General features: G+C 47.2%; 2 protein-coding genes across 3 annotated transcripts; one reads left to right on the forward strand and one right to left on the reverse strand.

Moving 5' to 3' along the window:
* The first annotated feature begins 2,579 nt into the window (after positions 1 to 2,579).
* PCDH12 (protocadherin 12) lies at positions 2,580 to 18,075 on the forward strand. Its single transcript, XM_023193091.1, has 4 exons — positions 2,580 to 6,672; positions 10,038 to 10,135; positions 12,066 to 12,217; positions 15,832 to 18,075. Exons 1-4 carry the CDS (start codon positions 3,796 to 3,798, stop codon positions 16,254 to 16,256), a joined length of 3,552 nt encoding a protein of 1,183 aa, XP_023048859.1. The 5' UTR covers positions 2,580 to 3,795; the 3' UTR covers positions 16,257 to 18,075.
* Positions 18,076 to 19,638: 1,563 nt separating this feature from the next.
* Positions 19,639 to 38,309, reverse strand: DELE1 (DAP3 binding cell death enhancer 1). 2 transcript variants are annotated; one of them, XM_023193093.3, is made up of 13 exons: positions 38,118 to 38,309; positions 37,395 to 37,509; positions 36,585 to 36,702; positions 33,826 to 33,973; positions 32,397 to 32,555; positions 32,065 to 32,150; positions 31,866 to 31,962; positions 28,701 to 28,843; positions 27,708 to 27,866; positions 27,520 to 27,612; positions 24,591 to 24,750; positions 22,873 to 23,112; positions 19,639 to 22,083 (listed from the first exon to the last, which is right to left on the reverse strand). In XM_023193093.3, the coding sequence occupies exons 1-12, from the start codon at positions 38,146 to 38,148 to the stop codon at positions 22,874 to 22,876; spliced, it is 1,548 nt and encodes a 515-aa protein (XP_023048861.1). In that variant the 5' UTR covers positions 38,149 to 38,309; the 3' UTR covers positions 19,639 to 22,083; position 22,873. The 2 variants fall into 2 exon arrangements, with proteins under 2 accessions (XP_023048861.1, XP_023048860.1); XM_023193092.3 differs by having other exon boundaries at positions 19,639 to 22,131.
* Positions 38,310 to 70,808: the final 32,499 nt, after the last annotated feature.

The raw sequence follows: 70,808 nt of genomic DNA on the forward strand, positions 1-70,808 counted from the left end.
GAGGCTGTCCTCAATTGTTTCAAACCTATTTCAGAGTACCTCCACTCCTTCAAACCTATTTTCAAAACTCAGGAAAACGTCGCCTTTCCAGACGAACTCTAGTGACAGCTCTATTCACCCCTTGGCCTTTGACTGCTAAAGATCAGCTGACCCCTGCAGCCAGAAGGAGGAGAGAAAATTACTAAACAGGGACCTCATTCCCAGAGGTGATCACCTTAAAAAAGTCTGGGGCCTTGTTTGCCAGCTGTGAAATTTCAAAGGGTTATCTTAGCTTCATGCCCCCAGTGTGAATAAAACAAACAATAAAAACCACCTATGAAATCTATATTCAAACTTTCTTGTGACCTATGCATCATTTTTTTGCATTCACATTCCCAGTCAAAACACACACACACACACACACACACACACACACACCAGATATATAACTGCATGTAAAATATATATACATAAAACAATGTCCTCTGAAGAATATAAATGTTAACACAAGTAAAATTATCATGAATTCCATAACTCCTTCTGTGGCCTTGGTCCGCGTTAGGTTTTCCATCAAGAGACACTATTGTCATCCGTGAGTAGCTTCTCCTGTTGTGTTCTTCTGTGCAGCACGGGGCTGGAGCTGTGGATATTTATGAACCCCAGGCACCCACTTCCTGTCTTCGTGGCTGTCCCCGTGGCTGTCCCTGGTCCATGCCTCTGTGCGGTTTTCTCTACCTTTGGCCACCAGATGGCGCTCTGGAAACGAGTTTTCTGCATCAAAGCTCCCCTGCATTACTCTCAACTAGGCTCCCTCCCTCTTCTCTGTTCCCTTCCAAGTCATTTTCCAGGGTGCAGCCAAAAGGCCTTTCTGGAGGGAACATCTGTGTGATCTTGGGCAAGTTACCTAACGCTCTGTGCTCAGCATCTTCAATGTAATGGCATAGCTGTGAGTGTGTCATGAGAGGATGTAAGCAAACCACTCAGGACAAAGCCTGGCATGTGGTCGCTGTTCTCATTATCCTGTGTTGAGCTTTTCAAAAGCGCCCCACGACCTTCAGGACAAGGTCTAAATTCTTAGCCGTGGGAACCCAGGCCACTGCATCATTTGAGGACCCCTGCTTATGTCCCCCGCCCCACCTTCCTCCCTACGCTACTGCACCAACCCTCTTGCAGCACAGCCGGGAGCCAGCCTACCCACCTCGGGGCCTTTGCCCATTTTGCTGCCACCACCAGCTTTGCCTCTCCCCTGCCCATTCAACTTCCTTGGGCTCACTCCTCCAGGTCCGTCAGGATTCAGCATGTGCCCTCTATGAGGAGCCTCCCAGACCCCCAGGCCTGATTCCAGAGCCACTCCACTGGCCTCTCGCCTTTCATTTTCCCTGCCCCCACCTGCGACTGTCAGCCCCCTGCCTTGTTCACTGTCAGGCACACAGGGGGACGAATGTGGGGCGGACAGTAAGGCTGTCACATGGGCTAACTGCCAGCAGGGGGCAATGGGCACCCTTGTGTCCCTGAGCTCCCAGGGGCTCCTAGTAGCTTCGGCAGCACCTTGCTCACACCAAGCTGAGGGAGACCTGAGAAATGGGATTTCTGCCAAAGAGGCAAAGAAAAAAGTGAAGGGACAAATGCAAGGCCATCTTTGCCATTTGCATATGAGGCATAAAACCTGGAAGATAACAAAAGGCAAAATCATAGTCCCAATGTGCTGAGTGAGTGCTTTCTCTGAGCCAGGCCCTGTGCTGAGTCCTTACTCCACCTTGTGAGATGGATGACAGCCCTCAGAGAAGGAAACAGAGGCTGGGAGAGGTTAAGGCCCTTGTGCAGTGTCTCAGAGCTTGTGAGTGGCCTGTCTCCAGGACCATGATGTATTAGGTGGCCCTGGATTCCGGCCACTTGCTATGGTTTAATGGGTTTCAGTGAAATAGTTGGGAAACCTCAGGAGTGGGATATGGAGTTAAAGGAAAGAAAAGCCAGAGAGAAAGGGAAGGAATGCAGGTGACTGTCCCTTAGCCACCTCAGTCCTGATGGCTACAGGCTTCCATGCCAATAAGCCCCAACTAGTGCCACTTGGGTCCAAACATGGCACCTCTGGCCCCAAGGGCTTAGTAGCAAACACCCATCTAGGGAAGTTGGTCTTCGTTCTCATCACCTCAAATGCTTCACAAGCCTCAGGGATCAACCGTGAAGTGGGTATAAGGCTGGGAGAATGTTGGGGGCAGCAAATTGAAGGGCATAATGAGAAGCAGTAAGGCCACCTCAAAGCCCACCCAAGCAAACTGCACATTCACCTCCTTCCTTACTGAATTTCACCTTATGAGGAGGTGAGTGGGAGGGAGGGCATCCCTTAAAACATCTAAAAGGAGAGTTGGGTTCAGCAAAGGAGTTGTGCTTCACGGGACTCTTATAAACAGAACTGGGGAGAGAAGAATTGGAGGAAGGGGGAAAGACATAGATGAAAGGGAGGGGAAGGTGTGGGAGAGGGAAATGTATAAAAGCTTCCAAGAGGAGTGGGAGGCTGGGGGTTCCCCAGACAGAGACTCAGGCTGGACCAGATGCAGAGAACAATGGACTTCAAGGCTGGAGGGGGGGCGGGGGCCAAAGGGAAGCAGGAGGAGAGCCACACAAGTCAAGTCACACGGGTTCTTGCAGCTTCCGGAATCAAGACCATGGGCACCCTCATAGGTCAGTGTGGGCAGGGACTGCCCCAGGGCCAATACAAGATCCAGAGGTAGCCATAGGGTGTGACAAGTTGTGCAGATTACAACACTCACCCCTTGCAATAACGTCACTGCCTGTGACATGGGGCTAGGCCCAGGCCAAAGCCCTTCATGCATCATTTCGTTTAATCCTCACAGTTTCCTGCTGAAAGGGCTACTATTCTTACTCCCATCCCCACTCTACAGATGAGGTAATGGAGGCCCAGAGAGGTTAAGTGACTTATCCCAGATGACACAGCTGGTAAGTTGCAAAATCAGAATTTGAACTCAGGCAGTTTAGCTCTGATGGCTGCTCTGTTAATCACAGCTGCAGTGAGACAAAAACGGGTGATCAGGGCAGAGTCAAGACAGAGAGGTAAACAAGAGCGGGAAAAAGACAGGCGTGAGAGGGGAACAATGGGGGAAAAGATAGGAACAAAGAGAGTTGGGGAAGGGGAGAGAAACAGGAAACATGACTTGCCCGGGAGGGGCATCAGTCCGCTTGCAAGCAGGTGGAGGCTCAAGTTTTCTGCTCACTTGGTGATGCAGAGGCTCCCTTTCCCTCAGCAGCGGCCTTGCTGCATGGACAGCAGCTTCCCATCTGGCCTGTCCCCAGAGCCCCAGCCTCATCCTCCTCAGCGGCAGGCCACTTAGCTTCACAGGAAATGCTCTTTCTCTAATTGGCATTGAAACTCACAGCCCTCCCTTTTCCTGTAGGTGGGGTTTCCATAGGAAAAAGCTGCTTCTCTGTTTCCCCAGCCTGTTCCCCAGCAACTGTTTGGAAGTCAGAGTCCCACATCCTGCTCAACTGGGTCAGGTCCCCCTTAGACCAGCTCTTGTCCATCATTTGCTGAAGTGGACCAGCTAGTTCCCCTGTAGGGGTCTACCCTGGCAATTCTTGATCGACGTTTGGATATCTCAGATCGCTTCCGATGAAGATGGCCTTGCCTGGGGGTCCTGCTTGTTCCATCATCATCTAACTATGGGACAAGGTTGTGCCAGCAGGTCCGGGGGAAGGAGCACGGGGCTGATCAAGCCACCCAGGAAACACTGGAGGACTTGTCCAGCCTTGAAAGAACTCTAGCAGTTTCTGAATGTGACCCACTTGGTGGTAAGCGTGATGCAACTTCTGCAACTTCTGCTGGGGCTTTTGGGGCCAGGTGGCTACTTATTTCTTTTAGGGGATGGTCAGGAGGTGACCACTCTCACGGTGAAATACCAAGTGTCAGAGGAAGTGCCATCCGGCACAGTGATCGGGAAGCTGGCCCAGGAGCTGGGCCGGGAGGAGAGGCAGGGGCAAGCTGGGGCTGCCTTCCAGGTGTTGCAGCTGCCTCAGGCGCTCCCCATTCAGGTGGACTCTGAGGAAGGCTTGCTCAGCACAGGTAGGCGGCTGGATCGAGAGCAGCTATGCCGACAGTGGGATCCCTGCCTGGTTTCCTTTGATGTGCTTGCCACAGGGGATTTGGCTCTGATCCACGTGGAGATCCAAGTGCTGGACATCAATGACCACCAGCCACGGTTTCCCAAAGGCGAGCAGGAGCTGGAAATCTCTGAGAGCGCCTCTCTGCGCACCCGGATCCCCCTGGACAGAGCTCTTGACCCAGACACAGGCCCTAACACCCTGCACACCTACACTCTGTCTCCCAGTGAGCACTTTGCCTTGGATGTCATTGTGGGCCCTGATGAGACCAAACACGCAGAACTCGTAGTGGTGAAGGAGCTGGACAGGGAAATCCATTCATTTTTTGATCTGGTGTTAACTGCCTATGACAATGGGAACCCCCCCAAGTCAGGCACCAGCTTGGTCAAGGTCAACGTCTTGGACTCCAATGATAATAGCCCTGTGTTTGCTGAGAGTTCACTGGCACTAGAAATCCAAGAAGACGCTGCCCCTGGTACTCTTCTCATAAAACTGACTGCCACAGACCCTGACCAAGGCCCCAATGGGGAGGTGGAGTTCTTCCTCAGTAAGCACATGCCTCCGGAAGTGCTGGACACCTTCAGTATTGATGCCAAGACAGGCCAGGTCATTCTGCGTCGACCTCTAGACTATGAAAAGAACCCTGCCTATGAGGTGGATGTCCAGGCAAGGGACCTGGGTCCCAATCCCATCCCAGCCCATTGCAAAGTTCTCATCAAGGTTCTGGATGTCAATGACAACATCCCAAGCATCCATGTTACATGGGCCTCCCAGCCATCACTGGTGTCAGAAGCTCTTCCCAAGGACAGTTTTATTGCTCTTGTCATGGCAGATGACTTGGATTCAGGAAACAATGGTTTGGTCCACTGTTGGCTGAGCCAAGAGCTGGGCCACTTCAGGCTGAAAAGAACTAATGGCAACACATACATGTTGCTAACCAATGCCACACTGGACAGAGAGCAGTGGCCCAAATATACACTCACTCTGTTAGCCCAAGACCAAGGACTGCAGCCCTTATCAGCCAAGAAACAGCTCAGCATTCAAATCAGTGACATCAACGACAATGCACCTGTGTTTGAGAAAAGCAGGTACGAAGTCTCCACACGGGAAAACAACCTACCCTCTCTTCACCTCATTACCATCAAGGCTCATGATGCAGACTCGGGTATCAATGGAAAAGTCTCATACCGCATCCATGATTCCCCAGTTGCTCACTTAGTAGCTATTGACTCCAACACAGGAGAGGTCACTGCTCAGAGGTCCCTGAACTATGAAGAGATGGCCGGCTTCGAATTCCAGGTGATTGCAGAGGACAGTGGGCAACCCATGCTTGCATCCAGTGTCTCTGTGAGGGTCAGCCTCTTGGATGCCAATGATAATGCCCCAGAGGTGGTCCAGCCGGTGCTCAGCGATGGAAAAGCCAGCCTCTCCGTGCTTGTGAACGCCTCCACAGGCCATCTGCTGGTGCCCATCGAGACTCCCAATGGCTTGGGTCCAGCAGGCGCTGACACACCTCCACTGGCCACTCACAGCTCCCGGCCATTCCTTTTGACGACCATTGTGGCAAGAGATGCAGACTCGGGAGCAAATGGAGAGCCCCTCTACAGCATCCGAAGTGGAAATGAAGCCCACCTCTTCATCCTCAGCCCCCATGCAGGGCAGCTGTTCGTCAATGTCACCAATGCCAGCAGCCTCATTGGGAGTGAGTGGGAGCTGGAGATAGTGGTAGAGGACCAGGGAAGCCCCCCTTTACAGACCCGAGCCCTGTTGAGGATCATGTTTGTCACCAGTGCTGACCACCTGAGGGACTCAGCCCGCAAGCCTGGGGCCTTGAGCATGTCGATGCTGACAGTGATCTGCCTGACTGTACTGCTGGGCATCTTCGGGTTGATCCTGGCTTTGTTCATGTCCATCTGCCGGACAGAGAAGAAGGACAACAGGGCCTACAACTGTCGGGAGGCCGAGTCCACCTACCGCCAGCAGCCCAAGAGGCCCCAGAAACACATTCAGAAGGCGGACATCCACCTCGTGCCTATGCTCAGGGGTCAGGCAGGTGAGCCTTGTGAAGTTGGGCAGTCCCACAAAGATGTGGACAAGGAGGCGATGATGGAAGCAGGCTGGGACCCCTGCCTTCAGGCCCCCTTCCACCTCACCCCGACCCTGTACAGGACGCTACGTAATCAAGGCAACCAGGGAGCACCAGCAGAGAGCCGAGAGGTGCTGCAAGACACCGTCAACCTCCTTTTCAACCATCCCAGGCAGAGGAACGCCTCCCGGGAGAACCTGAACCTTGCCGAGCCCCAGCCTGCCACAGGCCAACCACGTTCCAGGCCTCTGAAAGTTGCAGGCAGCCCCACAGGGAGGCTGACTGGAGACCAGGGCAGTGAGGAGGCCCCACAGAGCCCACCAGCCTCCTCTGCAACCCTGAGACGGCAGCGACATCTCAATGGCAAAGTGTCCCCTGAGAAAGAATTAGGGCCCCGTCAGATCCTGCGGAGTCTGGTCCGGCTGTCTGTGGCTGCCTTCGCCGAGCGGAACCCCGTGGAGGAGCTCACTGTGGATTCTCCTCCTGTTCAGGTACCTGGGGCATGGGCAGTTCTTTCTCTGGTCACTCCTGGACCACCAGAAACAGCATCAGACACCCCCATAACCTGCACAGTCCTCATGTTTCTTCCCTAGGCTCACCTGGTACTTTTTGATGCTTTGGATAGCAGTGGTTCAGGGCACAGATTTGTGACTGGCTGAACTTAGCTGTGTGATCCTAGGCAAATTCCTCACGGTCTCTGGGCCTTAGTTGTCTTATCTGTAAATTAGAAATGAGAATAAGAGTATCTACCTCATACAGTTGTCCAGAGGATTTGATCAATTAATTTCTACAAGGCATTTATGGTGCCTCACAAGTAGACACACAGCAAAGGTACTGACTAAGAGTATAATCTTTGGGCAAGGTTGCCTGGGTTCAAATCCTAGCTCCACTTCTTCCTAGCTCTGAACCACAGGGGAAGTTAACTTCTCTGTTGAAAGACGTCTGTGTTAACAGCACCCATCTTCTAAGTTCGCTTGAAGATAAAATGAGTGAATGCTCTTAATGCCTGCAGAACGGCGTCCATCTGACATGTAGTCAGTACTCAGCAAATCATTGCTATTACTTCCTCAAAGCACTTCTCTATCTCCACTCTCTGCCTGCCCTCATCTCATCTGGGCAACCTCCCTATGAAGAAGGCCAGCATAGGCATCATTGCACCCAAACCCAGGTGCAGCAAATAATTTGTCTGAGACCCCAGAGCTTTCTGGCTGGGCCTGCAGGATGGGGCAGTGGAAATAACCTTAGAACTTTGCAGTTAGGCAGATTGGGGTTCAAATTTCAACACAGTCACTTAGGAGCTGGACAACCTTGTACACATCCTTCAACATCTGAGCCTCATTTTCCTCATCTATAAAATGGGGATTATGAGACCAAACTTACCCTGTGTCTGCCTCCTTAGAGTCTAAATGGGATGATGAGTGACAAAATGTCTAAGGACCTGGGATTTTCTAGACACAAGTGTGGAAACCTTTTCAGGGATGATGCCTGATCTCACACCCATGTCTGCTTCTGTGAACCTTGGATATTTTCACTGTGCCAGGCTGCCTGCCCAAGGCACACCTCTGTTTGGCCAGGCCATCAGTTCATGTTTCCTGTGAAACAAAACACAGTTTCCTTCCCTTACTCCCTCCTCAGGAAGCCACCTGGAGATGGCCCAGCTGTTCTCTTAGGAATCTTGCCCTGGAATCGGTACAGACCCAGAGGTTGCCAGAGCCAACCACTAATTTATCTTTCCATTCATCCATCCATTTATCAGGTGCTTTTTGGATAAACTCTGTGCTGAACACTGTGCTGGCTGCTGGTAGACAGGACAACAGAGAATAGGCACTGTGGGTGGCCCCGCTGAGGTGACAGAAAGAAAGGTGCCCATTTGGGATCAACTTGAGGCTGCTTGCCCAATGCTCATATCTTTCCAGCAGCACAGAGTCAGATCTGAGTTTAAATGCCAGCCCTCCCACTAATTTCTGTGTAGCCCCTGTGAGCCTCCAATTCCACCTCTGCAAAATGGCCATAATGGTATCTCTTCCCTTAGACTGTTGTAAGAATTAAGTGAGATTATATGACACTGGACAATCATTGTTTATCATGGGATCTATTAATAAGCTCATTTAATCCTCATAACCCACCATACGATCTGGGTCTCATTAATATTCACTTTTTTTTACTGTTGAGGCAACTGAGGCTCAGAGTGCTTAAGTAATTCCTCAAGGCCACACTGATGGGAACTGGGGCAGGGGCATATTTAGGATTTGAACCTGAGTCTGACTGATTTGAATCTGGGCTGTAACTGTGAAGTGACCCTGAATAATAGTGCTCAGCATAGGGACTGGCATGTAGGGAGTCATGTCATGAAATGCCAGCTGTCACTTGAGCAAAGGTGGCAGGTATCTTAGGAGGGCTTCTGGGCCTGGGCTGGGAGGTGGGATCTTCCCTGAGGCAGGCAATGAGACCCTGAGTCTCCCAAGACACAGTGAAACCCCAGTCCTGGCCATCTCCTCTTCCAACTCTCCTCTGAGGTTGACACTTCCTACCTCAAGCTGCACCGAGGGCACGGTGGACCTCCTAAGGGAGGAATGGGGGTGGACCCAGGAGGTTGAAGCAGTGTTTCTAGGAATAACAGTCCAAACTCCTTGCTTTTGCAGAGGATTTTTAACTTTTTCAAGCCATTTAATCTTGACCACACTGAGAAGAAGGCTGTATGGGCATTTCTAGCCCCCATTAGAGATGAGGAAACTGAGGTCTGAGCAGGTCTAAAAGCCTAACACTATACAATAAGCTACAAATGGCCTTGAACTAGAACTCTGCCTCCCAGGACTTGATCTGTTGCCTCTCCCTCCCAATGGCCTATAGGGTCTGGCCCTGATAGCTCACCCATCCCCTGCTCCATTCTCCAATCTTTCTGAAACTCTACCTTCTCTTCCAGCCTTTCGGTGTGCAGTGCTTCTGGCGGAAACCACCCACCTCTCACCATCACCCCTTGCCCAGACCCTCATTCTCTTTCCACTTGCCAAACTCCTATGGAGCCTTTGGGTCTCAGCAGAGGTGCCTGGCATGTAGTATGAACTCAGTAACATCTGTTGCAATGAATGAATTAACTTAATCCAGTACCACCCCCCTGCTTCCTCCCTCCTCCAAGTTGGGTTAGGGGCCTTCCTCCGCTCCCACAGAGCCCCCACTCTTTCCCTACGCCCAGAGGCAACCCCTGTGGTAACCACTCTTCCCTGCTCCCCCACTCCCTGTGGGGCTGCCTGCAACCTTCACCTCCTGACAGATATGACCATGCTGAGGGCAGCAGCTGGGTCTCCTTCTCCTTCTTACTCCCATTGCAACCACCCTGCCTGGCACTTATTAAGTACTTGTTGAATGAATGAATGAAAAGATGAATAAATGAATAATTTAATGACACCATTTTGCCTTCTCTACAACATAGTCTTACATCTGGTCCACAAAAATCGGCCAAATGTCCACATACTGCTAAAGGGGAACATAACTCTTTAAGACAATCTTCCTCAAAGTAACAACAAATTGATGGTCAGGAAATGCCTTTTTCACCCCTATCTCTCAGAGTCCACCAGGCGCAGGACACTCGGAGGAATGAGTGTGAGGGGATGGGCCCAGAGGGTCCTCTTGCTCTCCTTCAGACACTCAGGTCCTGGGGTGACATGACAGAGCAGGGGACCTGCCCACCCAGGTCCCTGTCTCTGTCACTGGGCACCATCCCCCATCTGATCACACAAACATCTGAAGCCAGAGGAAAGACTATAAAAAGAAAGCACCGGCATTGAGGGAAACATCCGGCGAGGAAGTGTGCTGAGTCGGAATTGTGTGGAGTCAACAGATTTTTCCTGTCTTGTAGCAAATCTCCCAGCTGCTGTCCTTGCTGCATCAGGGCCAATTCCAGCCCAAACCAAACCACCGAGGAAATAAGTACTTGGCCAAGCCAGGAGGCAGCAGGTAAGCAGCACGTAGCCCCCACAGGCATCTCATGGCCCCTACTGGCTGCCCCTCATCTCTGCAGCCTCTTTGAGTGAGGAAGGGTGAGCCCATCCCAGACACGGGTCCCCTGGGAGGGTGCAGCAGACAGCATCTATCCTCCCACCCTGGGAGGCTTGGTCATGGGGTGCCTGTATTGATAGTATTTACACGACCTAGAAGTCCTGTAGGACTATCAAGCTGTATTAATAAATACTATCAATACAGTAGTCACCAAGGAAATGACTTCATCCCTGAGGCTCAATTTGTCCCCTGATTACAGAGGTGCTGTAAATTGCCTTTATATCTGTAACTGTTACCTCTCTTTCTCTTGGCCCATAAACGTAATATGAAGGCTCCCCACTAAAGACATGGATATGTGGGCGTGTCCCTTTGGGCAATCCTAGAATTGAAGAGCGCTTAAGAGAACATCAAATCCAACTTCTTGTTATGGATGGATAAACTGAGGCTCTGAATAGTTTGATTCAAACCAGCTATGTAAACTTAAGCAAGTGAGATAATCTCTCAGGACCTTGGTTTCCCCATCTGTAAAATAGAAGCCATCCCATTTCCCTTGTGGTAATGGGGTGAGAATTTCATGATCAACTGTATTCTAAGCCCATAGCCCAGGACTGATGCATAGTAGGTGCAGGCACAATGCTAACTCCTTTCCCCTTGAAGCAATTTTGCTAAAGGTCAAGTAACAAGTGAGTGGCAAAGCTGGGACCAGCTCTCAGAGTTCCTGACTCCTGCGTCAGTGCTCTTGCCCTGACAACTTATAGCTTCTTTTTACAAGGATGGTAAGAGGTAGTGTACAGCAGGGGTGAGTCCACACACTCGAGTCACACTGGCCTGGATTTGAATTCTTGCTTTGTCTCTTCATCTACGGGGACCTTGGGAATCTGCAAAATCTTCACAAGTCTTGGTTTTCTCATTTGTACAATGGGGTGATTAAAGAGAACCCTTTACAGGTGTGGAAGGTTTGAATGAGACGGTGCACGGACCTTGCATCACATGAGGCCTGACTCAGACTCACTGCTCAATAAACATTAGTTGTCATTATCACCCACACACTTGCCACCTCACTGCTCATTTCTTCACAGCAGCAGAAATGGCTACAGGGGGAAAAAACCCCAAACAAACAGAAAGGACTCCTATGCCTTAAAACCCCTCAGGAGCCTTTCCACCTGCTGGGATGAGGGTCCAGGCCTGTCCCCAAGTGTCCATGGGAGAGAGGGGCCAGGATGGAGACAGCAGGAGACTGGGATGCAGGTAGCAGATTCTGAGCAGCTTTAGGCTGCCTCACTCCAGCTGCACCCTCCATAGGTCTGTTCTTCTGGCCTAGGATTTGGCCTAAAGTAGGAAGGAAGGAATGTTCAGTCACTCATTAAGTGTCGATTCAGCACCCACCGTGTGCCACACCCTGTTCTGAGCATCAGTGAGGGAGCAGGGAATGAGACAGGCAAAAATCCCAGCCTTGCTGGAGCTCTTCTGCTATGGATGGATGGACGGCTGCACTGGCTCCACTGAGGTTTACTAAACTTCTGTGTGTCAGGAAATACCTAGGCATGGGAGGGGCAACAAGAATGATATCAATGAACTCATCTTCACTTCTGTCTGCTGAGTGCTTACAATGTGCCAGGCTCTGTGGTAGGCCCCTTTACCTACAACGTCTCATTTTACCCTCACAATACCCTGTGAGGTGGGTGTTATTTATTACTCCCATTTTACAGATGAGGAAACAGAGTAAGAGGAGGGCTGGAATCACATGATCCAGGTTGGTCTGACTGCAGAGGCCAGGCTGTGTATCCAGTTCCCTATACGGGTAAACGAATGCAAACATAAATGGGCATGAATGAATGAATCGATATAGGAATGTCCTTACCCATGGACTGGTTGGTTTCTTTTGTAGGAGTGCAATCCCAGACACAGATGGCCCAAGTGCGAGGGCTGGAGGCCAGACAGACCCAGAACAGGAAGAAGGGCCTTTGGATCCTGAAGAGGACCTCTCTGTGAAGCAATTGCTAGAAGAAGAGCTGTCAAGTCTGCTGGACCCCTGCACAGGTAGGGACCCCCTAGAGTCACCTTGCCCCATGGTGTCCAGGCTTCAGAGTTCTACTCCAATCCACTGCAGGGAAAAGCCATTCTGTTTCTGTGGAGGAACATCAGCAACATTGAACTTCCCTTTCACCCTTGTAGCCTCAGAAAGTATTTTGAAGACTGGGTTCTACTTTGATTTTTTTTTTAGACAGGGTCTTGCTTTGTCACCCAGGCTGGAGTAGAGTGGCGTGATCACAGGGTGATCACAGCTCACTGCAGCATTGACCTCCTGGGCTCAGGTGATCCTCCCACCTTGGCCTCCCAAGTAGCTGGGACTACAGGTGAGCACCACCACATCTCGCTAATTTTTGATTTTTTTTTTTTTTTTTTTTTTTTGTAGGGACAGGGATTCACATGTTGCCCAGGCTGGTCTCCAACTCCTGGGCTCAAGCAATCCGCCCACCTCGGCCTCCCAAAGTGCTGGCGTTAGAGGCATGAGCCACCTGTAATCAAAACCAAAGTAGGCACCCGGCCTACTTTGATTATTCATTTTAAAAATCATTGTAAGAATAGTGAACATGCCAGGCACTGGGGAAGCATCTTATGTACATGATCTCATTTAAGCCTCCAGCTAGTCCCCTCAAGTAGGTAATTATTACCTCGAATTTACAGATGAGCACACCGAGGCTCAAAAAAATCAAGTAGCCGTCCCAGAGTCACCCAGCTCACCAGTGATCGAAGGGGAGCCAAACCCTGAGCCAGCCTGTCCTCTATGGACTTCTTACCACTCATTTGCGTCTGGTGTGTTTCAATACCCTTTCGCCCTGGGAACCAGGGCAACTCTTTTAACATGCTAACAATTGCAATTAAAACAAAAAGAATTTTGCAGAGAAACAATTAGCTTTGACAATAAATACATAATGTGAATTTGAATTCAAGAATCTGCTAGCGCCCCCTGCCCCTGCTACGGACATTGGTCAGCCTTCTTTGGTAACACACCCCACGGCAGACTATCCCTGTGCTGTGGTTTTCTATCTATGTAGTTAACACTGTTTCTCATGTGCTCCATCTGGCTGCAGACACACTGAAGGCACAGCAGGGACTTCTCTCCCTGGTTAAAAAAACATTGCTAATGCTTATTGGGCACTTTCTATGTGCTAGGCCCTGTTCTAAGTACCTCATGAGAAAATCTTATGAGATAGGGACTATTCATTATCCCCACTTCATAAAGGAAAAATGTGAGGGTCAGGGATGTTTAATAATTTGCCCAAGGTTGAGCAGCTCATGGATAGTTATTAACACAAGCAGTGTGGCTCTAAATTTTAGAGCTGTGTTGTTCAATGTGGTAGTCACTAGCCATATGTGGCTATTTAACTTTAAATGAATTAAAATTAAATAAAATGAAATATTCAGTTCTTCTACCATATCGGCCACATTTCAAGTGCTCAATAGCTACGTATGGCTGGGGGATATAGCTTTGGATTCTATCTCTATTCATCAGCTCTGGCTGGAACCCATGGGGTCAGTTCCCACACGGTCCTGCTTGCCCATAGCACAAAGGGTACTGAATACAGGAGCACTGTAAGCAGTGGGGAGTGAGGAAAGAGGAGGCGCAGAAAAGCGTTTGCCGCTCACAGGCTGGACTGCCATGGGGAGACTGGGATCTTGCTGCTTCAGATTGCTTCAGATTTGCTGCTTCAGATTCAGATTGCCCCACTTGAGAATGTGACCATGATAATGTTTTACTGGTTGCATGAACTCATCGAACCTCACAACAACTCCACAAGATAAGTACTACTGTCTCACCACTTCCTAAGAGGAAACGGGAGCTTAGAGAGGTTAAGCCATCTTCCCAAAGTCACACACACTGCCCCTAAGCGGCAAAGCTGGGAAATCAAACCCGGGTTGGCCCAGCGCCCACCTGCAGCTAGAACTGGTGGGTAATGCTAGGTGAAGTCAGCATCACTTTTCAGCTGTTCTCATACGCCCCAGCGATTTTCTCATTCCAAGCTTCACTCCTTCTGAAGCTCTCTGATCCGTGTACAAGGAAAGGCCTGATTCTACAACACCAAGAGTTCCATCCAACCTTATAGCCTCGGAGTCTCAAGGAACTAAGGTTTGCATTTCCCAGATGTTGAAGGTTAATATTTATGTTCATTCAATCATTCAACAAACATTCACTAAGTCCCAGGCATGGGGCTAAACCCAAGGATCCTGTAGGGCAGGAGCCCAACACTGTCTCACAACCTGCATAGTCCAGAATGCAAGACAGAGATTCATTTATCAGTACAAAAAATGACTACCCATACTTCAGAATAACTTTTTCAAATTACATAAGTAGTATTTGGTTAATACAGAAAAACACAGATAAACAAAAAGAGAATGGATTGCTTTTGCCCAGAGGTAATTTCAGTTAACATTTTGACATATCTCCTTCCAGTCTTTTATTCTGTGCACAGATTTTAAAGTAACTCACCTTAGGCAAACATTAGATAAATGTTAAGTAGATGTTGTGCTTTTTTTAAAAAAAAATTTTTTTTAAAGACACTGTTTCTTAACTATAAGACTTATAGTTTCTTTCCTCTGGCTTGGTCTCTACCACCAGGCCTGGGACTGGTTTCTTGAAACAGGATTTTCTGTTGAAGGGATGGGAAAAGAAGTGTGACTGTGGCATTGCAAATGTAGGGGCCAGTTTTTTGAATTCCCAGCCACCAGGCTGACTTGCCACCACCACTACCCCAGTCCCTCTCCTGGGACAGCCCTTGGACAGGCAGCCCCTCCCCAGCCTGACTCTAGGCCAGGGTTTCTGGCAGCTTGAGAGAAGATGTTGAGGAGTTTTTGAGGATCGGGGGCCAGGTGGTAACAGTGCAGAGCTTAGGTGGCCTGGAAATTCCAGAGGCCCCAGCTGGGCACCTGGAGTATCCAGAGGGATGAAGGGCCAGCTCTTCAGAGAGAGGGCAGGGTGGTGCCATCATAGGGAGGCTTCAAAGTCATCAGACCTGGCATCAAATTGAGGTTTGTTGCCTAGCAGATGTGTGACTTAACTTCTTTCAGCTTCAGTTTCCTCATCCACCAAATAGGAATAATACTCTTGACCTCAAAGGTTTGTGTGGAAGTTAAATGAAATAATTATGTAAATTGTTCATCACATAACTACCTAATATGTGGTCCCTATTATTACGGATGGGAACAAAAGGCAGCGCCAAGTCAGGAACTCCAGCATCGGCTAAGAAAAGGGATTTTCCCTCCATCCTCAGCTAGTGGAGCCCTGAGGGGAGAAGGCGCCCTGAGGAGTAAAAATCCTGGATAAAATATAGAAGACACTGAGACTGGAAACACACCACAGCCCAGATTGGGAAATTCTTTAGAAGAAGGCAAATTCCTGCTTCTAGGCCTTTTCTTCCTCCTGCTGCTTCCCCACTCGGTTCGCCCGGGTGTGTCAGTCGACTGCCTTCCTACCCAGGGAGCTTCCCTGTCAGGGCCTCTTCCTTCCTGTCCCCGTCTGGCCACTCTGTCTGTCCCCTGCCATTTCCCTTCCCTCCATTGTCCACTGCCCTTGCCCTGCCCATTGCCCCACCCTCACCCGCCTGGCCCTTCCCGGAGCCTGGCCCTCACTGTGTCCCCTCCTCCCCACACAGGTCTGGCCCTGGACCGGCTGAGCGCCCCTGACCCGGCCTGGATGGCGAGACTCTCTTTGCCCCTCACCACCAACTACCGTGACAATGTGATCTCCCCGGATGCTGCAGCCACGGAGGAGCCGAGGACCTTCCAGACGTTCGGCAAGGCAGAGGCACCAGAGCTGAGCCCAACAGGCACGAGGCTGGCCAGCACCTTTGTCTCAGAGATGAGCTCACTATTGGAGATGCTGCTGGAACAGCGCTCCAGCATGCCCGTGGAGGCCGCCTCTGAGGCACTGCGGCGGCTCTCGGTCTGCGGGAGGACCCTCAGTCTAGACTTGGCCACCAGTGCGGCCGCAGGCATGAAAGTGCAGGGGGACCCAGGTGGAAAGACGGGGACTGAGGGCAGGAGCAGAGGCAGCAGCAGCAGCGGCAGGTGCCTGTGAACATACCTCGGACGCCTCTGGATCCAAGAATCAGGGGCCTGAGGATCAGGGGACATGAGCTGGTTTCTAAAATCTCGTAACTCACTAGCTAGTGGTGGCCTGAGAACTTCAGGGTGACTGATGCTACCCCCACAGAGGAGGCAGGAGCTCCAGGACTAACACCTGACTGACCAAAGCAGCCCCTTGTAAGTGGCTCTGAGTCTTTTGGAGGACAGGGACAGTTTGTGGCTGAGATAAGTGTTTGCTGGCAAAACATATGTAGAGCACAAAGGGTCAGTCCTCTGGCAGAACAGATGCCACGGAGTATCACAAGCAGGAAAGGATGGCCTTCTTGGGTAGCAGGAGTCAGGGGGCTGTACCCTGGGGGTGCCAGGAAATGCTCTCTGATCTACCAATAAAGGAAAAGCAGTGATTCATTCTCCTGTTTGCACCTGTCAAGAGGGAGAAGGGAAGAGTAATAGAGTGAGGGTTCTTTGTCATCCAATCCCTGGCAAGACTATCACACTGGGCCTGGACAGGCGTAGGGCACCTTGGTACACAGTGACAGGTACACAAATAGCAGACATGTGTGCTCTTAACCCCGTTCCCCTACCACTATGTTACCAACTAATCTGCTTCTCAGCTGCAAAATTAGAGCTAAGAAAGCACAACTATTTATAAAGCATTTACATGAGCCAGGCACCAGGCTTTACAATAGGATTTAATTTGATTTTCCAACAATCCTGGAGGGAGGTATTATTAACCCCATTTCACAGACATTGATATGGGGCTTGGAGAGGTCAAGTGGCTTTCCCAAGATCAAGCAGGGAGTACAGCCAGAGCCAGGATTTGGACCCGGGCTGGCCCAACACCAAAACCCAGGCCTTCGACCTTGACACCAGCCTGCCAACCAAGGAGAGGAGAAGGAAAGGCCCTGGAGGTGAGCTGTTGGCAGCAGTGAACTTGCCCGACAGAGCTCCCTCGGGAAACACTGTTGAAAGGAACATTTCCAAAGTCATGCAGGCCTGCACCTCTCTACATTTCCAGGCACAAGGCGAAAGGAACTTGGATCTGAACTGATGCAGGCCCCTGTTCTTTCCGAGCAAGTAGCTCTTCGAGTGCAGATGTCATCTTTCTGGACCCCATTTGGGGGGAAAACCTTCCTCTGTTATTGCAGGTTTAGACTTGTGAATCCCAGAGGACACTGTGTGAACTGGGTCTATGAAATCCGCACTGACAGCAGCCAGCCTTCCAGGGGATGGAGGACGGAAGAAATAGCAGATATTTTCCCAAGGTTCAGCTTTATAATTTTCTTGGAAATTTCCGAGCAGTCAATCAGCTAGCTTCTAAATAGCCTGGGTCTCTCCTGGACACTGCAGGCAAAAGTTCCTCTATCTGCTTCTCTTTTTGTCCTTTCTTGGAGCTCAGCGCTCATGTTCACTGTTCACAGAAATGGGCCAATCATACCCCCAACTAGGGATAATAGGCCTCATACATACTTGGAATACAGTGTGGTGTCATTATTCCATTATTCCATTTTACAGATGAAGCAAATGAGGCTCCCCAAAGTTATGAGTTTCTGGGGCAGAGTCTCTGGGTTTCTCCTCATCTCACTCTAGGCCAGAGTGATCTCCTTACAGAATCTGTGATTTTCAGGCTGGATCACAGAACTGTTGGGTTCTGTGGGCCAGTGAGAGAAGCTGGGGGAAACCAAGCAGGCAGGCAGGGTCTCCAGCCTGACCAGCCAGGTGCCTGCCACAAAGCAACACTTGGTGAATACCTGTTGAATGGACGTATGAATGAATAAATGTGTCAGTAAATGCTTCAGAGGCCCCTTTTATCCATATTGGAGCTCCAGGTAGGACTTCATTAGAAAAAATGATTCTGTTATGCAAAAGCAAAGTCTGAGAACCACAGTACTAGAGTAGACCATGGTGACCTCCCAGTTAGCAGCAGATTTTCAGTGCTGAGCAGATGTTGGGAGGGTAGAGAGAAGACAGTGGGCATGGGGAGATGACCTGAGGAAGCTGGAATTATAGGTGGCAATTGGATCACTAGACACATGGGACCATTGCATCATTCTAGTTCAAAAGCTATAAATCTATACTCCTTGGGCTCCCTGAATACTAGGTAAAACTTTGTGTCTAGGCATTTTTTTTTTTTAGGCAGAAGATACAAAATTCTCATCAGATTCTCTAAAGGAAACTTTGACCTTTAAAAGGTTACACAGCATTGCTTTAAGATACTATCTAAACATTCACAGACATGGGCAATTGTCATAAGGAGTCTGAACTTTATCTATTTCAACTCTTCATTTTATAGCCAAGAATGTAGAAAGAAACGGCAGATGACTTGCCCAAAGCCACCTGGCAGGTTTGTGGGGGAGAGCTTTCCAAATTAAGATGACATTTAACTGAGTGGTTGCTCAGATCAAGATTTGGATCTGGGATTTAGTATGGTGGTCTTTTTAATACGTCAAAGATTCTTAATCTGACGTCCTTGGTTGGACTTCAGGATCTATGAACCTGCTGAACTGCATGCAAAATTGGAAGGATATGCATTTTTTTCTATGGAAAGAAGTAGGTGCTTAGATCAGATTCTCAAAGAGATTTAGGGTCCAATTAAGATTAGGAAGCACTACAATCCTCTAGGTCAGCCCTCAGCCCTGCCTTCCCTGCAGAACCTGGAGAACTCCTGGGTAGAGCTGCTCCTGTTCTGAACTTTGATCAGAATGGGGGTGTATGTACGTGAGGGACGGTGTTCTCTCCTGCACCATGTATCCCCTCCTGATGAGCTGATACCGGCACTTTTCCTGATAACAGGCTCAGAGTGAGACCGTGTCTATGGTGACAGAACCGAGTGTGCTGAACAGGAAGGTTATAGAAATTTCTTGATATCAGCCCAGATGCCAAAGCTGACTCTGGACATACTCAAAACAGTTTCCACCAAGATGGGCTCTGTCCCCTGGGAGACTGAGGGAGCAGGCGAGCCAGCAAGCACTCAGTTAAATGTTGTCTTAATTTGGAAAGCATAGAGGCATAGAGGGACTTTTTTCTTAAATCAATAGTCAGCCGTTCTCCAGCACCAGGAGTGCAATGCAGTACTCACTCAGAGCCTGGGGGCAGCTCAGAGATTGACAGGCAGCTGCCTTGTCTGTCACCCAACTTCAGTTTGGCAGCTCACTGACCCTGCCTCTTCTCTGGCTGAAATAAGAGTGATGTGGCAACCACTACCCTTGAACCTCTGGAGAGAACCAAATCCCACAAAAGAGAGGACAGGAGGAGGGAGAGGCTTGGCCTGGTACATAGTGTGTACCTAGAGAATAGATAAGCATTTTCTAGCTCCTACTAAATTTTGGGTACGATGGGGGAGAAGCAGTAGGACATGATCAGAAACACTCATGTAACAAACATTTTGTATTTATTGAACAATTACTAAGTGCCAGAAGTAACACAGGGAACCGTGTGTGTGTGTGTGTGTGTGTGTGTGTGTGTGTAGGTGGTGAGTGGGGGGCAATACAGAATTATTCATTCAAGTTATTTCAAATTATTCATTCAAATTACTTCAAGTACCTACTATGTGCTGGGTAGGCTTTGTGCTGGGCACTGGATGGGGCGGGGGGTTGTTGAATGTATATTTACTGAACATCTGAGTGTCCCACACTTTATTAGCACTAAAGATATAGTGAACCAAATAGCCTTGTTCTCATCGTAGTGTCAGGACTCCCTGAAAACAGCATCTCCGGATAGGGAAACTGAGGCAGTAGCGCTTCCCACAGAGGTCTCATTGGTGAGGGCGCCAGGCTTTAACCCAGCATCCTGACCCAGGCTGGCCCTGCTGATGGAAGCCACCTCCCTCTCGTCCTCTCACACTTCCTCTGGGGCACTGATGATGAGTCATTAATAACAGAATTTTAATGGCAAAAGCACAGCAGTCCCCAGCTCTGCCAATGAGGCCCATCCCCCTGGTGCTGGATCAAGACCGCAGTGACTAACAGCCAAGGATTTTTGGTCCCTTGACAACACCTTTCTCACAACTCTGCCATCCTCTTTCCACAGGAGAGGCTCTTCCTTTTTAAGTTGGAGAGTTTAAAAATATCCTACCCCCAACCTATGGTACCCCAAATTGAATCAGTATTTAGCTCAGTAGTGACTGAGTGGGAGGGAAAGCCATTCCGGGAGGGCTGCATCTGGTCTTCACCACAGGACACCGAGTGTCCAGACTGTGAACCAGCCCTTGGCCCCGGCTATGGCTGCAAGGAAGTAGTCAGAAAATCCAAAATGACCACAGAGGGGAGGAGGCTGGGGAGTGGGGCTCCACAGGGAGGGCACACAGTGACATTTCATGCAGAGGGTGCTCCAGGAAGGCTCAAAAGCAATCTGTAGGGAAACAGGCTTTGGGCTCAACTCAGTGAGGGAAAACATTGGGTTAACCGAGTTCTTTACTGGAGGACTTCTTGGAACCTCAAATATGCTGATGTATATTGTGAATCTATAAAAAGGGGACGTCTGGTGCAGCGTTTCCCAAACTTATTTAACCACAGAAACCTTTTTTTGTTTGTTTTTTGGCAGAGAGCTTGGTGCACTGCACAGCTTAAAACTCTGAGTTTGAAACCTCAGGTTTCCTACCCTGCACGGGGGGCCTTGCGCTGAGTGCTGGGGACACTGGAATACAAAAACAAGATCCCTGCTCCCCAGGAGTGCCATCTGTGGCAATAGCGGTGAGCCAGTGTGCAGAGAAGCCCTGAAAAGGAGGCAGGGAGCAGGCGAGAAGCTGGAGCTAGAGGACACTTGGGCTCCCCAGGTGAAAGGGAGGTGCTAGGAAAGTGTGGCAGGACCACTTAGAAGTTGGGAGAGGTGGTGTGGGAAGCAGAGAGGGAAACGTGGACAACTTTCCCCGCTCAAATCTTGCCTTTGAATTGGCCAAGCTGGTTGGTCTCCACTCAAACAGTCATGGGATTATGAGGAGTCGGTCCTCTATCCCTCCCAGCCCCCACCCTCAACCACATCTATGCTATTCAACTTGGGCGAACATCCAGAAGCCAGGGAATAGCTATTCACAAACTCAGTAATTGGACTCATTAGCGTTGACTCAGAAATCTTTTTTTTCCCTACGTCTCTCTCTTAGAGAAGCTTTTAAGATCCTTTAAATTGGTTAATGGAGAGTTTAGAGATGAGGGCGGAGCCTCAGCTTTCAGCTCCCCCTGCCCATCTCCCTGGCTCTTCCCAACATACTCAAGGGCAAGAGTGGTTATATAATCCCATATCTGTTTTGTTAAACACCTAGACATTTCTGGCACACGTTTCCCAAACGGGGACCTCAAAATCACACTCTCCAGCTCTAGGACTCCTAGCATTCAATCTACATTTACTCTCCCATGACTAGGACAGTCATAATGCTTTCACATAAAATTGCAGTCTGAACTAATGGACAAGAACCCTGGGCCAGGAGTCAGGAGGCCCAGGTCCTCATCCTGGCCCAGCGACTCATAAAGTCATGCAACCATGAGCATCATTGCCTCCCGGGCCAAAGTGAGCACAAAGGTCCTCTCTGTGGTGAAATGCCCTTGCATTTGTCTTGTAAGGTAGGAGGGCAGACACCATTGCCTTTGGTATACAACTAAGGAAGCAATATAGAGAGTCAGATCACTGCTTCAAGGTGACATGGCCAGGCAAGTGGCAGAGCCAGACCTGGGTCTTCACATACTTTCCTCTTCTTGACTGTACTGGCGCAGGTGCTTAGGGTTTGGGGGAAGGTGGGTGGGTAACTGGCCTCTTCTTCGGGACTCAAGTTGTGATATCTCTCTGAGAACCCACAGGCTCCATCTTTAGGGCTGAGGTGAGAAGTTCTGAAAGTCAAGCAGATACATCCAGGCATTTGGGCAAGAAACTTCTTCCTTCCAAATCAAAGGTGAAATGAAAATGATTATGAGCTCATGGGGGATGAATAGAGGTGAATGGTGGAGCTAGTCTTGAGGATGGCCTAATTCAGTGTTTTCTAAGTGCCAGCCATTCACGGAACCGCCCCTATGATTTTTGCTACCTCTCTGGACCTGTGCCCCCTTTTACGTTATGTTTTTCTTTAAACTGATTCACATTTTTTTTACAGTTAGCTTTATCCTAGACAGAACATCTGTCAAACTACAGGTCAATATGCTAGTCATATTTTTATATTATACATTAAATATGTAACTACTGAAATAGAAAATATTAATTTGAACACCACCTAAAATCTTCTTGTGAACCAGGGATACACACATCAGACACTGGTAAACAGCAGTACAGGATTAAGTGTGAGAAAACTAAGGCATAGGAAGGGAGAAGGTAAGTTATTTGCTCAAAGACAAAGGCTAAGGTGAGCACAAGGGTCTCTAGACTCTTCAGTAGGGCTTTTCATAGGTCACTGAATGCATCCTTTGGTGCACAGACCAGAAATGACTGTGGATGCATCCAAGGCTCACCTGTGAGGCTACCAAGTAGGGGGAAGATCAGTCACTTACTAGCCATGTACGTGAAACTGCTTGGGAACCTGAACTCCCGCTGTAATTTCTACCTGGAAAGGGTTACTGATGCTTTGTTATCCAACCTCCTGCTCCCGCTGGCCCCTAAGAGGCACCACTGAGTATGTTTTATCTCACCTTAGCCAAAACCTAGTCTTACAACACTCCCTTCCAGTGGGTAGGGGGGTGAGAGGATAGTCCTGCTGGAGGATTCCAGGCTGGCTCCGAGATGCCCACTTCTGCAGAGGAGGCCAAGGTTCCCTGTGCTTGAGGCATGTGGTAGGCGTGAGGTTCCTGCTAGCACGGTGTTCAAGCTGCACAGGGAGGGGCTGGAGAAAGACTTCAGTCCTGTAACTGTCAGGTCGCTGGGCCCTGGGGCTACAAGAAGAGGTGAGAGCAACTCTTACTCATGCTATACATTCTTGGACTCCGACTTTGGAGCCAGCACTTCTTCAAGGACTTGGTTCCCCAGGCATTGTTAACTCCCAACCCCAGTGACTCATGAGTGAGCAGGGCTCTCAATTACCCTAGAAGGGTAATTCAGGCAACCTTGGGATATTGTCTCTCCTACAAAATCATCAGAGCAGCTACCAGTTGTTCAATACCTACTGTGCTGTCAGCCTGTGCTAAGTCCCTTAGAGTCAACTCATTTAACCCTTATGACAACCTAATGAGTTAGGTGCTACCATTACCTTCATTTTTAGAGGTGAAGAAACTGAGGCACAAAGCCATGGAGTCCAAGTTCAGTGACAGTGGGGGTTAAAACTCAGGTTTGACTGGGCACAGTGGCTCACACCTGTAATCCCAGCACTTTGGGAGGCCAAGATGGGTGGATCGCCTGAGGTCAGGAGTTCGAAACCAGCCTGGCCAACATGGTGAAACCCCGTTTCTACTAAAAATACAAAAAATTAGCCGGGTATTGTGGTGGGTGCCTGTAATCCCAGCTACTCGGGACACTGAGGCAGGAGAATCGCTTGAACCTGGGAGGCAGAGGTTGCAGTGACCTGAGATGGCGCCATTGTACTCCAGCCTGGGCAACAAGAGTGAAACACCATCTCAAATAAAAATTAAAAAAAAAAACAAAAAAAAAACACTCAGGTTTGTTTGACTCCAAAAGCCGCGTTCTTTTTTTTTTTTTTTGAGACGGAGTCTTGCTCTGTGGCCCAGGCTGGACTGCAGTGGCTGGATCTCAGCTCACTGCAAGCTCCGCCTCCCGGGTTTACACCATTCTCCTGCCTCAGCCTCCCGAGTAGCTGGGACTACAGGCGCCTGCCACTATGCCCGGCTAATTTTTTTGTATTTTTTAGTAGAGACGGGGTTTCACCGTGTTAGCCAGGATGGTCTCGATCTCCTGACCTCGCGATCTGCCCATCTCAGCCTCCCAAAGTGCTGGGATTACAGGCTTGAGCCACCGCACCCGGCCCTTTTTTTTTTTTTTTGAGACAGAGTCTCGCTCTGTTGCCCAGGCTGGAGTGCAGTGGCACGACCTCAGCTCACTGCAAGGTCCGCCTCCCGGGTTCATGCCATTCTCCTGCCTCAGCCTCCTGAGTAGCTGGGACCACAGGTACTGCTAACCACGCCCGACTAATTTTTTTTTTGTATTTTTAATAGAGACGGGGTTTCACTGTGTTAGCCAGGAGGGTCTCGATCTCCTGACCTCGTGATCCGCCCGTCTTGGCCTCGCAAAGTGCTGGGATTACAGGCATGAGCCACCACGCCCGTCCCCAAAAGCTGCGTTCTTAGCCACCACTGGGGTTGGAAATGATTAGGAGACCAGAGACTACTGCTACCTACTACTCCGTCACAGAGTACTGAGCTCAGGGAATGAACCTGTTGGCTTGGACTTGGGTCTGTACCTGCAGCCTCCATGGAAAAGAGGGCTCGTAGCCTCTCCTGAGCGGCCTCATTTCCCAGAGCTGCTGACTGCCGGTAACATCTCAAGGCCTCTCCCAGATTCCTCTGCACACCAAGGCCTTTCTCATAGCAAATTCCAAGGTGGTACCTGCTCTGTGAGTCCTAAGGAGAAAATGGACAAACAGATAAACACACGCAGGAATGAGGAACTGAAATGCTAAGGTAGGAGGAAGGTGAAGTCAGGCATGCTGGGACTTCATCCATGCAGGAAGAAGACCCAGCCTTGGCCCGTCCCATAACAAGGGATCTCTACTGTGAAACACCAGAGGCTCAGAGCTCACCCAACACAAAGGAGAGGAGGATCCCTCCACCCAGGGAGATTCCAGCCAGGGCAGTGTGGAGGCTTCTCTTGCACAGGCTGGCTGAAAGCATGCACAAGGAAGACGACAGGAAACAGCCCAGTTACAGGCAACCTGGGAGTCGGGCTCCTACGTTGCCCTGAAACAGCAAGGAGGCGAGGGTGGAGGGTTGTCTTCCCAAAGGCCCTGTGCCTTCCTGAATCTCTGCCTGGGAGGGCTGACAGAAAAAGCAATTCTCCTCTAAATAGCTATGCTCAGCCTGGGCGCAGTGGCTCACACCTGTAATCCCAGTACTTTGGGAGGCCAAGGTGGTCAGATCACGAGGTCAGGAGTTGGAGAGCAGGCTGCCCAACAAAGTGAAACTCCGTCTCTACTAAAAATACAAAAAAAATTAGGCGGGTGTGGTGGTATGCACCTGTAATCCTAACTACTCAGGAGGCTGAGGCAGGAGAATCGCGTGAACCCAGGAGGCGGAGGTTGCAGTACGCCAAGATCACGCCACTGTACTCCAGCCAGGGCAACAGCACGAGACTTCATGTCAAAAAAAAAAAAAAAGCTATGCTTTTTGCCCCAGCTCTGGATCCTCGATTCTCTCTCCTCTCACTGAGAACTATGCTCCTGGTAGGAATAGGCTCAGGTAGGTAGAGGTAGAGGCTGGGTGTCCAGTAGCCAGACTGTGCTCCCATCACGGCTCTACCATTTACCAGCTGTGTTAACTCAGGCATGTGACTCTAACTCATGGTGTCTCAGTTTCCTCACCTATAAAGTGGGATACTAGTAGCACCTACCTTATTAGGTTGCTGCAAGGATTAAATACACTATATGAAAAGTGCTTACATTCACTATACGAATCATATTCACTCTCCCAGTTAAAAAAACAAAACAGGCCAGGCGTGGTGGCTCATGCCTGTAATCCCAGCACTTTGGGAGGCCAAGGAGGGTGGATCACGAGGTCAGGAGATCGAGAACATCCTGGCTAACACGGTGAAACCTCGTCTCTACTAAAAATACAAAAAAATTAGCCAGGCATGGTGGCGGGTGCCTGTAGTCCCAGCTACTTGGGAGACTGAGACAGGAGAATGGCCTGAACCCAGGAGGCAGAGCTTGCAGTGAGCCAAGACTGCACCACTACACTCCAGCCTGGGCAACAGAGCGAGACTCTGTCTCAAAAAAAAAAAAAAAGAAAAAAAAACGAAACAAAACAAAACTTATTGACTCCCAACCACGGTCCCATTTCTCTTCTACCCTCCGCAGTCAAATTTCTGGGAAGACTTGTCTACACATTCTCCCCCTACTTCTATAACACACAGCAGACTCATGACTACAGACCAGGTTACAACACAGCAGTGGACACACGTAAGGCCAAAACACCATCCCTGCATCGCTGCTCAATACAAACCCAGAAAGACACAATTCCCTGTGGGGTGGAAGAGTGTCAGGTCTGAGTCCCAATACAGTGTCACACAGCAGGTGACAGATATCCTTTCGTGCATTTCTCCTGCTAGCATGCTGGTCTGATCATCTGGTGGATACTTGGTGGCATTGGTCCCCTTTGGGCAGCTACTACAGATACTTTGGGCAACACAGAGTAGACAAGGAAAAGCATTCTGATGCCCAGGAGTTCAGCGAAGCTATCAGTGTGTCGGCCAGAAAACAAAGGAAGCAGCAGTCCGCTATGTAGGGAGATTACAGTTCACGCATATATTGCTTGATTTAATCTAAGACTCCTGGTCCTTCAAGATGCAACTCAAAAGATACACTGGTCAAATACACTTGAGGAATACAGCAAATTACAGATGACCTTTTCAGTGATCTACAGTGACATAAAGCTTTGAGACTTCCTGCATGAACTGTTTAACTCAGTACTTCCCAAACCCATCTAACCATTTTTTTCCTCTTACGACTTATAAACATCCCAGAGAATAATGCTTCATGGAACACATCTGAATGTCAATGACCCCAGTTCACTAACAACCAGACATCCCCACCCACCCCAAACTGAGCAGTGTTCCCTGTTTACTGTCTCCACCTGATGCGTCTTCTGATTTCCCTGGGTTATCATCACTTGTAATGATGCGGTTTTCATGTGTACAGGTCACACAGCACTGTCACACCTGTTAGTTATCTCGGTTAGATTTTGATCCTCACAACCACCCTGTGAAGTAGTGGACAGGTAAGGCAAGCATTATTATGCTGATTTTACAAATGAGGAAACAGGTTTGAATCAAGAAGTGAGCAGGCCCAGTAGTGTGCTGGTAAATGTTGAACAACTGGCTCTCGGGGAGGGAAAGAGCTCTGCTTTGTGGCATTTAGCAATTCCTGTGGTGAAAATATTCCCACCATAGCAGATTTTAAGCCGCCAACAGCTCTCACAGCCTGATGCAAGCCAGCTCCGGCGTTCTACTGCAACTGCCCAAGGGTCATACAATAAGTCAGTGAGAGCTAAGTCGAAGCCAAGCCAAGGCTCCTATCAAACAATCTCCTAAGCACAGAAGAACTCAGTACCAGTTCCAAAATCCCTTCTCTTATCAGGCTTCATCCCCAACATGCTTGCCCACTAGAGAGCTCATACCCCATTGTTGGCTGCAAGCCAAAGATATTTCACAGCTCTTTTCTCATCCAGGTAGGGCTCCTTGGTGAAAAGCACCCTGAGGAAAGCTTGGGCCTGTGGTCAAGGAGAAAGGAAAAAAAGGCATCTTCGTCACTTTCGGGCTCCACAAGCCCCAGAGACCTTGAACAGACCCTGCCAATGGCACTCACCTCTCTCAAGCCTGAGTCTGCAGCCTGCTTCACCATGGACACTGCCCTCTGCTGCTCAGGGTTCCACGAAGAGGCTGGGTCTCGTAGTAGGCACCTGGCATAGCGGTACTGAGCCAGGCTGTGGCCCTGGCTGGCAGCCAATTGATAATAAAGGGCTGCCTGGGGCAAAGGGAGAAACACCCAGTCAGCTGGTAACTCTGTACATCTTTTTCTTTCAGTGAAATTTTAAAAAATTATTTTAATTAAATAATACATAATAATTATAGACTAGTCAGAAAATTCAGATAAGCCAAAAATTTAAAATATAAACCAAAAATAGAAACATAAAATCCCAAGAAATTCAGCCTCCTAAAGATCATTCTTGCTTAAAATTTTAGTGTACAGCCTTGTAAATATCCTCTCACATGTATGTGTTAGACATACACACATACATTTTAGACATCTATGCATTTGCACGCACATATGTCTGTGTGCGGGGGGGCAAAGAGAGAGAGACTTAGATCATACTATACTACTTTATAACCTATTTTTTAAACTTTAATGGTACATCATGAATGTCTTTCCCTGACATACATATCTAGCACATCATTTTAAGGCCCAAATAGATGTAATTAACCAGTTTTCGATTGAAGAAACTTTCAGGGTTTTTTGGGTTTTTCTGCCTTCACATACAACCCTAAGAAATACATTCTTACATATAACCTCTTTGTGTTCTCATCCCACTTTTTAAAAATTCATTAATCCATTCATCAAGATGCTATTCTAGGCTGAGGATATAGTTGCAAAGAAGAAAGGCAAAATCCCTGCCCTCCCTGAATTTTGAGTCTAAATTCCTGGAAATTAGGAGCTTCTTTCTTATTTTTCCTTCGCAGCTTGGCTAGAACCAAGTGGAGAAAAGAAGCCAAACTTTCCCCCATCCCTGCCCACTGCTCATTTCTAGACATCAATCTCAGCAGCCCAGCACAGGGGGCGGGCTTGGGGGCAGGGGAATACCTTGCTAATGTCTCTGGGGGTGCCTCTGCCATGCTCATGACACAAGCCCGCATTGTACTGCGCTTTGCTGTAGCCGCGGGCTGCAGCTTTCTGGAAGTAAGAAAAGGCTGCCGTGTAGTCGCCACTCTTCATGTTCTCCGTCCCTGTAAGAAGGCACAGGGCACAAACACTCACAGCTTCCTCAGTGAACTTCCCCACACCCTCAGCCAGGTACCTACAGACTCCACATCTGATTCTCCTCCCTTTCTTTTTTTGTGCCAGACATTTTACATATATATATACATATATACATATATATATATATATATATTTTGAGACGGAGTCTTGCTCTGTTGCCCAGGCTGGAATGCAGTGACATAATATCGACTCACTACAACCTCCACCTCCTAGGTTCAAACGATTCTCCTGCCTCAGCCTCCCAAGTAGCTGGAATTACAGATACCTGCCCCCATGCCTGGCTAACTTTTGTATTTCTAATAGAGATTGGATTTCACCATGTTGGCAAGGCTCGTCTCAAACTCTTGACCTCAGGCGATCCACCTGCCTTGGCCTCCCAAAGCATTGGGATTACAGGCGTGAGCCACTGTGTCCAGCCCTTTGCATATATTTCTATCCTCTGAATATTTCAGTGGTTTGCCATAGACTGCAGTGGGTTCTGCCCTGCTATAAACCACTCCTCCTTCTCTTGGTAATAGCATCTAGATTTCCCATTGGGAACAACCCATCCCCTAGTGCTATCAATCAATGTGCTTGTGTTCTTCCTAACCACGGAGGTTCTTTCTCAGGAATCTGAACCTTGATCTGGTTGGGACAAGGAGAGAAAACAGCCCTTGTAGGTTTATTCTGACAGCAGCACTCTGAAGATACTGCCTATCAGCTGCTGCCTCTTGGGTCTCTGGAGTTTCCCTGATTCCTGTCCTTTCTGAGGCTTGGCAGGTCAATAGATCCCAATAGATTCCTTTTGTGCTTAAGTTAGCCAGAGTGGGTTTAGGTTGCTCATAACCAACAAACCCTAACTGATACAAGTGATACCGTTAATCTTGTTTTATGAAGAAATTGGGAGCGGTAATACAGCAGTGTCAAGACCTGAATGCAGGCACGTCCAACTCCAAAGCCCATGCTCTTTTCATTGCCCAAACAAAGAGGAAACAGGAAAGGATCAGGGCACGGCCAATTCTCAACTCAAAGCCTTTGCTCCGTCTCTCCTGCCTGGGATCTCTCTTTCCACGTCCACCATCAAAGCTCCCATCCTGTGTCTGCTCTAGAACCTTCAGACCACACTCAGGCTTTAAACACTTTTTTGGCACTTACTTAATATACCAAGACTTTTCTACAAACTAAACCATTTCAAAAGAACAAGTCCTGTCTCCTCAATTAGACTGTAAAATCCTGGAGGCAGAAGCAGAAAAAGAATGTAGAAGAAATAACTTCGCCTAGGGTGAAGGCACCATACAAATGCAAAACATGATTATGGCTTATGCTCCTTTTGTGTTCTGCCACCGTTCCAAGTGCTTGCTGAATACATGAATATATGAATGAAGGGATGGGCAAGAAAATTCTGAGAAGAGACTCTTTGCCCATCAAAATCACATAAAGCTAATGAGGGAGAAACCAGGTTCCATTCAGCCAGCAGTGAATTAAATAAAGTTGCCTCCCTGCTGCCAGCAAACTCATTGTCCAGGGTTGACAGAGCCCTCTGCCCTTGGGGAGAAGACTCAAGAGTGCAAAGGATCCCACCATCCTCCTGTTTCCCACCTGGCTCATTAATATACCCAGATCCATCTACTCTTCTTGCTCCCTCCTTTTTTTCTTCTAGACCATGCCACGGACAGGTTTTGTTTAGCTGTCACCAACAGCGCCTATCTGGTCTCCTTTTTCCTCCCTGGCAATCCTACAATCCATGTCTGTCTATATGGCAGCCAGAGAGATCTTTGGAAAAGTACATCAGATCGTGTGACTGCCCCCTTTCCAGCTCTGGCTTAAAGCCCTCCAAAGACTTCCTGTCTCACTTAGAAAATCCACACTCTTTACTGTGGCTCAGAAGACCTCACTTGATCTGACCCGACTGCTTTTCTGGCTTTATCTCCTTCGGCCCTTCTCAAGATCTCTAAGCTCCAGCCACACTCACCTTTCTTTTGTTCCCTTAGCAATCAAAATCCGATCCTGCCTCAGGATTTTTGCGCTTACTTTTCCCGCCACTTGGAAAGCTCTTTCTCCAGATTGAAACAAAAGTGGCTGCTTTTGTGACAGGTCTTAGATCAAAGGTCTTCTGCTCAGTGAGGACTTCTAAATCAAAACTGCTCCTTGTTCAAGTCACTAATACATTCCTTTGTTTTATTGTTTTCATAACATCTATCAACATCTGAAATTCTCTTTTTATTTATTTCTCAATTATTGTTTTTCTGCTCCCTGAGAATAAGGACTTTGTCTTGTAAATCACTGTATCCCCAGTACCTAAAATAGGAACTGGCAAAAGGTAAATGCTCAATAAATTTGTTGTGAGTGAATCCCAGCCTCTTGCCTATCTGCCCACTAGACCCCAGCAGATGCTGTAGGGAGTCTGAGTCCCCACATTAGAAGGCCTAAAAGGAGCCTAGTTATTGCAGAGACCAGGACAAATGGTGGAAAGGTGTCTGGAGTCCCCACATGAGGGTAAGAGGTTCCTGTTCATACACTGAGGGTCTGCTCCAAACCCCAGGCGCCTGTTCTTTCCTAAGTGTGGCAGAGAATGCTGTGTGCCCTCCAAGATGTATTTTCTCCTTCATACACAGTAACTAGTCTCCTCGGTGGCGAGGTGTGGCCATGTGCCTACATTCTGGATAAGGATTTGTGAAACGTCTAGATTAAAGGGAAGGAGTGATCCTTTAGCTTCCCTACCTTGCCCCTTCCAGCTGGCTAGAATATGGACAGGAGGACAGGAGCTGGAACTGCCAACTGTGCCTCAAGTTGGCAGCCAGTTTTAAAATGGCAGGGCACATTTGCATAAGAATGGGTCCCTGCCACGCCAGATTTGTTCTACCTACCTGGGACCAAATAAAATCTCCCTACCTGGGAGAAAATAAAATCTCTCGTTTAAGCCACTCCCTATCCCGACTATATCTGACCTACCCCATACCCTTTCCACTTTCCCACCCTCCTGCCTTGAGCCAGGGTCCATTTGGTTACCCAGGAAGTTGAAAGCGATGGAAACACTGAGCTGGAAGATCTGCTGAACGGAAGTCACAGCCTCCTCAAGGGAAAGAGTTTTTGATTTATCTTGTTCCTGAAAAAGAAATATAAAGGCTTACCAAGGGATGGTTAACTGGGATTGCCGCCTGCCCAAGAGAATGTTAGGAGGAGCCAGGTGGCCAAATCTGGATAATACCTTTTCACCAGTGGGCTGAGGCTGGGCTGGCTTTGCCTTGGACTCGATGCTGCCACTGGCATGCAGGAAGCCAAAATCACTGGGACCTGCAAGGGAAAGGCCAACACCCGGCCAGGGCAAAGGAGAAAGTTGTATTTCTTTTCTCCGACTCTTCCAATCTACCCAGGCTTTCCATCCAGCACCCTCGCCGGAACCGAAATAACCCTGAATCACCTCACAAGGCATGGGACCTCACAGGAGTGCCAATTCCCTTCACAGCAACCAACGTCCCTCTGCCCAGTTCACCACCACCACCCCCTGCCTTCTGCTGATTCCATGAGGCAGGGACATACCTTCCTCAGAGGGCTCCTGAGGACGAGCTGCTCTCAAGGAGTTGTGTGAGAAGTTCCGGGGCTGAGCTGAGGCTTCTTCCTGGCCGAGCCTGGGCTCCCTGAGGCCAGTGTGCCTGGGAGCTGGGCAATCAGGGCTGGGGAGGACGTGTTGTCGCAGTGCTAGAAAGAGCCAGCAAGAGTAGTCAGGTCTGGGCCAGGCACAGTGGCTCACACCTATAATCCCAGCACCTTGGAGGCCCAGCACCTGAGGTCAGCAGCTCAAGACCAGCCTAGCCAACATGGTGAAACCTCATCTGTACTAAAAATACAAAAATTACTGGGTTGCGGTGGCACACACCTGTAATCCCAGCTACTCGGGAGGCTGAGGCAGGAAAATTGCTTGAACCCAGGAGGCAGAGGGTGCAGTGAGCCAAGATCACACCACTACTCCAGCCTGGGTGAGAGCAAAACTCTTGTCTCAAAAAAAAAAAAAAAAAGAGTGATCAGGTCAGACGAGGATCAGTGCAGGCTGCTCGGGCTTGACTGAGTCCTCCCTGAGGTTTTAGAGGCCATAGGAAGAATTTTGAAACTCTTGTGATACTTCCTTCACACTCCTCCTTCTCTGTTTCCTTGGCTTCCCTCCAGAGGAGTCTAGAGGGGCCTGTATTTGTGCTGATCTCCCACCTAAGCATCAATCAGTCCTCTGCCTAAATTCTTCAGTGGCAGGGAGGCACCTACCTTACTCACTGTTGTAGCCCCAGTACCTAGCACTTTCTTTGATAGCAATATTGCCAATGATTATCATCATAATAAGGATAAGAACTAATGCTTAAACTAATAATTACTGCACACTTACTATGTGTCAGGCACTGCCCTAAGTCCTTGACACGCATTAACTCATTTAGTCCTCCCAAGAAACCTATGGGGTGGGTTTTATTATTACCCCAATTTATAGATGAAGAAACTGAGGCAGAAGGAAGTTAAAAGTGACTTGTTCAGGGACATAAGACTAGTATGCAGCAGTTTTGGGATTTGAACCTTTAGAATCTGACTCTAGAGCCTCAACCACTAGGCTATGTTGCCTCTGCACCATGGCACATAATAGGTGCTCAATAAAGATTCATTTATTGATGAATGACTGAGTGACTGACCAGAGAATAATTTAACTGGTTGAATGTGGGCCAGGAAGCCACACCCAGAATCTAAAGTAGTCTGGATCCTGCAGGGCTCCCTCGGTTGGAGGTGATGGGAGGAAATGGAAAGACACTGAGGGGTAGGTGCGGCCCACACCCTGGGTGGAGAGAACTGCCCCACATTCCTCTTCCTCTGACTTCAGATAGGAAAGGCAAGGAGCTGCTGATGGCTCTTTTCCTGAGGTGTGTCCAGAGACACTTCCTGGCCCAGAGAAACTCCCAGTCCAGCCCTCCTGTCCCCAGGACTGAGAACTCACAGGAGCAGGGGTGCCACAAGGGAGATGAGAGGAAACGGTCCAGGGGACTGTGCCAGGAGCAGTGTTCTACCCGCCGAGGTCCTGCTGGCAGGGATGCCTGGAAGTGGATCTGCCTTGCCAGCTGCAGGGCCAGCACGGCCAAAGTGCCCTGGGAAAGACAGCACATTAAGGACACAGTCCTTCACCAGTCAACTCCATCAGACCTGGCCTTACACTCAAACATCACTTCCTCAGGAAATCCAGGTGGGGCAGCTCCCGGACTACAAACTTTCACAACACCCTAACTTCCCTGGAGCCCTGACCACACCGGCATTTAAACAATCATCTCCACAGTTATTTATCTAAGGTCTGTCTCTCCTGTTAGTCTATAAGCACAACATGGGCAGGGACCATGTATGTTTCACTCACCAATGTATCTCTGGTGCAAAAGTATAGCACAGTGCTAAAATATAGTAGGGACCTAATAAGTACAAACTGAATACATGCTTGATCAAGTGACTAAATAAGCAAAAGACTAAGCAGGCAAAAAGATAATGGGGTAGGTTGGCACCTAGTTGCAAATATAGCAACAGGTCAGAGTTCCCCATTAGGCTCTTTCCACTCTTGCACAACCCCTCCTTCCACCAACTTCCATTCCCCTAATCAAGTCATCCCAGCACACAAACATCTCCAGGTGTAAGCTTTGTGAAGGTGTTTCTTCTCTGACAGGTCTGCAGAAGACCTGAGCTAGCTCTTATCCCAGAGACTGCTTGGTTTTCCCTGTCTCCTGTCTCCTTATGTTATGCTTAAGAAGGTTGCCTCAGGGTCGGGCGCAGTGGCTCACACCTATAATCCCAGCACTTGGGAGGCTGATGCAGGTGGATCACTTAAGGCTAGGAGTTCAAGACTGGCCAACATGAAGAAACTCCATTCTACTAAAAAAATACAAGAATTAGCTGGGTGTGGTGGTGCACACCTGTAATCCCAGCCTCTCAGGAGGCTGAGGCATGAAAATTGCTTGAACCTGGGAAGCAGAGGTTGCAGTAAGCCAGGATTGCACCACTGCACTCCAGCCTAAAAAAACACTGAGGCTGATCCAGATACTTACTTGTTGCTACAGGCACTGCACACAATAGCAAGTAAGACAGACATAGTTTCTGCCCTCATGAAGTTTATACCTTGTGTTTAAAAAGACAAAACACAAGTACAGAGAGAAATAAATACAATAACTACTAATGATGCTAAATGCCAAGAAGGAAACCAATCAGGGAGCTACACAGAGCATAAGACGGGTCCTGACAAGACAAGGAGTCAGGGAAAGCTTCTCTGTGGGGGTGACATGTGAGATAAGGCCAGAATTGTGAAGAACAGAGACAAGTATCTATGGTACTGAGGACAGCTTGCGTGCAGATCCTTTCATATGAGCAGTAGTGACAGAGCACAGGGATGGCATTGGGACTTCTGGAATCCAGGCCCACTTCCTACTTCTCACTATGGGACAGCCCTAGGGCTCAGATCTTCTTTGGCAACATGGGAAAATGCTCCTCTCTTCAGGGTGTGATATGGCCTTAGTACACAGCTCCTCAGAGAGAGGTAACCCTGTCATGGAGACATCCCAGGCTCAGCTCTGCTGATGTCACCAATTTACAGATGAGAAAGCCAGGGGTCACAGAGGTCAAGTCATTTGTCCAAAGTACACAGCATGAAAGCAGCAGGGATGAGCTGTGACAAACATGAGAGTGATGTGTGTGTCAACTTCATTCAGAAGACCTTATATGCAGAACTTTTACCTGGAGCGTTGCCTGAAAAGCAAAGACTCTGCCCTATGAGACCTAGTATTCACTACTAAGAATCTGACCTTATAGATCAGTTTCAACAAATATTTATTGAGTAACTATTATGGGCTAGGCTCTGTATTAGATGCAGCAACCAAGCAATAGAACATGAACTCCAGAGTTAAATCTGGCTCTTCCACTTAACAGGTATGAGACCCTATGCATGTTACCTAATATTGCAGAGCCTGAGATTCCTCATCTGTAAAACGAAGGTGATATTTCCCTTGTAAAAATTTTGTAATGATTACACAAGATAATGCATGTATAATACTTTACATTAATAAATAATACTATGAGGGCGCAGTGGCTCACACCTACAATCCCAGCACTTTGGGAGGCCGGGGTGGGTAAATCACTAGGTCAGGAATTCGAGACCAGCCTGGCCAAAATGGTGAAACCCCATCTCTACTAAAAAACACAAAAATTAGCCAGGCGTGGTGGCACGTGCCTGTAATCCCAGCTACTTGGGAGGCTGAGGCAGGAGAATTGCTTGAACCGGGGAGACAGAGGTTGCCGTAAGCCGAGATCATGCCACTGCACTTCAGCCTGGGTGACAGAGCAAGACTCTGTCTCAGAAAAAAAAATAAAACTAATTAAAAAATAAATAAGTAATTTAAAAAATGATGCAATGTATTATTATTTATTGTAAGATCCATGAAGGCAAGAATATATCTATCTTGTTCTCTGCTATGTCTGTAGTGCCTAGCAAAAATGCCTGGCCCAGAGGAGGTGTTAAATAAACATTTACTGAATGAAATGAGGAAAACATACATGGTGGGGGTGGGGAAAATGGCAATATCTACTTGAATATGCTCCAATACCATGGGTTACTTGTGAAATGGACACAGTGATTCCCTAGCCCTTGTTTCCAGGGTAGGCTGTATATCCATGCAGGATCATTCTCATCTACACTGAAGGTCAAGGACAAGGCTGGGGAAGCCTTACCCAAGATATGGCATCCCACAGGGTGTTTGGGGAGACACGGGCAGACATCCATTGGAAGGCATCCTTCCATCCATGGGACCTTGGACCCCCACTCGTGCCTGGGCCATGTGGACCCGACCTAGATGATGAAATAAGAGGCTGTCAAGTAGGGGCAAAGGGAGACCAGGGACTGGGTGCGGTGGCTCACGCCTGTAATCCCAGCAATTTGGGAGGCTGAGGTGCGTGGATCATGAGGTCAGGAGTTCAAGACCAGCCTGGTCAAGATGGTGAAACCCCGTCTCTACTAAAAGTATAAAAATTGGCTGGGCGCAGTGGCTCACACGTGTAATCCCAGCACTATGGGAGGCAGATGCAGGCGGATCATGAGATCAGGAGATCAAGACCATCCTGGCTAACATGGTGAAACCCCGTGTCTACTAAAAATACAGAAAAAATTAGCCGGGGGTGATGGTACACGCCTGAAATCCCAGCTACTTGGGATAATCGCTTGAACCCAGGAGGCGGAGGTTGCAGTGCGCCGAGATAGCGCCACTGCACTCCAGCCTGGGCGACAGAGCGAGGCTCCGTCTCAGAAAAACAAAATAAAATAAAATAAAAATTAGCAGGGCGTGGGGACTGGTGCCTGCAATCCCAGCTACTTGGGAGGCTGAGGCAGCAAATTGCTTGAACCCGGGAGGTGGAGATTGCAGTGAACCGAGATTGCGCCGCTGCACTCCAGCCTTGGCAACAGAATGTGACTCAGTCTCAAAAAAAAAAAAAAAAAAAGGGAGACCAGGGGAGGAAACGAGTGGCAAAATGGCACTATCTTACCTGTCACGGTTAGGCACAGGAACCAGCAAAGTGGAGGAGGTAGTCTGAGGCCCATCTGGGCTGGTGGACTTAGGAGTCACCCTCCAGAGGCTAGGTCCCAGCGTACGGGGAAGAGCTGAAGAGAACAACCAAAACTCAGGCACCTCAACAAGAACCCAGGAATCACTGTCATCTGCCTCAGCAGAGGTTCTTAAACGTGGATACACATGGGAATCTTTTATCTACTACAGATTCTAGGGTAGTACCCCAGAACCAATAAACTAAGATTTCTCAGGGTAGAGCATCCACATTTTTTTAAAGCACCCATGTGATTCTGCTGCTCTCCTATAGATGCCAACCACTTTTCTAAGATAACCAAACGTTCATACACATACTCTCACTAATGTTTGCGTCTCTTTGTCTCTAAACCCCTCCTCTCTTCACTGGCTATGCCTACACCATTGGCCCCTAATCGTCTTTCATTCATTGAGTCCACCATCTCCTGCCATTGGACTCCACCCCCTCCCAACAGTCCCACCATCTCCTTGGACTCCACCCTCTTCTCGCTAGGCCCACCCACATCTCAAATTCCAACAACCCCTGACTTCCCCGCCCTCTTTCAGGCCCCACCTTCCTTAGCTCTAACCCCGCCCACGATCGCTTCGGCTGTTTCCTCGGTCCCGCCCCCACTCCAGTTCGGTCTTTGCGGCCTAGAGTGATGCTGGCCGCTGGGACGTCCCTTACCTCGGCCCAGGAGTCCCGGGAGGCGCCACATGTCGCTGCCGGCACCATAGAGAGCTCGCAGCCGAAAGGGCGAGGCTAAACCTCGGGACAGCGGCTACAGAGGCCGCTGCAGCGCCCCGAGCGGCCGAGTCCCCGAGGAAGCTTTGAGCCGGCCAATTAGAAGGGAGCCCGGCCGGAAAGACGGCGCTACAGGGAGGAAGTGCAGGGCGGAGGCGTATTCCGGGCCAGCGGGGAGGTGACGTGCCGCAAGGGCATGGGGATGTGGGCCCAGGCTGCCGTGGGGGAATGTCCTTGGCGTTCCCAAGCAGAGGCTGGGGATCGCAGGTGGCGAAGCGAGCCGCTCGGAAGCAGGAACCTTGAGAAGCGGTGCTGGAGCGACTTCGGGGGAGCAAGAGGACCTTGCAGTCCGTGAGGCCGCGAACAAGGAAAGGCTTCCCCAGGCCCTAGGCTTGAGGAGGTGGGAGTAACCAGGCTCCGTGGGCGGAGGAGAGGACCCCCAGGGTCCCACAAGCGAAGCCAGTAGTAGGCCGAGCTTCCGTCCAAGGCCACCTGCCTGGAGATGCCAGGCCAGGGCCCGACTGCGACGAGAAACCGCACGGGGCAAGGCTTTGATTCTGGCTTCTAGCTCGGGCCCAGCGTTGTCTCACTGTGCAGCTTCATGTCAACCCCTTACCTTGTCCGGGCTCCAATCCGCGCCAGATAGGGTCAAATGGAATGACTGGCCTGACAGGCTGAGATTCTTGGGTAGCTCCTTTAAAAGTACCTGACACACCACCCGCGCCCTATTAGAACCCTCGTCTTCAAACGTGGCAAAAGTTATGTATGTGTTTGTCCTTTTGTGGAAAAGAATAATTCCGGCCGGGCGCAGTGGCTCAGGCCTGTAATCCCAGCAATTTGGGAGGCCGAAGCCGTCGATCACCTGAGGTCAGGAGTTCGAGACCAGCCTGGCCAACATGGTGAAACCCCGTGTCTACTAAAAATACAAAAATTAGCTGCGCGTGGTGGTGGGCGCCTGTAATCCCAGCTGCTCCGGAGGCTGAGGCAGGAGAATTGCTTGAACCCGGGAGGCGGAGGTTGCAGTGAGCCGAGATCGCACCTGGGTGAGAGTGAGACTCCATCTCGGAAAAAAAAAATAGCTCCTTTCACCACACTTGAATTCGTGAAATAACGGAGCTCACATTCAAGTGTAAGATGTTTAGATTTCCTCCCTATCCCCTTTCTCCAGGTATGTGACTTTAAGGTGGGTAGAAGTCTCTACGTGGGGTAAAAGTGTACTGGGGGCACCTACTTTTAGACCCAGGCATGTGGCTTGAAAGTTGTGTTAATTTGTTAAACAACTTTTTTTTTTCTTTTGAGACGGATTCTGTCACCCAGGCTGGAGTGCAATGGTGTGATCTCGCCTCCCAGGTTCAAGCGATTCTCTTGCCTCAGCCTCCCAAGTAGCTGAGATTACAGGCGCCCGCTACCACATCCTGCTAGTTTTTGTATTTTTAATAGAGACAAGGTTTCACCATGTTGGCCAGGCTGGTCTTGAACTCCTGGACCTCAGGTGATCCTTCCGCCTCGGCCTCCCAAAGTGCTTGGATTACAGGCTTGAGCCACCGCACCTGGCCGTTAAACAACTTTTGAACCATATATCAGCCCGTCCTAGGATGTGAGAAGACAGATGAGGAAAGAGCATTTGTGGCCTCCAGGAACTGGGTCCAGTGGATTAGTAGTGGGCTTTGGAGTCCCACAAATCTAGGTTGGAATCACAACTTGCTTACTTCATAGCTATGTTATCTTATGCATGTTCCTTAATCACACTAAGTCTCAAGAGCTTCATCTATAAAATAGGGAAAATAATACCTCATGCAATTGTTGTGAGGTTTAAATAAAATAATACATTAAAAAATGTTTAGCTTGGTGTTTCGGGAATACCCTTCAAAAAATAAAAAATAAATAAAAATGTTTAGCATAGTTCCTGGCACATAGTAAAAGCCCAGTAAGTGTAAGTTGCTATTAATTGTAGTAGTAGGGGAGTAAGTAGGCAAGTATAATAGATTACGTTCCCATAGAAGCATGAGCAATGGGTTGTGGGACCCCTTGGAAGGCTTCAGAAAAGTAGTTACATTTGAGCAGGGCCTTTAAATATTAATAAGAGCTTGCCAGGTGGAGAAGGAAGAAAGGCATTGCAAGCAGAGGAAATAAGTAAAGGCCCAGAAGTTTGAATGTTGGGCGACTATTCAGAAATAGCCTTGCTTCGGGATTTGGAACGGCTGCCTTTCACATTCCTTGTGTTACTGTCTTCAAAATAAAGTAACAAACAAGTATACTGGTTCGGCTGTGTTCTTCCTTCTGAGTCTTTTGTACCCTCTTTCCTTTCAGACTATGCATAGTTTGTGTCATTTCTCAAGGCTCAGCCCAATCCCAGCTCTTCGGTGTAGACTCCTTAACTGTTTGAGCCTTCCCTGCTCCCTACTTTTCCCAATTCCTGTAGCACTTGATTTCTTACTACACAGTGTAGAAATAATTATATGCTGTCTTGGTATTTATCTCATTTGTGTAACTCTAGCCTTCCCAATTCTCTCAAGGCAGGAATGGCGTTTTCCTCTTCTGTGTCCCACATAGGGCTTGACGTAAATTGTCAGCCCAAAGAATATGTCCAAACAATGCCTGTTGACAGAACACCTTGTACTAATGATTATTACAGCCAAGGGTACCAGACCCCAGCCAGGGGATTTACTGATATGAGTAGAAATATATTCATTGCACATAAAAACATTAGTTGAGGGCCCTCCCTGTTTGAAGCTAGTAGAAAAGTTTTGAAGGAGAGACTAGGACATCTGCCCCCATGTATAGAATGGCATTATGGCATCTCTTGTCCCCATAAACAGGAACATCAGCAGACCACTTGAGTGAGGGTAGATGGCGAGGGTAGCTGGAGCCCACAGCAGACCACCTGTTCAGTACAGCCCATGGGAGTGGTGTTGGTTGAATGGCAGCTCCCTCAACTGCCAGACCCCAAACTCTGCTTTTGGATTGTGGCTCAGTCCCTCTGCACAGTCCCTCAAGTTGACTCAATCCCTCCACAAAGGTAAACTTTTGGGAACCTATTGGCTGCTGTCCAGTTAATCAGCTTTCATGATTACTACACATGCCATTGTGCACTTTGTGTACTCTCAGTACAGTGAGTATTCTAGATACTTGTTGCCTTCATTTCTGTAGGCATTCTTAATTTGCATTAATCAAATATATGATATATTTAGTGCTAAAGGATATGCTAAGTATGTAACAATTTTAAAACATGGATGTGGGCCAGGCGCAGTGCCTCACACCTGCAATCCCAGCACTTTGGGAGGCTGAGGTGGGTGGTTCACCAGGCCAGGAGTTCAAGACCAGCCTGGCCAACATGGTGAAACCCCATCTCTACTTTAAAAAGTACAAAACATTAGCCAGTGTGGTGGCGTGCATCTGTAATCCTAGCTACTTGGGAGGCTGAGGCAGGAGAATCGCTTGAACCCAGGAGGCAGAGGTTACAGTGAGCCAAGATCGCGCCATCGCACTCCAGCCTGCGTGACAGAACAAGACTCTGTCTTGAGGGAAAAAAAACCCAAAAAACTGGATGTGGTCCCTGCCCTCACAGAAAATAGCCTAGGAGTGCAAACAAAGTCAGTAGGCAATTAAAATACAGAGTGGTGTTTTAGTTACTTATTGCAGCATAACGAACACCCCAAAATTTAGTGGCTTAAAACAATCATCTCTCACAGTTCTGCAAATTGGGCTCAGCTGGGCAGTTCTGCTGGTCTCACTTGGGGTCTCTCATGAGGCTGTAGTCAGATGGCAGTCATATGAAGACTCAAGCAGGGCATTGGAAAGGCTGGGCCTCTTTCTCCATGTAGTCTTAGGTCCCCTCTGCTCCACATAACCTCTCCAGCTGGGTCGCTGAACTTACACAGTGGCTCAGAGCTTCCAAAAGTACACAAGTGGAAGCTGGCAGGAACTGGCATAGCATCACTTCTGCACTCTGTTGGTTAAAGCAACTCATAGGGTCAGCCCATAATCAGTGAGGGAGGAGAAAACACAAGGTCACGAATACTGGGAAGTAGACTTGGAGCAAGTGCTGTGGTGAAGAAAGTACAGAGTGCAATGGGAACACCCGGGGAGGCCCATAACCTAGGCATGGAAGTCAGGAAGACTTCCTGGAAGCAGTAATGCTAAATTAACCTGAATGATGAGTCCTGGAAACTAACTAGGTGAAGAAGAAGAAGAAAAGAAAGCCCAATTCAGCCAGGGGACACAGCTGATACAAAGTTCCAGAGAGGCAAACAAAGCACAATTTAAGATCACTGTAGCTGGAGCTGGGGAGGGAGGCAGGGGGTCATGGCGATGGGGTGGTGATACGCCTTTAGTCTGGAGAGGTAAATGGCGCTGGGTCATAATGTCTTGTAAGCCTGTAAGACATTTGGACTCTGTCCTGAATGCATGGGACATCTAGGAAGGGTTTTGGCAGGGGAGTGACCAGGCCAGAGGGATCCAAGAAAGGCTATTGGCTGCTGTATTACTGAGGGTCAAGCCCTCATTTTCACCCTGTCCCTTCTAGGCTGGTGACCTCACCTTCAGCACTGAGAAAGCTGAGTCATCACCTCAGCACTAATACTAGTACTAGCTCTTTTTGCTTTTGCTTTTTATTAGTGGAGATTTTGTTTTTATTTATTTTTTATTTTTTGAGGTGGAGTCTCGCTTTTATTTTTTGAGGCGGGTTCAAGCAATTCTCCTGCCTCGGCCTCCTGAATAGTTGGGATCACACACCCAGCTAATTTTTGTATTTTTAGTAGAGACGGAGTTTTGCCATGTTGGCCAGGCTGTTCTCGAACTCCTGACCTCAGGAGAGGAGGTCTGACCAAAGTGCTGAGATTATGGGTGTGAGCCACCTCACCTGGCTGGGATTTTTATTATAAAAGAGTGCAAATGCCATTATACAAATATTTTTGTTTTAATTGCTTTTTAAAGAACGTATCATAGAAAACCTACCTGATAGGGATCTGGACATGGGGTTGGTCAGGGGTCAATTTATTTTTATTTATTTATTTATTTATTTATTTATTTATTTATTTATTTATTTTTGAGATGGAGTTTTGCTCTTGTTGCCTAGGCTGGAGTGCAATGGCACGATCTCGGCTCACTGCAACCTCCACCTCCAGGGTTCTAGCGATTCTCCTGCCTCAGCCTCCCAAGTAGCTGGGATTACAGGCATGCACCACCACACCCAGCTAATTTTTGTGTTTTCAGTAGAGACGGGGTTTCACCATATTGGTCAGGCTGGTCTCGAACTCCCGACCTTAGATGATCCGCCCACCTTGACCTCCCAAAGGGCTGGGATTACAGGTATGAGCCACCACACCCAGCCAGGGGTGAATTTATACTTAAGTGTGATGTATATTAAGCAAGAGCCCACTGGCAGGGAGCATAGAGCAAGCCAAGCTCAGTGGATTTGACCCCTCAGATAAATAATAGTCATTGAAAAGCTCCTACTCTAGTAAAAAGTCACATAATACTAAAGGCTTATATCAAAAGACAGCAGACCTCTGCCACACGCTCTCTACCCTCTAATCCTACTCTCTAGAGGCAATTATTTTCAACTCTGTGAAGTGTCAGAAAGCAGCACAGGAGAGCAGGGGTTCTAGAATTGAATTGTCTAGCATCCAACACAGCTGTCTCCCTTAGCAGCTGGGTTATCTTGGTCAAGTTCATTATAATATCTTTTCCCTCAGTTTCTTCATCTGTATGACGGGAATGATAATTGTACTCTTCTTATGAGATGACAGAGTTAAACTGCTGGGCACATGATCTATAAATGGTAGCTGTATTTGATGATGACTAAGAAGAATCTAACTTAAGAGCAGCTGTGAGTACACCTAGATGCTAGTTGCACACTAAACAAATAAATGTAAGGCGTGTTTATGATTCGGCGGAAATGACAAGAACACAGTCTCGGTTGGAGAGGTCTGTCTCTTCCCTTTGTTCTAAGGCTAAACTCTGTTTGTTCTCAGTCCCATTCCCTTCCTGTCCCTTTTAGAACCTTGTCTCTATTATCCTGACCCTCATGCCAAAGCATACATCTTTCTCCTACCTTTTTTCTTTCTGCCTGTGAAATATACACAGGACTTTCCAATCTTGGGGGAAAAATCCTTTACTTGATCCTCCTGCCCTTTTCAGCTACCATTCTGTTTCTTTCTCCCACTGCCAGGTTTCTTAATTAAGTAACACACCTGCTGCCTTCCATTTCTGCATGACTCCTTCACTTTTCAGCCTTGTCTCCCAGCTTCCATCCCTGTTCTTCTGACACAGGGGTCACTAGGGTCATCAAAGACCACCTCATTAACCACCAGTGGACCTTTGCTCAATCAGACACCTTGACCCAGAGCACTTGACTCAGTTGACCATCCACTCCTTAAATCTTACACACAAAACCTCATCATCCGCTTCCATTTTTCTGCTATTGTGTAGTTTCCCCAAGACACCCAGGAAAGGAATCTTGAACTCACTGTTGGCTCAACTCTTCCTTCTCTGCCCTCCCCAATACTAGTTTTCTGTTTTCTTTTTTTCCTCTGGTTCAGGTTCTCTCATAACCCCACACCATTTTTGACTCTTACTGCAAGTATTAGAAACTCACTGAAGCTAGTTTTTGAAAAAGTTTTATCAGCGTATGGAAGAGTGGACAGGACATTTAATGAACCCCAAGGGCAAGAGACAACTGGGACCCAGGAAAGACCAGAATTATGGACTCAGGAGGCAACAAAGTGAGCCCTTTCTCTCTGGCTTTCTTTCTGGAATTCTCATGATCTGCCCAGATACCCCAAAGGTGTCAGACACTCCCATACCCAGCAAGTCACTGGGTTCTGTCAAAATCACCTTCTTTTGGATCAGACCCTTAAATCTGTCTCCTCTTCAGCTTCCCTGGTCTCTACATCTCTCTAGCAGTGCTTCTTCCTCCTTCTGACCCCCTAGTACCAGCATCGTCCAGATGTCCATTCTTTCCCTATTGCTCTTAAACTCCCTCTGTCCTGTTGACTCTTAAATGAAAATACAGTGGTTAAGAGCTTGGGTTCTGGAGTCCTAATAATCAGGGTTTGAATCCTCCACCACTTTCTCAGTTGTGGGAACTTTGGGAAGTTATTTGAATTTTTTGAGCTTCACTTCCTCATCTGTGAAATGGAGCACATGTAAAGTGCTTAGTTAGCACAGTGCCTGGCACACAGAAAGAATTCAAAATGGTGACTATCATTAGCCTTACCTTTGTCCTCTTTGCTGAGTTCCAGTTCAGCCCTCCACCACCTGCTAGATTTATCCATTAGATGTCATGCTGTGACCTCAGATCCACCTGTTAGAATTCCCCAGATGCTAGTGGAAGATGCAGCTTTCTGACAGCTGGAGGGTGGGGACGCTCGAAAAAGGCAGGTGGTCCTATAGAATCCTCAAAGGAACCCTGTACCTGACCTCAGCCGAGACGGCCCTGAAGAACAGCTCCCCCAAAAGCCTCCAAACCCTGTGCTGGCTGACTCTTGGGTTCTAGGAGGGCAGGCAGAGCTGCCATTAGGAGAGCAAATGGAGGAGGATGTGAATTCAACCTTTAAAAAAAGCCTCAGGTGGTGAAAGGAGGTGTAGCAGGATCAGTGAAGTTTGGAAGTGGGTGAGAAAGGTGAGAGCAACACCCTCAAAGAGCTGGGTTTAGGCTGGGGCCTCCCTCAAGCACTGGGGATTTGGCAGCACGGAAGTCAGAGATGCTCCTGTTTTTAGCTGAGCTGTTGCAGGTCCCCTTTGCCGCCCTTGTGAACATTCCTCATTAAGTGCCATGTGTGGAACAGGGTGGATGCATTCCCTGCCCCTCAGCCCTGCTCTCCCTACCTCCTCTCTGCTCTTAGGTGGTGGCAGTCCTACTGGCAGGAACCCAGGAGGGGCAGGGCCGCACTCTACCCAGCACAGAACTGGAGTCATGAGGGTGGGAGGTAGGTAATCTCACAGCTGTTTTCTTGAGGCAGTGTGACCAAGTAGTTCAGAGGTCTGGCTCTGAATCGGAATGTGTGTGTGCCTGTTCGAATCTCTCTTCTGATTTTACTCTTTTTGTGACACTAGGCAAGTTGTTTAAATTCTTTATGTCTCATCTGTATAATGGGGATGATAATAGGCCTCTCTAATAGCTGTGAGTTTTAGTTAGATAATGTAGGTAAAGCACTTAGCTTAGTCCAGCTATGCCACTTGGAGCCAAGGGCCCTGTCCTTGTAAGACCGACCACCCGCATTGCTGTCTTCTCCCCATCTGTGCTGTCCTCTGTTCCCATATCCATCTCTGCCTTTGAACTACAAGCTCCATTAAGTCAGAGACTGAATTGTATGAGTCTGTGTCTCTGGTGCCCAACACAGGACGTAGCATATAGAAGATCTTAATAAATGAATGTTTACTGTTGGAAGGAACTGGTGAAACAAAGTAGAAGACCCAGGATTCCTTCTGGCCTGAGTCCTGCCATCCACTCTGGGTCATTTACCACAAATGGAGAGCCTAGGCCAGTCACCATCCTGGGGACTGAGGATACAGCAGCGAATGAGATAGGCTGGGCTCCTGGCCTCATGGAGTGAATTGTCCAGCGGGTGACGGATGGGAAACATAACAAAACTGATGATACATTTCAATTAGGAAGGTTGCTAGGAAGGAGAAGCTGGGCTGCTCTGAGAGCATAGAGCAGAGGAATTATATTTTGGGCAGAAATGAATCAGGAAGGGTTTCCTGGACAATGTGACAAGTAAATTGAGGCCCAAAGAAAGGGCAGGCTGGGTTGAAGCAGAAGGTGGAAAAGAGCCATCCAGGCAGAGGGAACAGCAGATGCAAAGGTCCTGAGGCAGATAGGAACTAGGCTGCTGGGTGGAAGTCAAGGTTAATGCGGCTGGAACCCAGTGATGGAAGAGGTCAGTGATCTCTCCAAGGCTGCAGAGCTTACAACACTAGTTGTAAGAGCCTTGTCGCCTATGATGAGAATTTGAGTCTTTATCCCTGATTATAATTGCTAACATTTATTAAATTTTATGTATATGTGCACCGTGTTAAGTATTTCACATGGTTTCCCATTTACTTTTCACAGCCTCCCTGGGAGACTGGTGCTTTTATTCCCATTTTACAGATGATGAAATTGCTGGCTCAGGAAGGTAAATTTCTTCAAGGTCACATAGTTGACGGTGGCAGAGTTGATTTGAACCCATATATCAGAATCCAACGCCTGCCCCTTTAGGGCCCTCGTGGCCCAGCTTCACAGCTAAGTGCGGACTTGGATCCGCACTACACGTTACTCAAGGCCTAGGTTCCTATTTCGCCTCCTCCTTTCCCCCTGATTGGGGAAGGCAGGTGCAGGTTCGCCCTGGCCAGAGGAGCGCCGCAGCGGCACGCTTGACTGCCTGCGGAGAGTGCCCCAGAATCTCCCGGGGCCGGGCCGCACCCACGTGACAGCCCCGCGGCTGAGCTGCCGAGCACCATCGCTGAGCTGCCGAGCATCGCCGCAGTGCAGTGGGCGCGGGCGTGTGCGCGCTCCTGCTGCTGCCGCGGCTGTGAAATCTGGAGGGAACCGACCCTAGACAGTGGCGCTGGGCCCGGGAGGGAGGACGCCCCTCCGCGCCCGGCAGGGGGCTCTCTCTCCCCACGGTCCCGGGGCCGAGCCCGCAGCTCCACTGCCTGCATCACGTTCCCTCCAGCCTTGAGGGGGAAAGCAGCGTTCATTTCTTATTAAAAATGACTATTTTTAATGGGCTTCATTCTTTATTTCTTGCTGTCCTCTCCCAAGGCTAGAAAGAGGCGGAAAGCGACACTGAGAATCCATTCCAAACGAGCAGCCAAGAGGAGACGCGGCAGCTCCCAGATGTTGATGTTTTGTTTTTTGACATAAATCTTTGCACTCATATGGGAGTTTTCATTGATTCATGTTCCCATCTGCTGAATTTCCTTTTATTTATTTAATATGGTTTTGGGGGGAAATCTTGCTCCGAGGCTGTGGAGGAACAATAACTGTGGCAACCGTTGCACCCCACCCCCCAACCCCGAAAACCTTAGTTGCCGGGGAGGGAAATTCAGTGACATCCTGCGCTCATGCCCTCATCTTGGAGGCAAGCGCTCTAAGCATGGGTTTACGTGGCTGTTCTACTTGGGGCCTGCCCAAGGCTGTAAACCCAAGAAAGAAACAGCAGAGAGAGCCGGGGATCATTGAGTCTCTGTTCCTCATCCTTCCTGCCCACCCACAGTATCGTGTTTCCTTCATGCTAAAACACACTTACTCTCTTTTTAACAACTTGGAAATCAGGAAACATCTAACAGCGGATGTATTAAGTGTGTTAAAAGTATATCCTACTCCCCTAACTCATTCTGCACACCCCCATCCCACTAGTGATTCTTAGCAATGAAGAACTCCATCTCTGGAGTCAGACTACCTGGGCTTGAATCCTGACTCCGCTTTCTCTAATGAATTCTTGAGCAAGCTAACTTCTCTGAGCCTGGGATTCCTCGTCTGTAAAATGAGGATAGGCCGGGCGCGGTGGCTCAAGCCTGTAATCCCAGCACTTTGGGAGGCCGAGACGGGTGGATCACGAGGTCAGGAGATCGAGACCATCCTGGTCTACACGGTGAAACCCCGTCTCTACTAAAAATACAAAAAACTAGCCGGGCGAGATGGCGGGCGCCTGTGGTCCCAGCTACTCGGGAGGTTGAGGCAGGAGAATGGCGTAGACCCGGGAGGTGGAGCTTGCAGTGAGCCGAGATGGCGCCACTGCACTCCAGCCTGGGTGACAGAGCTAGACTCCGTCTCAAAAAAAAAAAAAAAAAAAAAAAAATGAGGATAATAACTATCTCTTTCTCAGATATAGGTACATTTTACCGATGAGGAAACTGAGGCTGAGAGTAATTAAGAGATTCACCCAACTAGGGCAGAGCTAGGAAACACCTCCTAGGTCTTTCTGATCCTCACCCTATCCCACCACCTCTCCTATGCCCATAACCCCCTATGTATATCACATCCAGTCCACCTTTCTCTGCATGTACTACATGGGATTGTCCTTGCAGGACAGGATATGGCTGGACATCTAAGACTCTATAAATTGGTTCTAAGACTTACCCTGTGGGTGCACATACTCTTAACCCTTTAATTATGCATGCCCTTTTATTGGAATTTCCATACATGGTAAGCAGTCAGGATGCCTTTGCATGTGCTTAGTGTCTTATGGTAAATAAGCCCTCAAAATATGTTTGTTTAAGAAAATTTGAGGCCGGGCATTGTGGCTCACGCCTGTAATCCCAGCACTTTGGGAGGTTGAGGTGGGTGGATCACTTGAGCTCAGGAGTTTGAGGCCAGCCTGGCCAATATGGTAAAACCCCGCCTCTACTAAAAATTAAAAAAAAAAAAAAAAATTTAGCCCAGCGTAGTGATGCATGCTTGTAATCCCAGCTACTTGGGAGGCTGAGGCAGGAGAATTGCTTGAACCCGGGAGATGGAGGTTGCAGTGCACCAACATCATGCCACTGCACTGCAGCCTGGGCGACAGAGTAAGACACCATCTCAAAAAAAAAAAAAAAAAGAGAGAAAAATTTGATGGTGTAGGAGGGCATTTCTGCTCACATTACCCAAAACCACCTAGAATGAAATTATTGCCTTCTTGAACTAAAGCCTACTCGTTGGTTCCATGATTTATCATTGAGGTTGCCATGAGATAGAAAAGAAGGGGAAATTATTAATCAAAGTAATCAGGAAAGAAATAACTCCAGAAATAATGGGAGGTGGGTGAATAATACATTGTAACAAAATGGCTAATTATCCACCAACATCCATTCTCTCCTTCTTCCAGGTATTAGAATTCAGCTAGGATGTGGCTGTCCAGTCAGGGTCTACATTTTCTAGTATTTCACGAAGATAAAAGTAAGTTTAAAAAAAAAAAAAAGCTCAAAAGAATATGTACAATATGATCCCATTCACTTATATTTCAAAAATAGGCAAGACTAAGTTACATTATTTAGAAATGCATATGTGGGTAGCAAAACTATAAAGAAAGAAAGAGAATGTTGCTACAGATATAGATGTAATAGATATATATTAATATATTATAGATTCATATACATGTTTTAGACAGCTTCTGTATATCTGTTATATTTCACAATTACCTTTTTAAGATGTTACTTACCTGGCTGGGCGTGGTGGCTCATGCCTGTAATCCCAGCACTTTGGGAGGCCAAGGCGGGTGGATCACCTGAGGTCAGGAGTTTGAGACCAGCCTGGCCAATGTGGCGAAACCCCATCTCTACTAAAAATACAAAAATTTCCTGGGCGTGGTGGTGCATGTCTATAATCCCAGCTACTTGGGAGGCTGCGGCAGGAGAATAACTTGAACCCGTGAGTCGGAGTTTGCAGTGAGCCAAGATCCACCATTGCTCTCCATACTGGGCAACAAAAGTGAAACCCTGTCTCAAAAAGAAAGAAAGAAAGAAAATGTTACTTATCTGATAGGGTTGTGTGGGAACTGAATGAGGTGATGCATTTGTAAGGCTCTAAGCTCAACTGCCTGGTGCGTTGCAGGTACTCAATGGAAGCAACTTTTTTCATTTATTATTTTTTATTTTTTAAACTATTTAATTATTTTACAGATGGGTGTCTCAGTTTGTTGCCCAGGCTGGAGTGCAGTGGCATGATGATAGCTCACTGCAGACTTGAACTCCTGGGCTCAAGAGATTCTCCCTCCTCAGCCTTTGTAGTAGCTGGGACTATAGGCACACGCCTCTGCCCTGGCTGGCGGTAACTTTTCATGTTGAGGGAAGGATTTGAGGCCTTGAGGAAGGCCACATAATTAGCCAATGATAAGATTTTAAAAAGGTCCTACTTTTTTCTATGAAAGACATTGACTCTCTATATATAGATTTTTTGAGAAGGAGTCTTGCTGTTTCGCCCAGGCTGGAGTGCAGTAGTGTGATCTCGGCTCCCTGCAACCTCTGCCTCCCAGCTTCAAATGATTATCCTCCCTCAGCCTCCCGAGCAGCTGGGATTACAGGCATGTGCCACCACACTCGGCTAATTTTTTTTCACTTTTAGTAGAGATGGGTTTCACCATGTTGGCCAGGGTGGTCTCGAACTCCTGACCTCAGGTGATCCACTTGCCTCAGCCTTCCAAAGTGCTGGGATTATAGATGTGAGCCACTGTGACTGGCTGACTGCCTATATTTGTGTATATAAGTGTGTGTGTATAGGGGTGGTGATTATTGATTGATTTAGGGTTAATTGATGGTCACAAACTTAGTGAAGACTTGAAAAATTTCACACTTCCCTTCAGAGAAGACACAGAGGAGAAAAGGAAAATTGTTTGACTCGAGGAAGCCTGCCCGTGGATGAGAAGAGGTAAGAGCAGTGAGGATGCAATTGTATTTGTGCTGGCTCCATATGAGAGGCCCAGGCAGGAAGCTGCATCCCCTGGATGTCCCACCTACATCTTTTGGGTGCAACATGCTTCCTGCAGTGTTGATGAGGCCTCAGAAGTCAGCACAGGCAACAGTGGGATGGCCCAGACCCATCTCAGCGATGCTGAGAGAAGCTGTTCTGCTGACTGTGTGCTCTAAGGCACCGTGGAAGCAGCCAAGAGTGAGAGCAGTCACCAAGCCAAAAGGCACTGGGATCAGCCAGGGAGACCAGGTAAACCTGACCAGAGTCTTCCAGCCAGGCCATGCCAACAGAGCTGTGCACCTCTGGATGCCACGCCCCAGGGTCTCAGAGCCAAGACTACTCTGCTCAGTCTTGGCCATGAGCTCCTAGAGGTGCCTCCCCAAGGAGAGCCCAGTTTGGGGCCATGGGCAAGGTCTCCTTTCCCTGCCATAGTTTCCTGATTTCCACACTGTGGGCTGATACAGTTTGTTGTGCAATGGAAGCCATGGGGATAAGGGGGGTTAAACGCTGGTCCCACTACTTACACTGTGGATTCTTGGACTAGAGGCTCCTTAAGATTTTTCCCTTCTACTCTGATCCCTTCTAGTTAATCCAATTCAGTCATTCAGTTCACTTTATATCAGGCCAGGTGTGGTGGCTCACGCATGTAATCCCAGCACTTTGGGAGGCCGAGGCTGGTGCATCACCTGAGGTCAGGAGTTCAAGACCAGCCTGGCCAACATGGTGAAATCCCACCTCTACCAAAAAATACAAGAAATTAGACAGGCGTGGTGACGTGTGCCTGTAATCCCAGCTGCTCGGGAGGCTGAGGCAGGAGAATTGCTTAAACCTGGAGGTGAGGTTGTAGTGAGTCGCGATCACACCACTGCACTCCAGCCTGGGTGACAGAGCGAGACTCTGTCTCAAAAAAAAAAAAAAAAAATTTCACCCTATATCTACTGGGCATATGTAATGTCAAGGTGCTTTTTCTTTTCTTTTCTTTTTTTCTTTTTTTTTTTTTTTGAGACAGAGTCTCCCTCTCATCCAGGCTGGAGTGCAGTGGCACAATTTCATCTCACTGCAGCCTCAACCTCCCAGACTCAATGGATCCTCCTGCATCAGCCTCCCAGGTAGCTGGGACTACAGGCATGTGCGCCACCACACCCAGCTAATTTTTTAATTTTTTGTAGAGATGGGGTTTTGCCATGTTGCCCAGGCCTCAGCCTCCCAAAGTGCTGGGATTACAGGCATGAGCCACCATGCCCAGCCTCAAGGCGCTTTTTCCAAATGTTAGCATTATGATGATGAAAGAAGACATGGGCACTGCCCTCATGGAGTTTACAGTCTATGGGAAAAGAGGTGCAGGATAAGCCATTACAATTACGATGTATGCTACAAAAAGTAAAAGGCTCAGAGATCTATGGAAGAGAATCAATAGCAAGCTTAACGTTGTTTAGCAATGTTTCTCAAAATATGGTCCCTGGACCACCTGCATCCGTGGTATCTGAGGTACTTGTTGAAAATTCAGGTCCTGGGCATCAAGCCAGATGTACTGAATCCAAAGCTCTGAATGTGGGGCCTAAAGAAACTTGCTTTTTTAAAAAATTGAGGTAAAATCTACGTAACAAAAAATTAGCCATATAAAAGTATACACTTCAGTGGCATTTAGTACATTCACAATGTTGTACAATCATCATCTCTATCTAATTCCAAAATATTTTATCATCTCCCAAAGAAACTCCTGACTCATTAAGCAGTCACTCCCATTCTCCCTTCCCCCCATCCCCTGGTAACCACTAACCTTCTTTCTATCTGTATGAATTGACCTATTCCTGATATTTCATAGAAATGAAATCATATACTACATGATATTTTGCGTCTAACTTCCTCCGTTTAACAGTGTTTTTAAGGTTCATCCATGTTGTAACATATATCAGTACTTCATTTGTTTTTATTGCTAAATAATATTCTATTGTGTGGATATACCACATTTTGTTTATCCATTCATCTGTTGATGGATATTTGGGTTGTTTCCATCTTTTGGCTATTGTGAATATTGCTACTGTGAATATTTATATACAAGTATTTGTTTGAGTACCTACTTTCAAGTCTCTTGGGTATATCCCTACGAATAAAATTGCTGAGTCATATGGCAATCCTATGTTTAACATTTTAAGGAACCACCAACTGTTTCCCACAGTGGCTGCACCATTTTATGTTCCCATCAGGAAGGCCTAAGAGTTTCAGTGTCCCCACATTCTTGCCAACACTTGTTCTTTTCCTTAATTATACCCATCACAGTGGGTATAAAGTGGTATCTCATTGTAGTTTTGATTTGCATTTCCCTAATGACTAATGATGTTGGGCATCTTTTCATGTACTTTTTGGCCATTTGTATGTCTTCTTTAGGGAAATGTCTATTCAAGTCCTTTGCTCATTTAAAAAATTGAGCTATCGGCCGGGTGCGGTGGCTCAAGCCTGTAATCCCAGCACTTTGGGAGGCCGAGACGGGCGGATCACGAGGTCAGGAGATCGAGACCATCCTGGCTAACACAGTGAAACCCCTTCTCTACTAAAAATACAAAAAACTAGCCAGGCGAAGTGGCAGGCGCCTGTAGTCCCAGCTACTCCGGAGGCTGAGGCAGGAGAATGGCGTAAACCCGGGAGGCGGAGCTTGCAGTGAGCTGAGATCCGGCCACTGCACTCCAGCCTGGGTGACAGAGCTAGACTCCGTCTCAAAAAAAAAAAAAATTGAGTTATCTAGGCCAGGCATGGTGCTCACAGCTGCAATCCCAGCACTCTGGGAGGTCGAAGAGGGTGGATCAATTGAGCCCAGTAGTTTGAGACCAGCCGGGGCAACATGGCAAAATCCCATCTCTATGAAAAAATACAAAAAATTAGCCTGGCATGGTGGCACCTGTAGTCCCAGCTACTCAGGAGGCTGAGGTAGGAGGATCACTTGAGCCCCAGGAAGGTTGAGGCTGCAGTGAGCTGTGATCTTGCCACTGTGCTGTAGCCTGGATGACAGAGTGAGACCTTGTCTCAAAAAAAAAAAAAAAAAAAAAAAAAAAAATTGTCTTTTTGTTATCAAATTATAAAACTTCTTTATATATTCTGGATACTAGAAGCTTAGTGGATATGTGATTTGCAAATTGACAAATGAAATGAAAAGTATCTTTACACTTTCTTGAAGATGTTCTCTGATGCATGAAAGTTTTTAATTTTGCTAAAGTCCAGTGTATCCATACTTACTTTTTGTTGCATGTGGTTTTGATATCATGTTTAAGAAACCATTGCCAGGCCGGGCGCGGTGGCTCATGCCTGTAATCCCAGCACTTTGAGAGGTTGAGGCAGGCAGATCACCTGAGGTCAGGAGTTCAAGACCAGCCTGGCCAACTGGTGAAACCTCATCTCTACTAAAAGATACAAAAATTAGCCAGGCGTGGTGGCCGGTGCCTTAATCCCAGCTACTTGGGAGGCAGAGGCAGGAGAATTGTTTGAACCTGGGAGGTGGAAGTTGCAGTGAGCCAAGATTGAGCCATTGCACTCGAGCCTGGGGAATGAAAGCAAGACTTCTCTCAAAAAAAAAAAAAAAACCATTGCCAAATCCAAGGTCATGAATATTTACCCTTATGTTTTCTCCTAAAGGTTTTATAGTTTTTGCTCTTATATTTAGGTATTTGATACATAATGAATTCAAAATTTTTGTTTGTTTTTTGTTTTTGTTTTAGGCCACTAAGTTTGTGGTAATTTGTTACATAGCAATAGAAAGTTAATACAGGACCAGAGCAAGAAAAGTTTCTGAAGCTATTGCAGGTATGATATAAGTTGCTTTCCTGCTTGGGCCTTATGACCCAGCAGATTCAACAGTGCTCCAAATGTCTATTGCAGATAGGAATGCTGGCGAACCATCTGAGAATCCCTGATAGAGGAATCATGATGTAGACTCCTAGAGTTTTTTATTGCGGCTATGTGTTTTTATACAAACAACTCATTCACACTTTGAAAAAAAATACAGCTCCTGGACTTGTTCCTGGGCTCTGGTGGAGACCAAATGCCTGACCTAGGATGCCAAGTGAACATGTAGCATTTACCCATTTATCATAAGGGGTATTTTAAAGATGAACAGCCAGACGGAAGAGACAGATAGGGCAAGCCATGTGGGAAGGGTCATAGAGCTTTCATACATCTCTAGGCATGCCACCTTCCCTCCAAGTATCTTCATGTGTTCAGCTATCCAGAAGCTCCTTAGTGAGTTAATATTTGTATATGGTATGAGGTAAGGGGTCCAACTTCCTTCTTTGTTCTTGTTTCTTCCTCCTGTTTCTTCCTTCTTCTTTGTTTCTTCCTCCTGTTTCTTCCTTCTTCTTCCTCCCTCCTCCTCCTCCTCCTCCTCCTCCTCCTCCTCCTCCTCCTCCTCCTTCTTCTTCTTCTTCTTCTTCTTCTTCTTCTTCTTCTTCTTCTTCTTCTTCTTCTTCTTCCTTTGTTGCATGTGGATATCCATTTGTTGAAGACACTACTCTTTCTTGCTCTTGGCACCCTTGTCAAAAATCAATTGACCCCATAGCTATATGAGTATCTTTTTTAGTCTCAATTCTATTCCCTTGATATATATCTCTATCCTTTATGCTACTATCACACTAGTTTGATTACTGTAGCTTTGTAATAAGTTTTGAAATCAGGACATGTATGTCTTCCAGCTTTGTTCTTCTTTTTCAAGATAGCTTTGGCTATTTGGGGTCCCCTGCAATTCCTTATGAATTTGAGGATCAGCTTTTCCATTTCCGCATTGAGTCAAAATCTCTGAAGGTAAAGCCAAGGAATCTGCTTTAAAAAAAGTTTCGATTGTGTGTAAAATACACATAACATAAATTTTACCATTTTAACCATTTTTAAATGTACAATTAAGTACATTCACATTTATGCAGTCAACACCCAGAACTTTTTCATCTTGCAAAACTGAAACTATACCCATTAAACAACCCCCCTTTTCCTCCTACCCCTGGAACCTGATAACCACCATTCTACTTTCTGTCTCTATGAGTCAGACTACTCTAGGTACTTCATATAAGTGGAATCATATAGTAGTTGTCTTTTTGCGACTGGCTTATTTCACTAATGTCCTCAAGTTTCATCCATGTTTTAGCATGTGTTTGAATTTCCTTTCTTTTTAGGGTTGAATAATATTCCATTGTATGGATATATCACATCATTTTCTTTACCTATTCAGCTATCAATGAACATTTGAGTCTCTTCCACTTTTGGCTATTGTTGAAAAATGCTGTTATGAACATGGAGGTACAAATATCTCCTCAAGGCCCTGCTTTCAATTATTTTGAATATATATCCAGAAGTTAAATTACTGGATCATATGGTAATTCAATTTTTAACTTTTTGAGGAATCACCATACTATTTTCCATAGCAGCTATACCATTTTATCCTCCCACAAAAGCTCCAGTTTTCCACATCCTCACTTTTTTTCTTCCTTCCTTTCTTCTTCTTCTTCTTCTTTTTTTTTTTTTTTTTTTTTTTTTTTGAGATGGAGTCTCACTCAGCCTCCCAGGCTGGGGTACAGTGGCCCATTCTTGGCTCACTACAACCACTGTCTCCCAGGTTCAAATGATTCTCCCATCTCAGCCTCCCGAGTAGCTGGCACCCGCCATCATGCCTGACTAATTTTTGTATTTTGGTAGAGACGAGGTTTCACCATGTTGGCTAGGCTGGTCTTGAACTCCTGACTTCTGGTGATCCACCTGCCTCGGCCTCCCAAAGTGCTAGGATTGTAGGTGTGAGCCACAGCGCCTAGCCTCTTTCTTTCTCTCTATTTTTAGTGGGGTATAGTGTGTGGTGATATTGCACTGTGGTTTTGATCTGCATAGGAATCTGCCTTTTTAAGTGAACTTTTTATTTTGGAAAAATTTTAGATTTACAGAAAAGTTACAAAGATATTACAGAGAGTTCCTGCACATCTTTCATTTGGTTTTCATTTCCCCTAATGTTATCATCTTACATTACAATGGCACTTTGACAAAACTTGGCATCTGCTTTGTACTAAGAACGTGCGTGCGCACACACACACGTGCACATCACTTATACTCATTATTTATTTATTTATTTGAGACAGGCTTTTATTCTGTCACCCAGGCTGGAGTGCAGTGGTGTGATCTCAGCTCACTGCAACCTCTACCTGCCAGGCTCAAGTGATCCTCCTGCCTCAGCTTCCTGAGTAGTTGGGACTACATGCGCATGCTACCACACCCAGCTAATTTTTTATATTTTTCTGTAGAGACGGAGTTTTGCCATGTTGCCCAGGCTGGTCTTGAACTCCTGGGCTCAAGGGATCCACCCACCTTGGCCTCTCAAAGTGCTGGCATTACCGGCATGAGCCACTGCACCTGGCCGTGATTCTTACTTGCACTACAGTTTGAGAGTCACTAATCTAGGGGTCAGGAAAGTCCCTCCAGGGAAATACATTTCAGCTGTTACTTGAAAGATGAGCATGAGTGAGTAAAAGGAACAGTGTGTGATCCAAGCAAAGGAAACAAACTGTGCCAAAGCCTGGGGGTAATAAAGAACTTGGAACATTTAAGGATAATCATAATAGCAGTAATAGTAATTTATTGACACTTACCATATGCCAAGCACTGGTAAGCACTTTAGAACATTATTTTACTTAATTTTTCACAACAATCCTATAAAGTGGAAAATATAATCATTTCTATTTTATAGATGAGGCAACAGAATTGAAAGAAGTAACTTGCCCAAGGCCACACAACTGTAATGTGACAAAAGCAAATTTGAACTTAGGTCTTTCTTTCCTGATTCCTTTTCTCCCACTAGGTGCCAGTAAATTTTATTCACCTGCTTGCAGCAAGAAGCAAACCCTTAAATATGTGGCTTTTCCTCCTTCTGGTCTACTCTTCCCACTCTCTTTTCCAGACTTCTCATCCTTCAGAGTTCAGAGAGGCCTTCCCATTCCAAAGCTATTCCTTAATGTTATTCTCTCTCATTGCATTGAAGGCAAATTAATGAATAAATATAAACAAACAATTTGTAATTATATACTCATTCATGCATTTATTTATGTAATGCCTATCTTTCCTGTTGTACTATAAACTTCATGAAGGCAAGGATCCAATCTGTCTGGTTCACTTAGTACCAGGAGATGCTTACTAAGTATTTGTTTTTTTTTTTTTTTTGTTTTTTTTAGATGGAATCTCACTCTGTTGCCCAGGCTGGAGTGCAGTGACACCATCTGGGCTTACAGCAACTTCTGCCTCCTGGGTTCAAGCAATTCTCCCTGCTTCAGGCTCCCAAGCAGCTGGGATTACAGGTACCCGCCACCATGCCCAGCTAATTTTTGTATTTTTTAGTAGAGATGGGGTTTCGTCATGTTGGCCAGGCTGGTCTTGAACTCCTGACCTCAGGTGATCCACCCACCTCTGCCTCCCAAAGTGCTGGGATTACAGGCGTGAGCCGCCGTGCCTGGTCTAAGTATTTGTTGAATAAATGAAGAAAGATAGGAACTCAAACATGTTTTGGATGTTGAATGAGTGACTTTTATTTTTGAGAAAGAAGAAAATCAAATGGGTTGTTGAATGTCATTTAAGATATGAACCATAGTTCGCTTTTTATCTAGCAAAAACCTCAACATTGGCTGGGCACGGTGGCTCAAGCCTGTAATCCCAGCACTTTGGGAGGCCGAGACGGGCGGATCACTAGGTCAGGAGATCGAGACCATTCTGGCTAACACGGTGAAACCCCGTCTCTACTAAAAATACAAAAAAAAACTAGCTGGGCGAGGTGGCAGGCGCCTGTAGTCTCAGCTACTCGGGAGGCTGAGGCAGGAGAATGGCGTAAACCCGGGAGGCGGAGCTTGCAGTGAGCTGAGATCCGGCCACTGCACTCCAGTCCGGGGGACAGAGCAAGACTCCGCCTCAAAAAAAAAAAAAAAAAAAACCTCAACATTGCTGTGCACGGTGGCTTATGCCTGTAATCCCAGCACTTTGGGAGGCCAAGGCAGGCAATTGGTTGAGCTCAGGAGTCTGAGACAGCCTGGGCAATGTGGCGAAACTCCATCTTTAGAGAAACAAAACAAAACAAAAACAATTAGTGGGGTGTGATGGCACAGGCCTGTAGTCCCAGCTACTCTGGAGGCTGAGGTGGCAGGATCACTTGAGCCAGGGAGGTGGAGGCTACAGTTAGACGAGATCATGCCACTGCACTCCAGCCTGGGTGACAGAGGGAGACCTTGTCTCAAAACAAACAAAAATCCTCAACCTCATTTATCCAACTGTCATACCCCATAGAAAGTGACAGTGGTTTTGATTCCCTAAAGAGACTGACCTGAGTCTGACTGACCTGAGCAACATCTGCTTGTTGAGAAGTTCAGATCTGAAGACAGGGGTGGGAAGTCTCTATTCCTGATGCAAAAGGACAAGAGTATCATCAAGAAGAAAATACCATCCTAATAACTTCAGAAAGTCAACTGGCTGCAAGGAGGGAAGGGGGCAAGTGACCTCCCCAGGTCTTTTTCTACTCTGGGGTTCTGCTTTCCAGCATAGCACCAGAGTGCTAGCAGAGAGACTGTGCTGTAAGTGAAGGCTAACTGCTCCTTACTTCCCCTGGCTCCCTCAGTGTTAAATTAGCTTTATGTCAATACCACATCAGCAGCTGGGATGAATTATTGAAGCTCATTCATTGCAGTGAGTCCAGGTTCCACTTGCTTTATGAAATGGAGGTGAATGTGACCATATTATTTCTATTTGTCTTGTTACAGTTAGTATATCTTCAGTCTGTTGTTAATATGAAGGGACTCAGCCCTGGCAGGCAGATAATCCCAGCCTCTGCTTCTCATGAGAGCTATAGAGATAAGCATAGTGGGAGTGTCAGGACACATGAAGTGGGAGGGGAGGAGTGCAGGAACACATCTGCTGGCTCCAAACTCACAGGGGCTCTTAGTTACCACAATTTACATGGTAGTCCCCAACACCTGTTCATATACACATAAGCACAGTCAACACACACATACACACATATATGCATTTATACATTCAGAGTCTTAAAGGCACACTCACCAGGGGCCCAGGAACAAAAAATGTGGAGGGTGCCAACATTTTAAAGAATTATTTTCTCAAAGATTGTGCATATTTTAAAGCCTTCTCCTCCCCCCACCTTCAGCACCAGTCCTTCTCTAGAAGTGCTGGCTAGCTTGCCCATGACTCTCGGCAGAGATGGCTGATCTGGAATGTCTAAGTTCATGAACAGGGAATCCACTTGTAGGAGGCTCCTGTGTGCTTGTGAGAGAGCAGTCTTTCTACTCTGCTCCCCTCCAACTCCCTCCTGAACTGATGTATGCCTGACTTTCAAGATATATTTCTGTTGCTTGGCCCAGATGCCAAAATTATCAGTTGTAGCTCTGCATCTATCCATATACACCTGCATTGGCATTCACAGTCACAAACACGCAGTCACACTCCTACACGCTCATGCTCACATACGCTGCATACCCAGAGCCACGCCTCCTAGCCATATGGCTTGGTTTGAAGGCTAATAAGAAGGCCTCCTGACCCATCTGCTGGTCACATGCCTCTCAAAGATTCCACTATTAGATATTTATCATTTTTGGAGTACTCAGTTAAGAATTAAGATGTCCAATGAAGGCAACACACCATCAAGCTATCATTGAACATTTTGGCAGGAGTTCACTTCTACCTAGGAAGCTTCTTTCTCCTTGACTAGCTGACTCTTACTCATTCTTCAGGTCTGATCCAGCCTCCCCTGCTCACCCCCAACCCCTTACTATTGAGGGATGGTAAGTTCCCCCATTATCCATGCTCATTACTGTCTGTCATTTTCCTTCCATGCACTGATTAAACCTGTACTTAAATGATTATTTGTGTGATCACATTTATAAAGTTTGTGGCCCCGGTGGAAAGAGAGCTCCAGTTGGTTAGGAGTTGTCTTTTTCTCTGTTCTTCACTATACCCCCAGTGCTAGCACAATGCCTGGCACATCATTTATGTTAAATAAAACTTAAATGGCTAGGTGCGGTAGTTCACGCTTGTAATCCCAGCACTTTGGGAGGCCAAGGCGGGTGGATCACCTGAGGTCGGGAGTTCGAGACCAGCCTGACCAACATGGAGAAACCCTATCTCTACTAAAAATACAAAATTAGCTGGGCATGGTGGCACATGCCTGTAATCCCAGCTACTAGGGAGCCTGAGGCAGGAGAATTGCTTTAACCTGAGATGCCTAGGTTGCGGTGAGCTGAGATCACACCATTGCACTCCAGCCTGGGCAACAAGAGAGAAACTCCATCTCAAAAAAATAAAATTAATTAATTAAAAAAAAATGAAGTTGGATGGTTTGGGGAAAGGACCTTAGAGAAGAAGGAAAACAGACAGAAAATGTCAGAACAGATGGTTCCAAATCCTTCTGATCTTGGGCCTCTGAATATCACCAGTATCTCCCTTTCTCACCTGCCAGGGTGACACCATGTAACTCTCCTGGGGCATGTTAAGATGCCCAGCAGAGGCCGGGTGCGGTGGCTCAAGCCTGTAATCCCAGCACTTTGGGAGGCCGAGGCGGGCGGATCAATTGAGGTCAGGAGTTCGAGACCAGCCTGGTCAACATGGTGAAACTGCCTCTACTAAAAATACAAAAATTAGCCAGGAATGGTGGCATGCACCTGTAGTCCCAGCTACTTGGGAGGCTGAGGCACAAGAATCGCTTGAACCCAGGAGGTGGAGGTTGAAGTGAGCCAACATCACGCCACTGCACTCCAGTCTGGGTGACATAATGAGACTCTGTCTCAAAAAAAAAAGATGCCCAGTAGAACTACACAGGGAGAGCACTAGGACTGAAGCAGACAGAAACTTCTCAGCTGGAGGCAACAGTCTCAAGGGGCATCCTGGCCTGGCCTGGCTCTGCACTTTTCCAGAATGTGACTAAGAGCTCATAGTTCTAGACCAAGCTTTGTGTGAGGAACCTTCTATTCCAGATGCTTTCTGGTAATTAAGATGGGAGATGTTTGTTGCCGAGAACATATGGTATTGATAATAACAACAAAAATACTATCAGTTACCATTTATAGAATGCTTACTATATGCCAGGCACTGGGCTAAGCACTTTATATATAGTTACACATAATTAATTAATCCTCACAACCATCTTGAGAGAAAAACGTACTACTATTTCCATTTTGAGAATAAGTAATTTGCCCAACATCACACAACTAGGAAGCGACTGAACCAGGACAGGACTCTGAGGCCAAGCTTTTAACCAGCAGGATAGGCTGCCTTCTATTTAAGCCCTGAGATGCCAGACCACCTCATACTCACTCAACAGATATAAAGTGGTGCCCCCTTTTTTTTTTTTAATTGATTTTTTATTTTTTTTGAGACGGAGTCTCGCTCTGTCACTCAGGCTAGAGTGCAGTGGCGCGATCTCGGCTCACTGCAAGCTCCGCCTCCCAGGTTCACGCTATTCTCCTGCCTCAGCCTCCCAAGTACCTGGACTGCAGGCGCCCGCCACCACACCCAGCTAATTTTTTTGTATTTTTAGTAGAGATGGGGTTTCACCGTGTTAGCCAGGATGGTCTCGATCTCCTGACCTCGTGATCCGCCCGCCTCGGCCTCCGAAAGTGCTGAGATTACAGGCGTGAGCCACCGCACCCGGCCAAGTGGTGCCCTTTAATGGACTTGGGATTTATTTGCCATCTTAGAAGCTGCCACTATTTCCTTGTCTTAGAACCATCAGGACCCGGCTCCTGATTCCTGGAGTCACAGAAAAGAGGGGCCAAAACATCTGGATTTATAGGAGGAAGCAAGTACAGGCAGCTGGAAGGCACCTGATCCTTGGCCTTCTACAGCAAAATACTCCTGGGTCCCTGGCCCTCCTGCTTGGAAGATGGAACCACTTTGAATCTTTTCCCTCTGTATTTCTCTTCTCCCAGTGGTGATCCTGTGGGCTCATTTCTGAATGATGATGGTCTTGAGGCAGCTGACAAGTAAGCCACAAAGGGCCACATAAACCATAACCAGCCAGTGTGAGAGAGAATCTGCCACTGAAGGTGGGCCCTATTTACTTGGGGCTGCACTCGTGGCCTTGTGTACAGCCACTTGCAGGAAGTGAGAGCTTCAAGCTTTCAACATTGGGTCGTGGTGTCTTCTGTTCCCCTCTCTTCCCTGTGTACTGACTTCAGCTTTGTCCCTTTAATGATTCTGAGTCTGACTTCCATGGCTTCAAATTAGGTCTGGAATCATTTTAAGACTACTATGGGGCGGGTGTGGTGGCTCACGCCTGTAATCCCAGCACTTTGGGAGACCAAGGCAAGCAGATCACCTGAGGTTGGAAGCTCGAGACCAGGCTGACCAACATGGAGAAACCCCATCTCTACTAAAAATACAAAATTAGCCAGCGTGGTGGCACATGCCTGTAATCCCAGCTACTCAAGAGGCTGAGGCAGGAGAATTGCTTGAACCCGGGAGGCAGAAGTTGCAGTGAGCCGAGATCGTGCCATTGCACTCCAGCCTGGGCAACAGGAGCAAAACTCCATCTCAAAAAAAAAAAAAAAAAAAGAAATGGTCCCAGACTCATGCCACTTAAACTTGGCCTGACACTTCCTGGCTCATCCTTTCAGCCTGCATTTATTGGGGTGTTCTCTCTCCAGTCTGTGGACTCCTAAAGGGCAGGTTTGTATTGAATATGGTCAATTGGCATGCATCCTCTATTCTTATTTTCTTCTAATGTGTTATAGGGACTGGGGAGCTAGAAAACATTTCCATGACTCCCTTACAATTAGGCACACTTGTATGACTGGAAGATAGAAAGGAGGAAGATGCCTTCTTTCTGCTATTTTGGACTTTCTGTTGGCAAGCAGGATCCTGGAGACACGGGGTTCTCCTGTAACAGCCATTCAGCTTCCTGATCTCTGCTTTCTAATTCCTGGATGGCAGATCTCCAACAATGTGTTCTTTAACTCAACAGTTACAGTGGTGGCGTTTTGATTCCCCATCTTACTAATCATGGCAAACATTCGCTCTCCTGTTGCAGTTTCGGGAAGTCCATTCCACAACTCCTTTCAATGATTGTGTAAGCACTAATTCTCTACATTAAGTTCTCCTCAGTTCAAAATACCTAGAGTAGTTTCTGTTTTCCTGTACTGAACCAGGCCCTCAAATAGTTGTGAAATGACTCCTTGGAGAAACAAAGAAAAAAAAGTCAGTGTTGTGTTGGAGAGAAAAGATTTCTTTTCTCATCCACTTCTAGGTTCATTGCCAAGATTCCAATAATGTAAAACAGATTAAGAAGAGAAAAGCATGCAAATGTATTTAATATAAGATTTACATGACACAGGAGCCTTCATAAGGAAATTGTTTGGACGAATGGAGGCAAGATGGTGCACTTCCGGGTTCTTCTTCACCACCAACTCTTCCCGCACGTGGGAAAATGCAGCCGGCGCCCTGGGAAGGTGCAGACCAACTGGGCATGCGCCAGGTGATGTCAATCTGAAGAGACCAAGATTTACCTGGTCGCACCTGCAGAACGCCCCTGACATGCCCATGCCCCACCTATTGCCCTCCCACTCCTAGAAAAGCCGCTCTCCGCCATTGAGCCACGCGGACTTCCCAGCTTCCCAGTCCTGTCGGGATGTCGGAACTCCGTCCGAGAGCTTGGGGGAGGGGAACTCTGCCGGCCTTCTTTGCTGGAGGCCGACAGACTTCTTCTCCACACCTTAGGTTACTAAAATAAACTAGCAGTTTTGCACCTGACCTTTGCCTACTTGCTGGTTCTTTTGTGCTCGCTCTGGTGGTCTTAGAAAAACAAAACAGAAATTAATACTTCCCCAAAACAGGAAAACTTGTGTATTGATTTAGGCTTGGGTTTGAAGAAGAGTAGAAGTGGTCAGTCATGCAGAAGTATGATAGGACAAAAGGGGTGTGATCTAATGGTAATAAACTGGGGGTGGGGGACTTAGCAAGTCCTGTTCAGATTCTTCTGTCTTCAAGAACAAGGAAGTCCCTTTTCTTCAGTATAGGGAGTGTATCTCTGGAATGAGGATTTCATGACCTACTTCAGGAAAGAAAGTAGGAAGAAGGTCAGACAGTGACCTTCCCAGGTTTTTTTCTTCTTTTTTTGAGATGGAGTTGCACTCTGTCGCCCAGGCTGGAGTGCAGTGGCGTGATCTCAGCTTACTGCAACCTCTGCCTCCTGGGTTCAAGTAATTTTCCTGCCTCAGCCTCCCAAATAGCTGGGATTACAGGTGCCTGCCACCACGCCCAGCTAATCTGTGTGTGTGTGTGTGTGTGTATTTTTAGTAGAGATGGGGTTTAACCATGTTGGCCAAGCTGGTCTTGAACTGACTTCAGGTGATCCACTGGCCTCAGCCTCCCAAAGTGCTGGGATTACAGGCATGAGCCACTATGCCTGGCCAAACTTCCCAGGTTTTATGGCCTGCTTCAGGGAAGAAGGGAGAGGGAAAGGTGAGAGTGGCTCTCCTGCCTCTGCTGTTTTTTCAGATGCCAAGTTGCCATATTTTGGAGTACTGTGTCCTGAACCCCATCATTCTCCTGTCTGAAACTTTCCCAAGAAGTTTCACAGCCCAAAAATTGAGTTGAAAGATTATTGCATAACCCATTGAACCATCTCTCTATTCCAGGAATAACTCAGTCCAGTCAAATAGTTAATAGTTGTCTCTTATTCCAGTTGTTAGGTGGTATTGCAGGTGGGCTTCTACCAAGGTTAGGCCTCTATGTAGTGTAATCAATCAGGCATTTCATAAGAGGCATTTCTAGACAAGCAATAGAAAAACAAACATTAACCATTAGAGCAATCCATAAACTCAGTTTTTGAGTCTGGAAGACAGCCAGTCAAAAAAATTTCTAGATTTGAGCTCAAAGCATCTTGAGATGGTGGAATGAGGACAGGCAGTGACAAGCTGATAGATTTTCCTGGTTTGCAGTTTGCATGAGGTGTTCTGAGGAACTTTCTGAGTAGCCTATACAGCAACAGGTACAAACATTATTCAGATATGGCTGTTGTGATTTCTCTAAAGTCTATATGAAGTTGTCCAGCTTTAGCTTGCAGGGCTTTGGGAAAAGGGCAGTTTTAATTTTTAGTGATTCTCAGTCATAAGGTGGGAGAAAAATTGGAAATTGTTTGGAGAGTGATAACCAGATATTGGAGGAAACTAGAAGAATTTAAGATTCAGTCCAGATTATAGGTAGATAACAAAACCTCAGGGCCGGGCACGGTGGCTCACGCCTATAATCCCAGCACTTTGGGAGGCCAAGGTGGCTGGATCACGCAGTCAGGAGACCGAGACCATCCTGGTTAACACGGTGAAACCCTGTCTCTACTAAAAAATACAAAAAATTAGCCAGGCATGGTGGCAGGTGACTGTAGTCCCAGCTACTCGGGAGGCTGAGGCAGAAGAATGGCCTGAACCCAGGAGGTGGAGCTTGCAGTGAGCCGAGATCGCGCCACTGCACTCCAGCCCGGGCGACAGAGCGAGACTCCCTCTCAAAAAACAACATCTGGGCGCGGTAGCTCACGCCTGTAATCCCAGCACTTTGGGAGGCCAAGGTGTGTGGATCACCTGAGGTCAGGAGATCGAGACCAGCCTGGCCAACATCGTGAAACCCCGTCTCTACTAAAAATACAAAAAACAGCTGGGCATGGTGGAGGGTGCCTGTAGTCCCAGCTATTCAGGAGCCTGAGGCAGGAGAATTGCCTGAACCCATGAGGCAGAGGTTGCAGTGAGCCGAGATCGCCCAGCTGCACTCCAGTCTGGGCGACAGAGAGAGATTCCCTCTTAAAACAACAATAACAACAACAACAACACAAAACAAAACCTCAAAAACATGAACAGGACTAGAATTCAATAATAGATACACTTTAGTTTTCTTCTGAAATGTAATTTTTAAACCTACAGTCACTTCTGTTTCTACCAAAGATGATCAAAATAAGATGAATTTGTTTGCAAAATAGGCCCAATCTCATTAAACTTAACCTTATTATTTGCATAAGTGCTGCAAAACACTGATTGCCATATAGGCTCATTTAAGTTTGCTTTGCTGGAATTTTTCATAAGGAATCTCAAATTGGACTTTTAAAATCCCACTCAAGTCTAGGAAGCCAAACCAAGGACTTGTCATCATACTTTACCTATAATACCTACAGATTTGGGTGAATTCCTCTCTCTCTCTCTCTTTTTTTCTTTTCTTTTCTTTTTTTTTTTTTTTTTTTGAGAGGGAGTCTCGCTCTTGTTGCCCAGGCTGAAGTGCAATGGCACAATGGCATGATGGCACAATCTCGGTTCACTGCAACTCTGCCTCCCAGGTTTAAGCAATTATCCTTCCTCAGCCTCCCTAGTAGCTGGGATCACAGGCACCTGCCACCACGCCTGGCTAATTTTTGTATTTTTAGTAGAGATAGGGTTTCACCATGTTTGCCAGGCTAGTCTCAAACTCCTGACCTCAGGCGATCTGCCCACCTCGGCCTCCCAAAGTGCCAGGATTACAGGTGTGTGTGCCTGGCCGAATTCCTCTCTTCTTGAAGTCCCCAAAATACCCTGAGTTTCCAGGGCCTCTCAAAAAGTGTCATTGCTTACTTACCTGTAAGGCATCCATATAGGGGAGCTATGTAAGGGAACCATGTATGCAGACTACCAAGCCAGGTTTTTCTAAGAGGCTTTACTAGATCAATAAAGTCAGCCTTAGTTCCTTAAAGTATTTGGGTTATATCCGAAAATAGGCATTCCAGTCAAAGCCTTGGTAACATAGCCAATATTTCCAATGTGTTCTGCTACAAGGGGAACAGATTCTTTTTAAACTTATGCAAATAACTATTTTGCCATAAAAATAAAGATATTCACTAATAGTTTCTGAATTCTGGAGGAATCAGGAAAGGATACTAATAGTTTCCAAATTCTGGAGGAATCAGGTAAGGAGAAAAAGTAATGATTTTAATTATATTTATGAAAGTGTACTTTACCAAGTGGCTGTAAGCTATAGATAGCTTAAAAGTGAAAAAAAAAAAAGTTTTCTCAAATATGGAAAACAAAACATTAAAGAACTAGCAATGTTTCAGACAAAAATTCATCCCCCATAATCATCCTCATTAGTTTATTCAGTCCTGTGTAATCAAATCTTGTTGTGTTTGATCTTGCTTAGCAGTTTCATAAATTTATCAGTTTCTTCATTAGAGTTTTGGAAATTCTTACCCAGTGCAATGGTATGATTTTTAAGTTATCAGAAACCTGAACCTGCATTCTATTCCAGAGTACTTGTCAAGATCTTTTTCATGAATGTCCTTGAAGAAGAAGCAATTTTGGACAATAGTTGATTGCAAATACTTTCAGACAAGAATAAAAGTAAAACAACTGTTTGTGAACAACAACAACAAAAAAAACTGGCCATGGTTAAACATATGAGAGTTCATTATAATAATAACAAACTTGATGAAGAAATTTTTTTTTTTTTTTGGAGACAGTCTCGCTCTGTCACCCAGGCTGGAGTGCAGTGGCGCGATCTCTGCTCACTGCAAGCTCTGCCTCCCAGGTTCATGCCATTCTCCTGCCTCAGCCTCCCAAGTAGCTGGGACCACAGGCGCCCACCACCACACCCAGCTAATTTTTTGTATTTTTAATAGAGACAGGGTTTCACCGTGTTAGCCAGGATGGTCTCCATCTCCTGACCTCGTGATCCGCCGGCCTCAGCCTCCCAAAGTGCTGGGATTTCAGGCGTTAGCCACCGCGCCTGGCCTGATGAAGAAATTTGATTATTCCTGTGGGATAAAACATTTTAACATAACTAAAATTATGACCGAAAACATTATATGAGGACATATCAAATTTTTAAGAATTTTATACAGTTTCTGGAACACACATTAATAATATACCCATACAGATAAAATTCAAAGAATGTTAAACATCATTTCTTAGTTGACAATGTTTCCCATGCAAATTTAACATGCCAAATAAGCCAAATTATGGCTCACGCCTGTAATTCTAGCACTTTGGGAGGCTGAGGCAGGGGGATCACAAGGTCAGGAGATGGAGACCTTCCTGGCAAGCAAGGTGAAACCCCATCTCTACTAAAAATACAAAAAATTAGCTGGACGAGGTGGCAGGCGCCTGCAGTCCCAGCTATTTGGGAGGCTGAGGCAGGAGAATGGCGTGAACCTGGGAAGCACAGCTTGCAATGACCCAAGATCGTGCCACTGCTCTCCAGCCTGGGTGACACAGCGAGACTCCATCTCAAAAAACAAAACAAAACAAAAACAAACAAACAAAACACAAATAAGCCCAATTAGTGTAATATCTCTCTTTTTATAAGGAGAGAAAATAAATTATTTTGAGATATTCCAGAGGCCCTCTAGAAGCTCCCAAATTTAGATTGAGGTCAAAAAGATTTAATTTAGAATTTGATTTGGGGAAGTTTGTCAACAATATCAAAAGGTGTAAAACTCTTGATTAAATCAGATTATTTGTTATCTATTTAATCAAAGTGGCAATAAAATATTTTAAAGGCAAGTACAGAAGGTTACATAGTTTTAAAAACAAATCCTTAGTTCTTTTAATAGAGAGAACTCCATTTTCTTAAGTAATCAAAGACCTAGTAGAGACCATGTGAAGCACCAAAAATTATTTTGATAGCTCACAAAACCTTTGTTTTTTATACCAATTACTTAAAAGGCAAAGAAAAAAACTTTTCATAATCTCTTATCAAAAGCAAACCAATATACCCCCCATCAAAACACTTTGTCTTTTTTTTTTTTTTTTTTCTTTTGAGACGGAGTCTCGCTCTGTCGCCCAGGCTGGAGTGCAGTGGCCGGATCTCAGCTCACTGCAAGCTCCGCCTCCCGGGTTCCCGCCATTCTCCTGCCTCAGCTGGGACTACAGGCACCCGCCACCTCGCCCGGCTAGTTTTTTGTATTTTTTCTTTTAGTAGAGACGGGGTTTCACCGTGTTAGCCAGGATGGTCTCGATCTCCTGATCTGGTGATTCGCCCGTCTCGGCCTCCCAAAGTGCTGGGATTACAGGCTTGAGCCACCGCGCCCGGCCAGAACTTTGTCTTTAACAGAGGAGACCAAATTCTGGTTTTGCATCAGTGTACTATTAATGCTAAGGCTAATTTTAAAAATTTCTTCTGAATACATCTATCCAGCCTCGGATAGCTTTGATCACACCAGGTAAGACTCCTTTCCTACGATTTCCTTCCTCAAACCCATTACAATCTTTTAAAAATATCCATCAAGCCGGCTGCGGTGC

This window comes from Piliocolobus tephrosceles, chromosome 4, assembly GCF_002776525.5.
Source record: "Piliocolobus tephrosceles isolate RC106 chromosome 4, ASM277652v3, whole genome shotgun sequence".
Lineage (NCBI taxonomy): Eukaryota > Metazoa > Chordata > Mammalia > Primates > Cercopithecidae > Piliocolobus > Piliocolobus tephrosceles.

What these genes read in the sequence shown, in the direction of transcription:
- PCDH12 (XM_023193091.1), top strand. Translation starts at nt 3,796, where the DNA reads ATGCAACTTCTGCAACTTCTGCTGGGGCTTTTGGGGCCAGGTGGCTAC. An exon ending in TGGATTCTCCTCCTGTTCAG is followed by an intron (nt 6,673 to 10,037) that starts GTACCTGGGGCA and finishes CCTGTCTTGTAG; the next exon opens with CAAATCTCCCAGCTGCTGTC. An exon ending in TCTGCTGGACCCCTGCACAG is followed by an intron (nt 12,218 to 15,831) that starts GTAGGGACCCCC and finishes CTCCCCACACAG; the next exon opens with GTCTGGCCCTGGACCGGCTG.
- DELE1 (XM_023193093.3), bottom strand. Translation starts at nt 38,148, where the DNA reads ATGTGGCGCCTCCCGGGACTCCTGGGCCGAG. An exon ending in CTTGTGGCACCCCTGCTCCT is followed by an intron (nt 32,556 to 33,825) that starts GTGAGTTCTCAG and finishes GGCTCTTTCTAG; the next exon opens with CACTGCGACAACACGTCCTC. An exon ending in CCCCCAGAGACATTAGCAAG is followed by an intron (nt 27,867 to 28,700) that starts GTATTCCCCTGC and finishes CCTTTGCCCCAG; the next exon opens with GCAGCCCTTTATTATCAATT.